This window comes from Pholis gunnellus (genome assembly GCF_910591455.1).
Source record: "Pholis gunnellus genome assembly, chromosome: 23".
NCBI classification, from domain to species: domain Eukaryota; kingdom Metazoa; phylum Chordata; class Actinopteri; order Perciformes; family Pholidae; genus Pholis; species Pholis gunnellus.
In genome coordinates, this window is record NC_136550.1 from 8,655,954 (window position 1) to 8,706,527 (window position 50,574).

The following is a 50,574-nucleotide window of genomic DNA, read 5'->3' on the forward strand; positions in this document are numbered from 1 at the left end:
AAATGAATCTGATTAATCACAAAGCAATTCCTCAAACCCTTTCTGATGGACATGTAGCATAAGAAAATAAACATTTAAATGGACAAAACTACAGCTTTCTGTGCCTCTGGTTTCATCTGCTAATGTAATGTAAGTATCTAATTAAAATGTAAACTTAATCTGCTCCTGTCTCGGTCTGGGTAATAATAAATGCCCTAGTTTGTGTGCATGTTTGTGTATGGGCACGCAAACCTGGGTTTTTGTGGCGTCATGGGAAATGCAAATAATTCATTTGGATCAGCTTGTACTAATGAAAAGTAATATGAGGACACAAGATGGCCACGACCACGCACATGAGAAAAAACAAATATGGGATATTTGTCAAGACATGCATTTCTGTCAGTTCTAACGGTGTGTTTGTTCGGAGTACGGTTTCTCAACTTAAATGAAAATGCCTTTTTGTCACTTTCTGCAAAAACTGCACCGAGTGGAATGACTGAACAAAGCAACGCTTAATGTTTTCCGTGAACGCCATTTGTTGTGTTGCTATTGAATTACTACTAATGAGGAACCGCACAGTAGTGAATGCCGTTGTTACATAAGAGATTAGACGTGCTTGAACGCCACAACGGGGGCCACGGGGAGGCGATGCCTCTGAAGCGGCTCCTGCTATATTTAACTGGGGATTAAAATCCAATGTTGACAAGTTTTTTGGGAACAAACTCCCCTCCTCTGTACTTTTCCCAAGAACAATTCAGTCTCAGTTCTTGGTGAGGACTTTTTCTTCAACTCATTTTCAGCAGGCCTGCCCTGCAGAACACACAGTTCACAGAATCCCTGATAAGACTCAACAAAGCTTCCCCTTGTACATCTTGTTTGTTTGCATGTTATTCAATGGCATGGTATCTGCTTTCTTGATGACTTAGCATTACCACAAACACAGCAAGATGTCCCAGCATGGGTGCATTTCACAATATACCACAGGAACAGGTGAGATATTGTCCATTCAAGAAGAGAGATTCTTCTGTGCTCCTTTAATCTACATTTTATTCATTTGTAGTAATTTCCATTTTCTTTCTAACCCTTGAGTGGGACTGTGCTCATTGTTTTACTGCAGAAAAGTGGATGACATAAGCATCATTTTTTGGCAATTGCCCATGTTACATTAATTCTGGATTGCAGCCAAAGGGGTGACTGTGATATATTTCACTGCTGTGTTTGCCGTATCCGTGGTAGCTGCAGCACACTGCAAAGCATGCTATTGGCTCAGTGCTGTCAGTTAGGGAAAGTAATACCCTTCATTGACTAAGATAAGGCACATTCATAATTCTCTCTTCTGGCAACATCCTGAAAAATGGGCTATTTCCTTTATCGTCACATTAAGGATATTTAAAGCTATTCTCTGCTCTTTCCCTGCTGTTTTAGATGAGGAAAGAGCATTTTACTTGTCACCTGAAGGTCTCAGTGCTACAGTTTGTTTACTTACTTGTTGTGTTAGCAGTTGCAAGTTGATGATTCTTCACTGACTATCAACCAAAGAGAAGAGGTTAACAAATATTGACCAGTCAGGATTATAGATGAGGCCCCTGAGGTAATAGCCAGCCGCTGGATTACTGTGAGAGTACACGGCACTAATTGGTCTCAAGGGCTTTTGCGAGTAAACAGGAACACAGTCTTGAATGTTCATTTGTCCAAACAGGTTCATTACTAACCTAGCTGTGTGCATCCTTCCATAAAGTAGTTTCTACAGTGGTGAATTTCTGTGCGGTTAAATGTGATGAGAATGAGTGCACATTGCTCAACAATCATTTTCTGTAATGTATTTATAGAAGAGATCAGAAATTCACTCCGGCAGTCAACTTGTGATCCCATCCAATTAAATATCCCCAACAAAGTCACACGCAAACCCACACAGACAAACAAGCCCACTCATCATTTTCTCAGAGCGAAACATGGTTCAACCCCACTGCGTCATTTACTACTTATTATACAAGTGGAATGTGAGCCCCGACACCCTTCACATCACCTCATCGGCAACCCAACACCAACACCTGACCCCTGGGATGCTTTATTTTCACTCATATTTTTAGATATCCTATTGGGCTTTGCACCACTGTGAGAACGACCACCTGCTGCGCACATCCATCAGGCTGTGGGCATATCCACAGCCTAAAATTCAGATGCATCATTAGCTGTCCTTTTCAGCCATTAGCACATTTCTATCTCGGGAGGTCACTTCAACACAATATTGCAAGGTTAATCCCAGATTTCCAACATCTCCGGTGGATGATTTGAGCATAAGCTCCACATAAAATCTAACTGTTTTAAAGTATGTCCGTTTGCTAAAACCTTTGAGAGAACCATATGTCTCCCTCGAGGAACTTCTCTATGCCCTTGCAGTTTTTGTTTTCGCAACACTTTTGTTTTCTCACCCGACCCGTGCACACTCGGAGAAAAGCTTCTGGGATATTGGTTGGTCATGTAGCTCAACCTTTTAGCAGTTGTCTGTGTCAGCAGCAGCATGCTGCACACTCAGTGTTCGGTGCTGTGTGTGCAGATGGAGACCCGAGGGACCTTAGCTTTAAAACATGACAGTGAATGCAACAGCAGCACAGTCCATCGTTAACTGCTGATAAAGATGCAGAAGGCCAGCTGTTCAGTTGTAGCCTGAGCCGGGTCACAGAGTACAACGCGTTTAGACGAATGATGAAGTTTAGTCGAATTTGACGTCTCTCTCACTTCTTGCACACAACCCCCCCCCCGTCATTTTCCCATCTTATCAGGCTTCTTGTTACATAACAAGTGGTCACTACAGTCTTATATTCCTATCAGGTGTCTCTAAAAGCAGTTTCTAAAAGGATTGCCCTGCATTTGAGCTCAGTGAGGCTCCACCGTGCTATCACCTCACTTTCCCCGATGCTCTTATCCCAAGCATGACCAAGTTTAGTCTCCTGCTCAAGTACGCTACAAGATTGCAAATAATTCCTGCCTTTCAGTATGGGACAGTCAGTCCAACCACTCGGCCAACCTATAGTCCAGCGCCTGCTTTGCCATCTCATGCCAAAGTAAACAGGCCTGGGAAACTGGTAGCAGTTAGAGGCATTAATCGAATAGTCTGGCTGCCCAACCCTCAGCCTACGCTCACAGCCCCTGCCAATAATATTCCATTGCTGCTTTTTGGTAATGGCTACAATCAAAGTTCAAAGAGAGTTCATGCCTGCCCTTGATAAACACGGCTCAATATTTACTGTGGCGCTTGGCAGAGCTACTGGCTCTGTCAGATGCCGTTTGGTGTGTTGTACATGCCGTGCTCCTGAAGAGGCTGGCAAGAGGAATTCAATAGGACACAAAAAGGGAGTGGCACCGGGAGCTGCACATTCCAAAGGGTCTCCGACGGAGGCGAGGAATGCTGATGCTAGACTTGATCACATGGCTGGGGGAAATCTGAGAGGTATTTAGCCCACCAGTTCCTTTTTAGAGAAAGAGAAGATGTCAATAACTTTTACAAAATCGAACACAACCTTTTCATCAGACAGAGCTCTCATGAGAATGCAAATTTTAACTAAATTAATTTGCCGGATAAAGTGGCATCCCCTATAATGTTATTATTGAAACCAATGTGGGTGAAAGACCTAGAGAGATTTGATAGATTTAAAGGTTTTTAAAGGGGGCATCGATTGCCTATCAACGCCTCTAAACATGGCGACGGCTGAGCCGGCAGCTCGTAGCTAACGATGGTAAGGCAGAAGTGCTGACAGAGGAACAGTGTTAACCAGAGGGGGAACAAGAGGGTGGGAGCTCCGCTTTCACGGTGACACCATTATCAGCTGTAACCACAGTATGAAAGCAGTGCAGAGCGGTGGCCAACTTTATTGATTACAACACACACACACACAAACACACACACACACACTTTATTCTCTGCTCAGGTAGACATTACTCCGCCATAATAAAGCTCTGAATACCGAAGATTTCCCCTTGAATTAAGGTGTAGATACACCTTTTACACACACATACATATATTTATATATATCACAGACCTGTATCACAGTGTTACAATAGTGTTGTTATTCATAAGAAATTGTTAAAAACCTACCCAAAATAAGCAGACAATGGTCTAGAGGACAGACACCCAGCCCGAGTCATAACAGGAACACAATGTTTTCTGTCTATGACCCGGTTACAAATCAGACCCATCGCTTGCTTATCTGACGTCAAAGCTCAGTCGGGTATCACTATGTCATGTTATCTAACATACAACACACTGGTACAGTGATAGACCGCTACACCTAAAGTGAGATCGAACCCCCCAGTACAGATCATCCTAACTGACCTTCAGACTGTCCACCATTGAGCATCCCTCACATCACATTTTGATCTGTCAGACTTGTGTGTGGCTCTCATGATTGCACATTTTACACCAGCAGCAACCTAATACTGACAAAAGGTCAAAGCACTTTTAATCTGTGGTCACAATGGAAATGAATGAAAATGCTCTTCTCTGGCTTGATCCGTGGACTCAAATAGTCAGTGATTACACAAGACAAGAAAGATAATGGAAAGGGAAAAGTAACAGAGCTGGAAAAGGGCTGACATATATTTGACCTTCTCCACTGCCGCAGGTTTTCTTCAGCAATTAAAATCGTTGGTTTTGAAGCTGTTGTAAATATGCAAAATATATTTCCCACATTGTTGCGTTAAAAGGAAATTTGTAAATACATCCAATTAATAGAACGTAATTACTCAAAAACTTGAAATTCAAGACAGGGCTGAATACTTCACTCTGCTCTTCGTCTAGCTGAATAAACACACGGCTGGCTCTCTGTACATATAGTCTCTGCAGCTCTTGTAAAACCTGCAGGTGACTTTCAATCGGTCGCGTCTTTTTGCTGAAGCCTGTTATGTCTGTGATGAATTCCTAAACGCTGTGTTAATACACAGACAGATAGATAAGGAGTGGGCACAGCTCATCAGGCTGCCCTCCCATCAATCTCACCCTCCTTCGCGTGGGCATAGCCAAAAGGTGAGAGACACGTCCGTCAAGCCGCTCATCTCGGTGGAGCAGATTTGATTTGTCGTGCAGTGTAACCTTGAGGCGTGTTACAGTGGCTCACATGTATCTTTGGTCCCTCACACGATGCGATAACTGATGGGTTTGCATACGAATTTAACACACAGGCACGGCATCATTCACTCAAGTGATCCTTCAGTGTAGCTCAGACCAACTCACTGTGAAATGATCACCTGGGGCCATGTGGCGGAATATGTTACAGATTTGCGTCCATGTCCAAACACAGAAGCATCTCGAAAGCGTGCATTCCGGTTATCAACAAGTTTAGTGTCAGAAAATGAAATTCAAGCATGAAAAATAAAAAGAACAGAAAAAGGAATTAAGTCAGACTTGTTGCATTCGACACCATTTTATTGAGCAAAAACTTGTCTGCAAGATAAAATACTCTTATGCACATTCATTTACAATAAATTCCATGTATTCTCTGCTTACTGTACAGGAGGATTAATTCATTTTTAAGAGCAGTGCAAGAGTTAACATCCCTGGAAAACAGTGGGATGCTGCATTCATGGTAACTTGAAGCTTTTCTCTCTCACCGACTCTGTCCTGACCGTGGCGTTACCCTGCCCACCTTCACCTCTGGTGCAGCAACTACGTAGACAGCAACTCTGTGCGACTTCATCATGGGTTCAAAGGTCCTCTGACTCAGGGATGACCACAGGCTCAAGGGAAATAGCAGAGAGGGGGATTGGATCGCCGGTCGACACCCACCCCAGAGCAGATCTGTTGAAGGAGGGTCGGTCTACCTCCGCGTCCCCCTGGAGCTCAGGGTAGTCGGGGAGCGGTTCCACCTCGAGGGACTTCATGGTAGGAGGCCTAGGTGCTTTGTCGAAACCGCCGAACGGGGTCGCCACCCTGGAGGTGACGGAGTGACAGTGTTTTAACAGTAGTCGTCGTGTGCTAATGAGAGGGACTGCGGTGACATTTGAAGTGATGCAACTAATTACAGCCAAGCAAAGACTTTGACCGGAGGACATGTTCTAAGAGACGGCTGCTTTGAGTGAGTTAGATGAAGGGCAGTACTCGTTTTGCTCACTCAGCATTTGTGTGCATGATAAATAAAAGCAAAGCTAAGTCAGTTTTAAACAAATAAATATCACAATTTTATGAATAAGTAGTGGTTGCTGTTTACAGAATGTCACAAAGGCTAAATAACAGTTCAGTTTACATGTGTATGCTTCTTTAAATGTGACATTTTGTTGATCATTTTATCTTATTCATGACTCGCTGTCCACGTGTTAGATTGTACCTGTTGAAACTTTTGTATCCCGGTATGTCTGGTCTGGGCTCCGGCTCCAGCATATGGGTGATGAGCATGTCAGCCAAGGCCGGGTCACCGTTGATGGCCTGCTCCCAGGGTGAGTGGTAGGACTTTGGTACAGACGTACTGTTGAACTTCTCCGGAGGGATATCTTTCAAAGGACCTCCGTACCCTGGGTGGGTTTACAACACATTGATAATTGATAGTGATTGATAATAAGGCGTAATAAATAAAGAGCAGGCATTAGTATTTCCATTTCCATTTAATTGTTTTCAATTTACTCAATTCTGGAGTCGAGTTTGGGCCTTTCCCCACATGTGGTTAGTAATGAAGTGAAACTTAACAGCCAAAGTCAACAATATTTCTGAGCAGCAAAGAAACAGGCTGTCCAAAAAGGGCTGATCCTTCCCTTTGACTTCCGATTGTATGAAATGATTACAGACTGGTCAGCTGGTCATGGGTAAATTTGAGTAGGAGTGCATGCAGTCTGCTGATGTCTCATCATATGATTTATTGGTACTGAAGTTAAAACAACCCAAAGTTCAGACCAGGAAGCAGAGTTGCAGTCTTACACACTTCTCTGAGCTTCCATTAGAGCAGTTACCCACCCAAAAACAATATAGCGACTGTGTCTGCCCCACGGCCACTTAAATTAATTAAATCAAAAGTACACACACGCACACACACACACACAGTGTTCAATACATGAGTGTGCAACATTGCAATACTTTCCGCTGGTTTTTCTCTCCGTTAATTCCTTGCTAAAGCAAAACAAATCAAGGGGCAGCCTCCCTGTAATTCTGTGTGTGCATGCCTTCATGTATGCCTCCCTGCGTAGTCTATGTGTGTTGATGGGAGAGGCCTATCCAAAGCACTATCCTTCAAACTCAGTGCTTCACTCAGGGGGGCTTGCAAGCTCAGGCATTACATAACACAGGGCGTCATGTCACGTCCAAACCTCTCACAATGAACAATCCCTCTTCCTGACTTTATGTCTTGCCCCGAGGAGGAAGCAAGAGAGACCAAACAGACCCGCGGGAAGGTTTACAGATTTGGGCGAGAACTATTACAAAACATTGTGTAAAAGATTTTCTGAGGCCATGGAATATTGTTCTTGTTGTTGGCCGAGTTACATGAATATTTTTGAGGGAGAGGACTGTCACACACCCAGCTCTATGTGCTCTATGTGGAGATGAAAGTAGGATTCAGAAAAAGCCCAGAAAAGCAAGAAAAAAAGATTTTTTGCTAGTTTTCTAAAACCAAAAAATGGTCCTGGAACGAAAGACACATATGATATGTATCTATGCTTCGTTTTGCTAAGTGGCACAAAACAATTATAACGCACATAGGTGACCCTTTATCAACATCTATGGCACTATGCATCCTATTGGAAATTGTCATACTAATTTTGTTTCTACGTTCTTCTATCTTCAGCATATTATCTGTCTTCACCGTATACCACTGTAGCCTGGTTCAGACATTTTGCTGGACAGGAGTATGGAACATGCACCCCTGGGTAAATGAGTGCTATTTTAAGAGTTCTTACCATTTGATACCTAACGCACTCTGGCCTGATTTCTGCGAAGGCCGGAGTGACTTCATTGAGACACTGAAGGTTGGTGTCTGGTCCTGAGCACCAGAAATAACACCCCACCCCTGTGCAGACGCACTCGTAACTAAATCAGTGGCGGTTTTGTGTCCACTGGGCAGAATTAAGACACGAGGGAGGAAATGAGTGCAAACCTGATGGTATCTGTGGCACGAGAGGCAAACAGGAAACACTTCCCGTGGGTAAAAACTACACAATTTTGGAGAAAAAAAGATGTTCAAAGCTGATTGTAATGAGGAGGGATAACGAGTTGGAGAGTCAGAGAATTATGGCACTGTGGAGGAGTAGATATGAAACAGGAGTGGGATGAAGATAGAAAAACAGGAGACAGGCAGAGAGAGGGGGAATAAAAATGTGTAATCATATTTTGCTGGCGGCCAGCAGATTCCAGGCAAATAGAAAATGTTTTCATGCACGATCAGAGCCTGCGTGAGTACAAACAATGAAAAACAGTTGAATCCTTATCAAAACATGGAACATTCAGTGCATTGTGGAGAGCAGATTCACACCCTCCATCCACCGGGGGGGGCATTACAATCTCATGAGCTGTACATCCAGTATGTTAAAACAAAGGAACAACTAAAGAGGAAGTTAAGTATGGAAATATTATACCAAACATGTTAAAGAAGCCAAAACCTTGCACGATATGACAGCAAACAATTGCAGCTAAAATAAATGACTGGCTTTGTCAGTGATGATAAACGGAAAGCAGAGACTATAAGGGCGGTAAGGTCACTGAGTGGAACAGAGATCATCTGGTTTGTCGACCCAACCGTAGCTACAGTATGTCACTGCTGCGATGTCCTTTTTGGTTTTATTGTCACCTACCCGGGGCGATGCTGTCTGGATTTGGCACCATGCTTGCATCTGGTGTGTCAGAGGGCACAGCAGGCGGTTGGTCGACATCCACGTTGTTCTCGCCGCCGTGGTTTTCCGTGGCACTCCCATTCTCAGCTTGAGAAAGTATTATGTCCTAAAAGAAAGATCCAAGAGGTGAGTTGAGCTTGAAAGAAAAGTTAAACATGAATTTCAGATTCACTTTCAATTTTGACCCAGAACAGTAGTGGATTTTTGAGCATCTCCTCAGCAGGTGTAGTTGCCCAGTTGTCTTGGTATTGTAGATGTTTAAATTTCCATTTTAATAAGCATGCGTTTACCAATTTAGTTTCGATAGGTCGTGTCATATGATTGCCAGCTCCAGAACAGCTATTTAAGGTGCAGTGTGTAGGATTTAGCGGCATCTAGCGGTGAGGCTGAAGGTGAAGGATCTCACCACTTCGTATGTATATAAACGGCTTATTCTACATAACGATTCTTATTTTGATGATACACTAAAGAAAACAGCTCAAAACATTATATTCCATTTCTGTCAATAGATACCCCTAAATGCTACACACTGTACCTTTAAGTGGACCATATGATGGCATTGTTTTATCAACAATTTCCTATCTCATGGCACTCTGGATTTTTTAAAATAAAGTGTTTTTTCAACACCAACAAGAGGCAGAGAAACTGCCTGTGTGTCCACTTTTCCTCAACAAGAAACATTGCTTTGTGGGCTGGGACAAAATGTACTGCAGCCAAAGCATCCAGCTTTCATCCCTCTGAAAGATATTTATGATGATTTACTCCAGGACTTCCTCAGGAAATGTTGACAACTTGAAACAAAATCCCTCTGTTCCCCCGAGCAATAAACAAACCAGAGATATGAGAGTTCTTCTCACTTCAAAGATGAGGCGAAACATTTCCCTGGAGCATAATAATTATTTTATCTATGGACTTCATGAGGGCAATGAGTACACCAGTCACCACACAAGTAAATGAAAGAGTTTATAACCAGTGCTGCCAATTAATTATATGTAACAAAGAGAAACTTAGTTTATCTTCATTACATTTTACTGAGAACTTTGGTACATACATTGCTTAATGTGTGACCAGGCCACGCTAACATAAGCGCTGCTGGGAAAAGAAAATGCTGACTTGGCACACTGCCCATCTATACACACAAAAGGGCATTAATAAAGTTACTTATGACCGACTGGAAGACTTTCGTAACTCCTATTCTGTGCCACTCCGAGTCTGCAGCACGAGTCAAATAAACACTTCAAGTGCTTAATCTTTCCCACATATACTTTGTCAGGATGTAAGGTATTGTGTGAGTGTTTTTCAATTGATGGAGGGGAAAGATGTGGGGAAAATGGATGAATGTGCTTGAGGAAAACACGCTCTGAAGGTCACAGTGTAACAATAACCTCTTCATTAATTGGTGTTTTACTAGTGTTATAATAATCCATATTAATCTACTGTGAATTTATGAGTTTAAAAAAAACATTTAGGGAAATACAATTATTTGCTTCCTTGAGCCATGCTAGCCGTTTCTCCCTGCTTCCATTCTTTATGCTAAGCTAATTAACCTGTAGCTCAACTATTAACGCAGACACTTGTGTGGACTATTGGTCTTCTCATCTAACTCTTGGCAAGAAAGGGGTTCTGTGTATTTCCCATAAATGTGTAACTACTCCTGGAACAAACCATGTCGACAGAATTGACATGATACAATTATTTTCCTTTTCCTGTGCATGTGTGTTTTTTGTATGTATCCATTCACGTATGATTATTGCATCACGACTTCTACTTACATCGAGCGGTTTGTTGTTCTCATTATGGACGCTCTCAAAAGTGTATTTTTCTGAGCGTCTCTGGCGCATTTTGAAGAGACGGGAGCCCCGGTTTGAGGCGAGAGACAGCTCCTCCAGCATGATGTCCTTAGGCACGTTCATTTTCTTCCCAAGATCCATCTCTATGTCTGGACACGAGGAGACATTCAAAAGACTATAAAAGGCTTGTGTAGACAATATATACTTGTAAATTGATCTGATTTCAGACAAGATATTTTCCCATACTCCCACCGAACAAACCTCATTGAACATAAATTATATCCCCACAGAAAAAAAAACAAAAAAACTGCTGCAACAAAAGCCCTCTACATGGACTGCTGACTTGGTACTACTGCCAATATGATGAATGAGCAATTATCTTCCCTCGTAATCCACTCATGTCTAGTGCTTGTTTTGTGGTTAGCACCACGTGCTCGCTACTGCATGCTGATCATGGAGATGTCACAGGCCTATATCCAAGTGTGAGGTGCATGATTTGCCAGAATATCTTTCAGCTGTCAGTAGCCTTCAGACCTAACCACACAGTTGTCCTCGCCCTGAAATAGCGCGTTCAAAAGGACAACGACAAAGGGATTAGTTACTTTGGCCCATAAAAGTATTCATTTACTTATTTATAGTCAGGGTCATAGAAGGGAGGGTTGGCAACTGCTGCACTGGCAAATGGTGGGCTCATACCTTCTGTAAAGTGAATGTGGCAGTGTCCAGTGCGCCTGGCAGGGGGATCCGCCATTTACAGTACAGTTAATATGACTGAGAATTAAATGTGTACTGCAAGTTGTGGTGTTCAATCCATGAGAATGTAAGGGGCGTGGAAGGAGCAGGACGTGAGGAGAAGGAGAGACGGTGTGAAGGAAACAGCAGCAAAGAAAGGATGCAACAAGAGAAAGAGGGAGAAACAGAGGTCAGGGGGATTAGAAAACAAGGAAGTGAAGAGGAAATGATACGGCTACCTTCCTGGGCTTGAACCTCCTTGCAGATTGCTGCCGCCTGCATTTTCCTCTCACTGGTCGTCATGGTGGAGAACTGCGACATGGCTGCCCCTGGGGAGTCGGGGGTGAGGCAAAAAGTCACGGGAGACAAAGCACATCAGTGCAACCTGCTCAAACGTACAATGAGACACAAAAGCAAGACAACAGGGCTGCATGTTGGCCATCGATTGGCCAACATTGAGAAGCCACACCACGCACAAAGACCCACCAAAGCAGATAGAATTTATTGGGGCAGTGAAAAGGGCGAAGTTAGCACATCCCTTTAAATAACCTTGGGCTGATAAACGCCAAGCACATGCTCTTCAGCCATGGCAACCAGCTGTGTCAGGGGTCTGGGAATCAATAGGTTTGAAAATACCCAAGTGGGCTGAAAGGACACAGATATAGAACATGTTGTCGTCACAGCAAACTGTCAAGCAATAAGACAAAAGGGGTTTTCCCTCTTCAAAAACACAATTACAAAAGAACATCTCAGAGAAACCGTAACGCGAAGGCAAGCAGTTTGATTGACAGGAAAATTAAGAGGGAGCAACTGCAGGTGGTTGTGAGAATCATGCTTGAGTCAAAGTGGAAGTGTCACGTTACAACTAAACGGCACACCTTTGGAGAGGCCCGAGTGATGGCTTACCTGTCCTGAAGGACCCCTTTGGGCGGAGTCTTAAGTCGTGCCTGTCTCCTCAGGGTAGGAAGTCAGAAAGGTAAGAGGAGAGAGGGTCAGACAGAGTAGTGCAACCCGTGTGGGTGCTCGTGCTCCACGGCACTGGGGCTTGTCACGGGGAGGGTGGCTGCAACCTCGCCCGACTGACTGAGCGACTGAATGAGTGGGTGGGTGGGTGGGTGGGTGTCACTGACTGTTGTCATTGGTATTTAGTTCACAAGCAGAGGGGTGACTAAATTTAGAGCAATGCCACTACTGCTCGCTTTGCCCTCCATCTAGCTATCTGTCTTCCTGCCAGTAGCAGGAGGATCAATATCACTGATTTCAAACCAGGAGGGCCCCAGGAGGGATGTCTGCACTTGATGAAGAGTATGTGAAATAAAAAATAAAAAAATTAGATACAAATTAGCATGCTGGCAGAAAAGTTATGGTTGAAACTGATGATGAAGGATTCTAACATAAAATCAAACGTATTCAAATGAAAAGAAATGATGGGTAGAGTCTATATTATTCCTGTTTGTCCCACTGTGGTTCACCTCTTCTATAGTCAACATGACTGCATGAGAATGTGCTTTATCTGTGGCATAATAAAGGTCAATAAAATGTAAGCATTGGAGTAAACTGCCCATATAAAGAGCAATAATCTGTTGCAATGGCGCAACTTTGCACATATAAATGAATTAAAAAGCACCTACGGGTTGAAAACACTCTTAGAAACTACTGACAAAGCTTTAAAACATAAAAATAAAGTTGTTTCAGCAGCAGTCGTCTTCGTCAGCGCTCCAGGATTGTAGTGCGCAGCTAACAGTAATTATATTTAGTGACATATAGCGTGGGGACACAACCCCTTCAGGGCCTACCGGCCAATCAGATACTATTTGTTTTAAATACCATCATGTGATATAGGAGCAAGGCCTAATAGGGTGCACTCACTTTATAATCCACTCACTATGTTTTAATTGACCTTGCTTAATTTAATTTACCTCCAATATAATTCTTAACTTGATAACAGAGACAAATAAAGGACGGCAGGTTGAGTTTACAGCACACCGCGGGGAAGTAAAGCATAAGGTTGGATGTTAAAAGCAGCACTGGCATACTGCAATGCCCGGCATGAAGAAAACTAGTCCAGCAACCCCATACACAAAATGAAATATTTCAAAGCTATGTGCATTGCGCTTTACCCTTTTAATGACATTTGAATCCCACACACACACAATGTTTTCTAACTCTAAATTGGTCGGGAAACAATTTCTGTTCGTCATCTCGCTCTGCGTCCTTATCTCTCGTTCTCTAATGCTTCGGCTACAGTAGGTACCCACTGTTATTATGTAACTGGTGGTCACCATGGGAACAAGTCCCCACCAACCCCTCCCTACCCCCCCCCCCCCCCCTCCGCCGGATACGGAGCGAGTGACTATTCAAGACAACACATCATACAAAAAGCTTCATGGGACGGTCCAGCAAGCAACAAATGGCCCGGAGCCAAGTATTTCATGCTTGGAATAGAGAGCAAAGAGCACAAACACACAGTGCAATTTGTGAAATAGTGCTATTTGGTTGTGTTTATTTTATAACAGGCTTGATGTGAATCCATATCTGAAATAGTTTGAGGCAGAAATTGATTACCGGTATTGCATTACGACCATAATAAGAGTTGTCTGAATGGAAGCAATGCAGTGTAACCATCACAGATACACTACATGTCAGGATGCTCAGTGAGTCAGTTGAGGCCCAACACAATGCCGTGTGATGAATCTTATTCATGTTCATGAGATTGCTCGGTGAGCATTACATTAGGACATTATGTACTCTGTGGAAACACTAACCTAGCTTTCTATAGTGAAAGCCCAAAACAAACGCAAGCCCCAAACTCATTACATACCACAAGCAATTCTCCCAGTCCCAGTAAACCTACCATCAACAAGAACAATGTTTTATTGTAGTCATGATTAGAACTAATCAACATTCCTCAATTCAAATTTCACACCCAGCTATTACTGGAATGGGCCAATTCATTTCAGGTGCCCGAAAGAAAATAAAGTCAGCTTCTCATCTCCCATAGTTAGTGGTGAAATGCTTATGCACTGATTAAAACGCACCGGGTAAATAAGTATATTAATCTAACTTATTAGAGCTTACACAACATGCTGAGTTATAGCAGCAACCTTTTAAGCCTCTTGTCTAATGCATCATTAATTGGATTTCGTGACACTGAAAATATTTGCTGACCTGGAAACACTGCAAATGTAGTCATTTGTTTGATTGAAAATCAATCAAAGCCAGCAAAAGAAAGTGCGCAATCACTGCATGCTAAATACATACATCCACGGCAGAAAATGAAACCAAGAGAATGACAAATCCACAAGCTCAAAACAACTGGGGGTCACTGTTTCTCTCTCCCTTTTTGCATCCTCACAAATCTCTTTTCTCAAGACACTGTAATAAACCTCTGTCCTATATTCTGAAAGCTTAACTGAACAGTCAACACTTATTTTTTTTTCACTGAATTTGCTCCACTTTCTGGCACTAAACATGTCTATTCACACTCATTCTAAGCAAACATACTCATTGCCTCATCTTTCAGGCCCCCCTTCAGTGTACTTACCAAACTACAAAGTTGTCAGTCGAATATTCGAGAAATTATTTTTCAGTCTCCATATGTTGTGAGAGCAATCATCCCTTTACACATTTCATTATGGCATTCATTAGATTGGATCTAAAAGAGTTTATACTAGATATTTACCGGGCAAAAAGCTTAAAGACCTAAAAGAAACAATATTATCAGAACCACAAGAAATCTAGCAATCTTTCTTGCTCACTCTCCTCACTTACCATATTATTGCTTGTTATAATATATACGAGTTAAAAAAGGAAATGTACTTAAATGTATTATGGAATCAGTGAAACTTGGGAGTTTTCTTCTACTGAAAAGTCACACAGGTTGAGTCGTATTCTATCGCCTCCAACTCCAAGTGTTGCTGGTGTACACGGACTTGTAAGTTGGTTTTCCCAAGGGCCTCTCAAACTCTGAGGAGGACACTGGGGGCCCCATGTTTGCCCGTGTAACTGACCTCTGAGGCTGCCACTGTCTGGGCAGAGACCTGTAATCAGCATGACGGGCAGGGGCGGAGACAGTGCTCCTTGTTAGGGACCCAAATGATGGTAGCGGAGCTCGACTCTCACTGCCGCTTCGGCTCTGGCTCCAAGTCTGGCCGCCTGTTTTCGGCTGGGCTTCGTAAGACACCCTGGCCTTCCACTCCGCTGGCGGCTCAGGCAACATTTTGCGCTGGGCTGCCAAGCGGACATTTGTGGCGAGGCTTTGCTGGAGGTTCTGGAAAGCAAAGGCTTCATCCACCAGGCCCAGGGGATGGCGGGAGGCGGCCTCCCAGGGCATAAGTGGTTTGCGGCCTTCCTGTAGCCAGGATGCCTGTCTTGCTGGGGGAGTTGTGGAGGCCCGAGCCGGAGGCTTGGGAGAAGGAGAAGCAGAAGCTGTGTTCTGGCCCATGGATGGTACTCTGACTGGTGGGGAAAGGGAGTAGCTCCTACCAAGTAGCTGTAAAGAAAGATCCAGACATGTTTATTGTAGTAAAAATTCACACAACTTGGAAAACACAGGAAAATAGAGTAGCTCTTTGACAACACATGTCTTTTAGGTGCTGTAATACTCTAATTTTGAATTTCATGTTTCATTTTATTCTCCGTTTTATTCTTAGTATAAATTTGTAAAACAATGTAAAGATCTGAAATAGCCAGCAAAATGAATGAACTGTTACAAACTCTAGCAAACGTATTATTGTTGACTTTTTGTGGACTTTTTGTAGCCTCCTCAACCCAGTGCTTTAGCATTTGTCCAAACATAGTGGAATGCCCTCTTGTTTCTCAGAACAACTGGATTATGGGAGTGCATGGGCTTTCCAGAATAAGCTGCATTCACCTTGTTTTTATTAGATCTACTCTGCTGTACAGCAACACTTGAAAGTATGACAATTAGATTCGTAAACTACTAAACTAAGACTAAAATATCCATTAGGATGCCTAGACAGTGGAGTGACAAAGCACCTCTGTACCCTTTATGGTCTCTGACAATACATTCTTTTGGATATGGCAGACATGCAGAAAAGGCAGTGCTGCCATCATCTGGCGGAAGATGTGTAAGATCAGCCGAGAGCAAGAGATTGCAAAAAGTGAAAGAACAGAGCAGACGTCATGAAGAAAGAGAATTGTAGCTGAATGAGTAAAGGGTGAAAAAATGATCTGCTGACTCAGGTATCTGGTAGGCCTAAAATGCCTCTGGCAGTGTTTTCCTGGATTAGAGCTGACACAGGAAGGGACGAGCAGATTAGATGATGATCTACGGATATGTTTTTGTTCTACTGAAGAAAATTGATGAATTAAACATACAGTATGTCTTAATTCAATTGTCTATTTCTATCACTATGCAGATTTGAACATATCTCAGAAAGGACTGGTTGTATTTGGGGTCCCAAGTCTATTAGATAGCACATTTAAGAGTAGAAGGTGTGTTTAAAATCTGTCCTGCATTTCTTTAAATAAAAATTAGATAATAAGCATGAGATACCAAAGTTTAGTAGTATCAACATACATTTAACATGTAACTAAACCATTATTCTGTGGTCTCTGAACCGAGAGTAATTCTTTTGTCTCTATTTTATTTAAATTGTATTGCATAAGCAGATTTATGTCTTTCGGGTGCACTGGAAACAAGTACAGCTGACATAAAGACCAGAAAAGCTGGGGGTAAAATAGGAATCAAATTTCTCCAGATATAGCTGCAAAAATCTGCCAACCAAGGACAGATATTAAAACTTCCACTTAACAAATAACTGCCCTTTCTAAAAATGCATGACTCAACTCAGCAGTGGCCCACTCACTTGTCCTCCAGAATTGTCCAATGAGGTCGTCTGTATTGCTTGAAGTCACCAGTCTAATAATATCCTTCATGAATGCATCATCAGTTAGTCATTCTGCAGGAATCTGCTTTTCAGGCATTCGCCTCAACTGCTATAAAAGTAGGTGATTTGGATAACGAGGTGTTTCTGGCTTATGTTAACAAGCTCGTTGATATTGATATAGAAAACAGATTTTTATCCACAACCTTTGCAAAAAGATAGTAGGTATTATATAAGAGTTAGTCGAACATAATGGTAGGTACTTGAGTATAAACTGACTGATTTATAGCTCTTTTTTTTGTTGAAAATATGGAATAATTCAGTATTCATGATAAAAATTGAGAAGTCGTGAAATTCAGCAAGATGAAAAGAAAAAAGAATAGAAATTAACCCAAAGAGCATGCTAAAAGGATAAAAGAAAGGAAATTCAAACAAGGATAACATACATTTTAATGGCAGTGCAGGAAATCATACAGAAAGAGCACTATGAAGAGAAACACACAAAGGAAAAGGAAAAGAACATAAAGAACAAAAGCAGCCCTGTATCAGCAATATATTTGTGAACATTACTGGGCTGGATACTCTTTTAATAATTCTTTTTTTGTGTATCATTTATCATCTATTTATACAATACAATAGCGGGAGAAGATGTATGGAAGAGTGAAGCCATATGAAGGGGAGTGTCCAATACTATATCTTTCTCTGTTATCAGGGAAAATACAATCAGGGCCCGAGTAGCTCTTACTGGCTTAAGCTGAAATTCAAGCCTACTATCCCTGGACCTCAGCACTCCCTCTTATAAGGCAGTTTAAATATAGTACCTAACATGACGCAACAGCTGGTAAAAGGCTTGAAATAAAACTAACCCACTCGGTAGGTGCTACGGACAAGACACTGGGGAGAGCCACTGACGAATAAATCCTTTACTCATTTGACTTTTGAAGTTTAAGCAAGTTGTCACTTTTTGTCATTAGTAGTGCAGTATTCTCCAGCCTTCACTTAAGTGAGTTGTTACATAATCTGTACTCTGACATCACTGACATTGAAAATGTTGCCTTCATGTTGGTATCTTTAAACCCCAAAGACCGACCCTTCTCCATTACTTCTTATTGATATGTTAATTATGTTATCCAACTTGATTATAGTTAAGTTGTTTTGTCTGTTTATTTGTTTGTTTATCAAATAAGATTGGAAACAGTAAGCATTTTCTTCTTTTCAAAAATCTAATTCCTGTCTGATACCGTTCACTTCTGATTTCTTTTTTCTCTCACACCCTTCTTTCAATTCTTACTGAGCATATTGCCCCCCTACATTCTTACATTGCCACGACTTTAGCTTTTTTCTCCCAACATAATAGTACATTCATTTGAATTAAGTATCCATATGCATAATTTCAGATAAACATGTTGAAATGTACATGCTTTATATAAACATGTAAAGTTAATTTTAGCTCTTTTGTATCTCGTAAGATATGCTCACATCCCACTCTTATAGTTATGTTCTTATTTGTTTGCAATGCCATTTGTATTAGTTCTTCAAACCGTGAACACCATCAAGCTCTGTCCTATGACAATAACAAGAGCAGGTGGATGTAAATATAGGCCTTGCAAAAGCAAGTTTATATGCTCAAAATAGTCCACTTGCAAGTGGATTGCAAGAGCACCAACCCTTTGACTCTAGCATATCATGATTCTACCAGAATCACTCTTTATCAACTGCGGCAGGTTTCCAGACCTGAGCGGAGCTCTTTTTAGCTGTGAACTTGGGTTTAGGAGTAGCTCCGGTGTTGCCACCTGCTACAGATTCAGGCCTTGCAGCTACAGGAAAACTAGGAGCAACATAGCAACTGGGAGTCTGTGGCTGGTAAGGTACTGAGGGAGGTGTCAAGTAGGGAGGGCTATTGGCTGGTTGGTAAAGGGCCTGCGGTGCCTGTTGGTAGCTAGGGTTTGGAGATTGAGGAGCTTGGGGATGATAAGCAGGTGGGGCAGATTGCTGATACGTTTGTTGATTATATGCTTGCTGGTATGGACCACCAGGGGGCTGCTGATAAGGATTGGAGGGAGGATAAACATTAGCTGGGTTTTGCTGATAGTGGCCATCATGCATCGTGGGCTGCATTGGCATCTCATAGGCTTGCTGGGGGTATGGGGCATTTAATGGTCCAGCTGGCTGGGGGTATGGGGCATTTAATGATCCAGCTGGCTGGGTGAGGGCCATTTGCTCATATCCAATTGGTTGGTTTTCAACAGGTGGATTAGGAGGTGAACAGTCTGGCTTAGGTTCAGGGGGCTTGGCAGCCTCTGCTGCTGGGCCATAGGTAAAGAGTGAGGAATTGAGTTGATAGGGTTGATGCTTCATAACATCGATAACATTGAGTTTAGGTTTAAGCTTCTGTTTCTCTTTGCCTTTTTTATTGGCTTTGGTTGAAGGGCTACCTGGAGGGGGCTGCTTTATTGCTGCTAGGGGGTAAGAAGGGGACAGAATAGGATTATATCCCCGTGAAGGAGGAGCACGTACGTTGGGTGTATATTTCCACTCATTCGGTAAGGAAGCAACTGGCGATGTCGGCCGGCCAGCCTTGTTTGCTTGTACAGTCTCAGAGTCCACAACATATTTCTCCATACGAGACAGCCTCTTGGCGAACATATCGGCTCCTTTCCCTTTGACGGCTGGCATCCCAAAAGCTGAACCTTGGGATGATGGGTTGAAGACACTGGCCATTGGGTTGATAGATGATGAAGCTCGTTGACCAATGGTTAAAGAGTGCATTCGCTGTGGCGGAGGCGGAGGGTTACGATTGTGTGGGGCATTTTGTTGTGGATGCCAAGGTTTTGGAGACGTTTGGAGAGTGTTCACCATTGACGAGGAAACATTCACAGGCGTTTGCTGTGGTTGTGGTGCCCAAGCATTAACAGGTGCCTGAGGTTGTGTCGGAGGTGGAGGCCATGTATTTATTGGTGGCTGTGGTGGAGTCTTTGAAGTGGATTGTTGCCAGTTTGGTTGTGGTGTGGGCTGGGGAGGAACTGGTTGAGCCCAAGGTGGTTGAGGTTGGGCCTGATTTTGATCTGGGGCCCAAGAATTCATGGGGTGCTGACCAGGTTCTGAAGGGTGCTGGGCCCATGATGGAGGGGACTGAGCCTGGGCAGGTACTGGCGGCCATGGATTCAAAATGGCTTGAGGCTGCGCTGGGGGTTGTGCTTGGGCTGCTTGGCTCCAAGGTGGCTGAACTTGGGCTTGAGTTTGTGATGGAGGCCATGCATTAATTAAAGGTTGCTGTTGAGGCTGAGCTGGGACCCACGGTGTTTGGGGCTGACCTGGCGCTTGGGCCTGTGACCATGCTTGTTGTGGAGCCTGATGCTGTGGTGGCTGAACCCATGGCGGCTGTGGCTGGGATTCTGGCTGAACCTGTTGAGCCCAAGGAGGTGGTGCTTGGGATTTCTGCTGAGGTTGTTGCACCCATGGTGGTTGATGCTGAGAGTCTGTTTGTGATGGCTGTGCCCATGGGGTCTGGGGCTGCTGCTGCATTGGTTCTTGAGGTTGACCCCAGGTTGGTTGCAATTGCTGCAGATTTGGCTGCTCATGTGAGTGTGCCCAGGGTGGCTGAACCTGTGGATGAGACTGTGGTTGCTCTTGAGTCCAGCATGGCTGAGCTTGGGTCTGGGCCTGTTCTTGCCCTTGAGGCTGAGTCCAGGATGGCTGAATTTGAGGCGTCCAAGTATTTGTGGGGGGTTGAAGCTGTGCTTGGGTCTGAGAAGGTTGTCGTGTCATCCAAGGTGGCTGTGGTGGGGACTGACTATGAGGTGGTTCCTGGGACTGACTATGAGGTGGTTCCTGGGACTGCACTTGAGCTGGATGCCAAGAACTGGTAGATGGCTGATATTGTTCTTGGGTTGGTGCTGGAGCCCAGCTAGGAACAGGAGCAGGCTCAGGCTGCACGGTAGAATTGATAGGACTATTTTCCTCCTGAGCTGTCACTTGCAGAGGCTGTGGTTGAGATTCAGGCTCCATGGGAGTCCATGTGTGCTGTTCCTCTGTGGTGGTGCTGGCAGGAGTCTCCTGGGGGGCAGGAGGGGGAGAGGGCTCAGGGGCAGGTGCTGGGGTTGGCTCTAGTTCTGGAGCAGGGGTAGTCTCTGTGGTGGGGGCTACAGCAGGTGTGGATACACTATTTTCAGCTTGTTGAGGCATGTCCTGGTTGGTCACTTCTATCTGTTCTGACCACGGAGGAGAGTTGGGGTTGATCACCGGCTTTGGAGCTACTGGTGGAGGTGCCTTTTGTTTGATTCCTTGAGACTGCAAGAAATTACAAGCCTCAGCCCCAAGGCTAAGGTAGTCTTCCTCAGGTCCTGACTCAAATCCCAACTTCTTATCCTTTCTGTTGAGGAGGTTTAGCAGTGCTGGGTTTGGCGATACTTTTGGCGCTTCCTTAAATGTGAACATAGGCTTGCCAGCATTTCTTTTCCTTGAGTCCGACAAAAGACCAGTCCGACTTGCAGGGGTAGAAATGCGCTCATCCCGGGAAGCTATCTGCTCTCCTTGGCCCACAAAATCTTGATTGATCCCACTCATTGTGGGAGAATAAGAAGTAGCCGGCATGGTTTCTACTGAAAATGGCTTTGCAGTACGATTGCTGAAAGTACTCTGCATTTCACTGGTTTGATGTTGGACTGTGCCATTGATGTTTGTAGAATACTGCTGCATTTGCTGTTGCGCTTGGTGATATTCTTGCTGCTGCTGATACATTTGCTGTTGTTGATAATGCTGCTGTTCATACTGTTGCTGCTGATACTGTTGTTGTTGTTGTTGTTGTTGGTAGTTCTGTTGTTGCTCATAGTACTGCTGTTCCTGATATTGCTGGGACTGTTGTTGGTTTTGGCTTTGTTGGTGTATATTTACATCCATATAAGCATGGCCCTCTGTTGTGGATTGAATGTAGGAGTGCTCTTCTGTCTTCTTTTCAACCACCGACACTCCTTCCACGGGAATCCCCTGACGCCTAAGCTCGTCATGTTCAGCGGCAATCTCATCCATCCTTAGACGCCGTTGGGCAAACATTACGGCACCCTTGCCCATGGTTTCAGGCAAACATTCCATCTCAGCCTGGTTGTTCAGGTTCCTTTCAAGCTCAAGAAGACCCTTGTCCCAATTGATAGTTAGCACACCTTTACTACTACGGGCATTAGTGAGGAAATTCTTGTCTATTTCAGAACCGTTTGGAGCCACAAGGGTAAATTCAACAGCATGGGTTTCTTGTTTCTCTTCTTCGTTTTCCTCGTCGTCTTCGTCGCTGTACTCTGGTTCGTCTTCTCCTGTGCCGTAGCTCACAAGTGTGTATTTCTTGGCCCTCTGCCGATGTTTCTTGAACATCAACACCCCCTTGTTGTTGGGGTTGGGCAGAGCAGCCGTTAGAAGGAGAGCAATGCGTTTACATTTGGACTTGGCCTCTTTCAACTGCTTCTCAGACAGACTCTCGCTGCGCCTGAGCCCTGTGTAGAGAAGAGAGTTCAGTGTTTAGATTAAATGGTCCTACATCGGGGAATCCAAATAAGTGTATGTTATAGGAATACATAAAATACAGTGGCATTAGGATCAACACAAATCATTTTATCTGCTTGCTTTTCTATGTCTCCATTAGAAATGTTTTTCCAGCACTTTGATAACAATAACAACTTCAAGGCAGTCCTTACACACTGTTTCTCCATTAATCATGTAATTGAAGATGACGAAATTTATTTAAATTCAAAATAAGCCCATCCTGAATGTCAGTAAGTAAATTTCATCATGTACAGTGTACACCCTATTTTGGTTTATCACTCATCTGCAGAGTAAAAATAGACCTTGCACAAATAACAGGTTGACAGATGACAAATTAAGTTTCGAAACAAGTTAAGCAAGGCACCAGCAATTAACTTCGGCATATAACATTATACTGATATCAACCTTCTGTAAATAAAAAAAGAAATCCACAATACGTTTTAAAAATACATCCAATGTTCACATGAAAAGACTATAGACTAATAAACGATTTATACTATATGCACTGTGGTTGAACTGATCCAAACACACAACAAATATGCTATGAGCTGAGCTATTGACTGATTACATCACATTCTTAGTTCACACATATTTATCCACCTATAACTATGTATTTTCCCAATTTTCTCATTCAGCTGAATATAAAACATCAATCCACGAAGCAATAATTAAATCCTCTGTCGCATGTCTAACAACCTCATTTGTCCACAGACAAACTACATTAAAACAGTTGTTCTTCAAAAAGAAGCCAAGAATAGAACCTGAGAAAGACTAAAGGAAAACCTGCATGCAATAAATTGACCAGGACCAGAGTGTCTTTACCAGTCCTTATCTGTAAGTTCACAAGCTGTCCACTATATCCTTCTGTTCTTCTTAAATCTGTCACATTTGCTGACAGTTAGGCCAATACAATAACAGAAATCACACGACAAAGCCACTCTCAAACCATCCAACAATGCAAGGCAGAAATAAAATAATACGTTTGCTTTCTTTTTCATATTCCTGCAAGACAAACCTGAAGGTGGAGGAGCCAGCGGGAGTGAGCAACGGACTCACTTTTTTAGCTCAGTTAAAGCACCCAGTTTGAAAGGATCAGGTAACGGGCTAGGGGAGCACATGCTGGTGTCTGTCAAAGGGCCACTTCTGCAGGCATCATCAGCGTGCTGGTGTTATATTTATGTCTTTTACACAGCTCAGAGGAGCGCCTCAGTATCATCATCAAGCCTCTTCGAATGGATAGTTCAACGGTTTTATAGATTTGAGTAGCTTCTTACATGTGATCAATTCAACTTTTTTTCGTTTGATTCTTTAATCTAGCTTTTGTAAACTATTCTTTCTTGGCTGTGCCTCGGTACTGTCCCTTTGATTCTGTTGCAGTTCAGGCTTGACCCGGAAGTATGCGCTTCCATTTGAAGGAATGAGCACCCTCCTCCAACTGCAGTGAAAGACGCACACTATTTTAAGGAGCACACACACTGGACATCAGGCTTTGGAATGCACACATGTTGTTGACAAATGCAATTTACTGTTGACCTATTAGCATGCAGATCCCCCTTAAGGAATAGGTCATTATTACGCACACTCAAAGAAAGAATGCACACCAGAGAGTATTATCCATGGAAATAGTACATAGGTACTTACTGGAGTGTTTTGCCCGATGCTTGTTGGGTTTGTCTTGATCCCCCTCAGAATCAGAGTCATGCTCTTCAGCTGGTGTCGCCTCTTCTGAGGCAATTTCAAAAGAGACAGTGAAAGATCCAGGAACTCCCTCACAGTGCCCTCCCCCTTCTTCTCCTTCACTTTGGGATCCAACACTTCCACTGACCGTGGGGCCACCCACACTCAGGAGGCCCCTCCCTGCTCCTGATGCTGCTGGCTGCTGCAAAATGACCTCCACCTGCCCCAGCATCGAAGGAGAGCTGAGCACCACTCCATGCTGGCCGAGTGGCTGTCTGACAGAACACGGTACAGAGTGTGACACAGTGGTGGTGTGGATCATGTCAACAGCCTCTTTGTTTGAGAGCTCTCCGTCTATCCCATGAGCACTCCCAAGAGAGGTGTAGCCCACATCGTCCAAGGTTTGCTCGGACATGGACACCTGGAGCTCAACCATGTTCCCAGGGGAGAAGCACTGCCGTCCTTCTCCATCATTTTCCTGAAAGTCATGATCCCGGTCTCTCCCATTACCAGATGATGGAACATGTAGCTGGGTGTAAAGCAGCTGGGGTCCCTTGTGAAACTCTGTGTCGCCGCCCAACCCATAGTAGGCCTCATCCTGAGACTCAGAAATGTAGAGTTCCCTTGGGCTTTGGGACCTGTGCTTTGGGGTAAAGATGTGGAGGGTGGTGCTCTTTAAAGCCTCACCAGAGGAGTCTCTCCCACCACAGTATGTCTCTTCTGTTTCAGATTCTTCTGGGAGGATGGTGCAGTATCTTTCAGAGGAAAGGGGAGAACGAGGAATGAGTAAGTGGGGCAACATTTCTTTGTTCAGTAACCATCGTTGATCAAAAGGTCACCTCTTATATTATAAGTTATTCTAACAAGGCATTGGCCTTTCCAACAACTGCATTTAAAGATAAGTGACTTTTAGAATAATACAAAGTCTCTGTGCTGCCTTTAAACCATCTGATTTTTGTATCCATTCTTTTTCTATTTTTCCTTTTTATAAAAAGGTGTGGTGTCCACACATTTACAATACCATAAGAAATACATCAACACTGAGGATGGTCGAGGAAGTAAACCCGTCTCCCACTGCTGAAGTTGTCAAAGTAATCAAGTAGATTTAATCTTCATGCAGCAAGTTAAATGAAAGGGTCAGCTCACTGAAGAGGAAAGTAATCACGTTTCAACATCGCTCGGTCTAATTTCCACTTTCAAGGGCAGCAAGGAATAGCATAACAGAATGTCATTACCTCTGACTGCAATTATTAAATTTAAGTTGATTAGACCTCAGTGAGTACTCATTTTCTCTGACATTTCATAATACATTTTGATAGCTACAAGTTGAGGTCATTCAGATTCTATGGTCACGAAGTCGGAGAAGCGATCCTGCACTGTGCTTATAGTCCTGCTATATAAACGGCCCTCTGCAGTTTAAATGTGGGCACATTAAGGCATATATAGCAATAGTTGAGGACATGTCAGCCTGATAAACACAATGGCAATACCCACTGAGTAATGGCCGAGCAGCTGCATGTCAATCACTCACACAAATCTGTAGCGCCTTGGCCAAGCCGGTTTGAAGGTCATCATGACTGACACGCATTAACTCGCTAATTCACACACAGACACGAATGCACATAATACACAGTCGTCGGTTCACTGAGCAATGCAAAAGGGCACAGGTCATAAAACAACATGCCATCTAAATGGTAATACAGTGGTGCAATAATTAGCTTTGCACTGCTGTGGCGAATGCCAAGAACCTACATTACTGCATGGCTCATGATACACAGATGCTAGACGTACAGAGTACCACTTCACTGTCATTAATCTCACATGTGGCCCTACCTTTTGACAAGAAGCTGCAGACAGTCGATCGACGTGTCGATGAGTGCAAAGGCTCGTAATAAGGTGAGATCAGCGCATGGCTCTCCGTTGAGTGACACCACCTCATCACCTTCTCGCACTCCGGCAAGGAAGGCACGACCCCCTGCTTCTACCTGTGGAAGACAACATCTTAGTAAAAAGGCAAAAAACTAGAAAAAACAGACATATCACATATCAATCAGTGTCCATTATTATAGGTAAACATCATCTTAACTAACAGCGTGAGAGCGTCTACATCAGGTAACAGTAACCTCCGCTCAACAAGTTAATGTCAAGCAACAATTTGCACAATTCACACTACAATGTATGACTAAGTCACTGATATTAAAGATATAGGCTTGGCTAGAGACACCCACAAACACAAATGCTCCCTCAGATAAAGATCTAGACCAGCTGGAAAGTGGGGATGCCTCAGGTGTGAGAATTGCCCTCTCACTCTCACAAACTGTGACATAGCAATAACAATGCATCATCTTTGAAATGTTGTCAGTACTAAGGTCTTAATGAAATCAGAAATTTCTCTCCAGGCCAGTGTCACAAATTCATTTTTTCCTGGAAAGTGAGAGGACAACAGTGCACACGAAAGCGAGGCCTTTTGCGAAAATGAATTCAAAACATTTGGAAAATAAGTATGTGATCAACAAGTCACTGTCGAGGCAAGCTATATGTGCATAATTCACACTACAATGTACAATCACTGATATCAAAGACATCAATGATAAAAAAAGAAAGTGCCAGCTCTACCTTGCATGTTAACCATGCATCTGCATAAAATTGCTGCAGGCCAGCTATGCACAGACACATTTAAAGGCACCGCTTTATACAGTCAAACTCATGACTGTAATTGGTTCCAGAGGCCTATAAAATGGTTCATTAAAAAGAGGATTTAATAAGAAACAATACCCCATAACTGTCGCAGAAAAGACCATTTATACAGCTAGGTCGAGAAATTAATTGTTCAGTACTATGCAATTAGAGGACATGCTTTCAGGAAATGTGTTAAGATACTTGGCAAATACTACAGAGTCAATACAGGTTAACCTTTAACACTGAGCACGAGTAAACGGCCATGATGTTCTACCCATTGATCATGCAAATGTCCCTTTGCTAACACTTCACCACAAATTGAAATGTTTCATTGCATTATCACTACACAAAAACAAAAATCTTCTAAGTTTCTTGTGTCAAAGTTGCGGTTACCCAGAAAACCTACCTGGCAAGCAGCATCCACATAAATGATAAACACTACCCACAGAGAGTCTATGCAACTTCCTCATGCATTGCTTGTTTTTCATATGTTATAGTCATAAAGATAGACAGAACACAAAAAACAACACGCCAAACAGTCGTTCTTCACTGTTATCTCCATTGACATGCGTCCATCTTGAGATACTTGCAGTAAAACAATCTTGTCACTAGATGGCAATGCACACACACACACACACACACATCTCTCACTGGGGGAGGAAGATAATCTCTGTGTGAACATAACATAAGCATGGGGAAAGACTGCAGTTCCTGCTCTACTTTGCTATGCACACAAAGTATTTTATAAGTACATTTATAGAGCTGGTAACTTTCAGATGAAACCCCTCTGACTCCATGCCTGAGTTTTTAAGAGTTAACAATGTGTAAGCAGACCCTATAAGGCAGCCTGTGTGCCTGTGTATTGGATCACCTCATTACAGGAAGGATGGTTTGTCTGCAAGGCCGTGCACAGCGGCCACTTGTGTGCCAAAAAAGGAGGGGAAACATTTGTCGTTGTCTCTCCACGCATCACAAAGATAAACAGTTAGTCAGGCAATGTTCACAGGAGGCAAATACCTCCGAGTGTGTCCTTCTTGGTTGTCACATGCTGCTTGTAAATAGAAACGCTGTCTATTGTCTTGCTTGTCACTGTCTTGCTGCAGGAAAAGGAAAGGATAGCAAACAACTGCTGGAGGTGTCAGAAGAGGAGAACATAAATGGTGTTGGCCAGATTCTTCAAATAAAGTGCTTCCCAAAAATACCATTGCCCTGATCAGCAGAATTTACTACTGACATCATGTTGGGCCACAATTAAACTACATTATATGCCCTTGTTATCCTGGGTTGCCCATTTTCAAATGATCTATTTAATAGGCTTCAACAGAACAGAAAATCACAGGAAATACGGGACTGCATAATGTGTCCACAGAGCTCCCGGCGGTTCCTGGCCTTCACAGCTTTAAGCAATTATGTTTTTTACATTTAAGGGAAATATTTTCCAGCTGCCTTACAGGTAGCAATAATTACATTTAGAGTCTTTATTCTTTCGTGTATTCTTCTTTTGTCTTCGAGGAGAAACATGTCGAGGGCTAGGGAGTTTAGTTCATTTGCTTTAGTTTATTACATTTATTTGTCAAGGAACATGTAGAAAAACGTTATTCTCATTAGTGATATGTAGAACAAAGAAATACTAGCTAATTTTCACTTCCCCTGCCAACAATTTCCAACTTATTGCAAATAAATTGCATTGCATCTTGCTGAATTATATTGTAGTACAGTGTTTATACAAGAGTTGCAGTTCTCTTTATTTATTCTTTACTGTCATTTGCCCAGACGTTTCTTCATTTTGGTTTTGGGAAGTAAATGTATTTTGAAGTCTACATATATAAATGTAAAACACATTGATCAATGAACACATTATCAATTATATACAAGTTATTATGATTTATTAATGAAACTTAACAGGATCAAACTAAATGTGTATACGTCTACATTTTGCAACGGGTACTTCTGTCACTGTCCAGAGAAAACAGTGTATCAAATTTGGCAATTTCTTATTTTGTTGCACCTCCTTTATGGCTTCTGAAAATAAATAAACCACAAAACCCTTGTTGGGTTGACTAAAAAATGCTCTGTCACAAAGGTAAAATACAAGACTGTTGGTGAGTCACATCGAAGTCCAGCTTGACCTCACTTTGGCTGGCACTAGAAAAGAGCATTCAGAGCCAGAAACACTGCAACTCACAACTATATCATCAAAATATTTAGCAGTTGGAGCACTGGTCTTAATTTGTTTGGATGATGTGAAATAGAAAAGTGGAAAAACTAGCACAGTTATCATCTGAGGTCAATGCTTTCTCCCGGGACCAGGGTGTAGATGTTTTGCTGAAAAACACAATGCCAAAACCTAATGGAAGGAGCCGTGAAGCACTTTGTTTATTCTGGGAAAACGGCACTGGATGAATGAAGCAATGGCATTTTGCTGATTACTTGGCAGCCTAATCAGGTTCCTATGGTGAACTATTAGGACTGAAAAATCGTCAACAAGAGCCCTGTTTGCTCTGTAAAGGGCAAGTTAACCCAGGCAGAGGAAGAGGACTTGTATTACCAGCTACATGTGAGTGTAATTAAATGCAATATGGATAACATTTGGATTAGTTCATATTAGTATAGTCTCTGATAAGTTTCAGACTTGCATTAAGATTACATTTGCTTTGTCATTCAGTGCCCTGAAACTGATCTGATGCATGATGACATTCCACATACCGGGATGGCATACCTTAGTAATTAGGAGACCAAAATGTCTCCTGTTCGGGTTGGTAGGATTCAAGCAATCCATTTTTTTTTGGTATATCTGTACAAATAAGCCTATTCACGTTTGCAAATACATCCAAAACGAGACAAAACTATTTCCAGTCAATCATAAATTGTTCCCGTTTTTCTCACTTTTGATAGTGTATTTGTTTGTCATCTATCACACAATCTGGTATTGTGTAGTTTCTGTAGCTTTAAAAATAAAGTGACCTCATCCACTTTGTACTCAGGCCAGGACTCCAAAGAAGAAGAAAAATACTGCCTCCCTTATATGGACAGAACCTTTACGGAGTGGATACCCCGTGCCCTTACACTGTACTGCCTGTCAGTACACTGAACAATCACTTTCTCTCAGGAAACACAGTATCCACTACATTCAACAGAAGCTTTAAAACACACACACACACACATTTTATCGGACACAGGAGAGCCTCTGGCCTAAGAGTATTTGTCATGATCCTGGTATGTTTGCTTTTTTGACTTTTAACTAACAGACTTGGCTTTCTGTCCCTCTTCCCTCAAGAAGAGTTTGGAGGTTTAGAGTTATGCCTTCCAGATGAGGTGGATTAAAAAAAAAACAGATCCCTACGCCAAGGCATAAGCATCCTATAGCTACTTCACTTTAATAGGCCAACACTTAAATGCAGTGTATTCACAAGACTGGAGGCTACAATACTCTAAACACCTAATTTATGTCTCAAATTAGACAGTAAGGTTTCAAGAGAGAATTAACACTGAAACATAAGAAGCAGGGGGCATTCTCCCATATGGGCAAAAGGACAGAGACATTCACTGCTGTATTTTTGTGTGTACAAGACTTTGTGAAATATGTGCAGATATGAAAATGAACAAGCTTGGAAGGTTGCTGTGAATCTACCTGAATTTGTTTAAGAATTACGATTGGATGTTGAAGTCATCTGCATGCTACCTTTGTGATTGACTTTATGTCCTTTTGTTTATCATACAACATGGGGAAGCTATTTCAACAGAGACCTACAGTGCAGCATAAAACAATTACCATTTATAAATGCTTTTATTCTGATATAAGCCACTCACTAAATGCAAGAAACAATGATAATTAGCAATTTTTTCTGTCTCTTAAAATCAACTAAGCAGATGTTTATGAGCTTATTTGAAGCTTCAGTCGATGTGTATCCACTTGCTCAATTGAAGGGACTATTTCTTGGCTACAAATGCAATAATAATATATTTATATTCATACAAAAAGCCAAAATAACAAGTCACAAATGAACGTCAGAACTGTGGCCTCGATAGACACTTAACAGATTTCAAACTGTCTTTGGAGTGATCTATTGATGATTTCAGAGTGCACTCTCCTGGTGGAGCTTTGATGTCGCAGGAATGCAGCTTAAGAAAAACATTTACATGTTCACCACATGGAGGACAAGTTGATAGGGATCTGTACAGCTTGAGCACTTGCAAACATGCACTGCTATACCATATATAGAGTCACAGCAGCTCCTCAAAGTAAAAGGCACTTTTACCTCTCTCAGTGCACATTAATGTCACTGGAAAAATACCGAACTTGAAACATCTGTCTATATGTCTGCATTAATAAGACATTTCTATTTTACATCTTAATTAATCGGACATTTCTATTTGAGCAAGGTGCAACAAAACTTTCTGAATGTTACCTGATCTATTTGGAGTTTATTTATGCAAACGCAAGACATTACGGTAGAATGAATATAGCATGGAAGATACTGTAGTCCAGAGGATAAGCTGTTCTACAGTTTATGAAATGAATGAATACACCCAAAAAGCAGATACAAAATCAACAATGTGTGTCAAAAAGACTACCAGCAATATCCTGTTGTGTGAATCATGCATGTTACCACAGCTGACTAGTCAGAACTGAATTGTATTTTATAGTATGTATTGATATAAACAGTTGCACAATGCAAGACATAACACTTGTGACAGATGGGCAAAAGTATGAATAATTGACACGCACATTCTGTGCAAATAATAGCCTAATGCAATGAACAATTATCCATCTCTACTGACATAAAATGTGTAATTTCTGTTTATCTGCCTGCATCATAACAAAAGTAGCTTCATCACAGGGCAGATGAAATCGTCTACTTATTTTACCTATAAGGTTTATTACCATACTATCAGGCTAAACAAATAGTATGGAGCCAAAGCAGTTACAGCATAACCTGCAATTTGCCTACCCTCTTCTCTATTTGAATGTTATTCTAAAGTGACATCAGTTTAGTTTTTGCTGCTTCTATTTTCTTGTTTGTTTGCATTGGTATTCCAGCATAACGACCACATTTCACTCTTCAGGTTGGTTACTCGTCCGAACAATGCCTTTGCTTTCTTGCTGAAGTCTTTGTGAGTGATAACAGATCACACTGCCCTCAACTTCACACTCTCTCTTAGCCTTGACCATATATGGTTCCCGAGGAATCTCGCACCAAAACACAGCCAAAGCGCTCAAAAATGTAGCGACACGCACTGCTCCGAATAAACTCACTCCCACCAGAGTTTATTCAACTGCATTACTCAACAAAACTCGATAAAAACGGATGCCATAGATATGGTACTTGTGATTCAAACTGGATAATGTATCCTATGAAATCTTCATTAGGCTATTTGTATTATCTTGAGAGCCCAGAATTATCAGATAGCAAAAAATACGGCATAGCACTGTTTTATATTAAATGAACACTCAGTGTTAATAATACATTTATCATCTAACAGATTGGCAGAGACAGAGAGAAAGATATAGATACCTGGGAGACTAAGAAAGGTCTGTAGGTGTCCCCCTCTCCCTCCCTCAGGGAGAACCCCCAGGGTGCACCACCACGCAGCGTAACGCAGATGTAATCCCCGGTGCCCATGCTGCGAACACCTCCTCAGCCAAACCTCCACAGCGCGATCATCGAGCTGTCAGCCGGACCAGCAGCACTTTGCAAAAACCACCTCCACCACACCGCTGTATAATCCCCATCATCTGAGTCCAGCCCGCTCAAGAAACGTCACGGCGCAAGTACCCGCCTGCAGGCGTTGCATGCAACTGGTGGTTCGTCAAAGAAGGCTTTTGGAGTTAACATACTCGAGCATTGGTATCCCAATAAACATGGGAGAACAGCTACATGATACTTTCAAAACAATACATGTCAACGTCTGCAGAAAACAACCCTAACATGCATATTAATCCAGAGAATAAACCACATACTGTCTTTAATGACCATTATACAAACATGATACTATTATTGTGTATTAATGCACAATTGTGAGATCTCATCATATTTCAGGCTATTGTAGAAGAAAGGATAGCACACCTTTTTCATCCTTCGTTTGTTTATTTTCTCCATAATCTGCAGTTTCAATAACATCACTCCACTCGCACTATCAAAGTCTGCAATAAAAATGTATAGATAGAGTGTTGCCTATCATTTAATTAAAAAAAAATAATATATAATTTGTCTGTAAATGTAGTGTATATTTTCACAGTTGTGTCAACCCCAAGGAAAACATTTCCTTCTGATATCATCCATATGTTAACTTAAATCTAGTCACGCTAAAGTGTATTTTTCATCATATCAGAGTGAAAGCTGCTGTGCTCAGTGTTCAGATAATGATGAAGGATATTACAGCATATGAACCTCACAGTTCCACATCACATCCATAAACTGTGCTGACGTGTATGGGTTCCCTCTCTTTCACGCATGCGCACAGCGCCAGACACGACAGCTCACGGCCCTCTCAAAGTTAGCTAAAAACACATCGACCACAGCCAGAAGTTCAACTGTTTACTCTTCAACATAAAAACACTATGTGACGTTTGAAAACAAATATATGGGTAAACAGAATGTATGATGCGTGGCAGTACGCTGTATAAAAGGTATATTTAAAAACCAGTAGTGTGTTTGGGTCATCCATATCGTATAAGAACTATTATTTGTCGTTAATGATTTTATTTTGAAATGTATAACCGGAAACCGTGAGTCTTTTCCTCCTTGGTGCTTTATCCGTCGCGTTAACAACGTAGCGACCGGTGCTTTGGTGGAGTTTGACGTGGCACTCTGTATCCACTGAGGGCAATAGGCGGTGAAGAGGACTCTGCCCAATATCCAGGTAAATACTAATACGACAATGTATACACATGTAGCCAATACAAATGTGTAATTCTGTCTCCCGTGTTTGTTAATTTGAAGGCATTTATGGTTGAAATAAATTCTGTGCAAAGCAAAAGTTTGTGGTAATTTCCGCGTAGCTAGCAAGATGTTTTCTATCAACATAACGTTAATCAACACTTGGCTGATGCGCTGCTGTTCCTGTCACGTTACTGTGCTCTTTCCACACGGTGTTAAGCTATAAGTCAGACGGTACTAACGTTAACACGGAGGATAACATGCGTGTCCGTTCATCCGGGTGTGGAATGAAAGAAGGCAGGGATGCTCAAATCTTGAGCTATCATAACGGTCTTTGACGTGGCAATTCTCAGGAAGTGGCAGACACGATTAGGTATCGATGTGAACAATTTACCACGGTTGTTTATTGCTCTTTGTGCATGAATTTGAGTTTAATTGGTTTATTATGTAGTAGTAAAGGGCTTTCACGGAGTTGTCGTTACGCAGCTGATATTTTTGTTGACACCAGCTGTGCCGAAGTTCAACTTGTTTTAAAAGGTTTGTCACCCTGAAGAAGTCCACGGGGGCAGGCCCATTGCTTTAAGAACTTAAAAAGTGTTTTTAAACGGCCTTAATTACAGGCCCGTACGGGTATTCATATTTCCGGAATTGTGCAATTGTGAGAGAACATAAAAACGGACTAATGTCGTCACTTGAAGATAATATTGGCAAGGATATGCCTGCCTTATCTCTCAGTAACCAATGTCAAAGGTCCATGTTACATGAGTGTCGGTGGTTGAATGAGGTCAATTATCAGTTGTTGGTGTGTGTGTGTGTGTGGCCTTGTACATTACAGACTACCTAAATACAAATGCTTAACTTTCAAATGTCACTCTTTCAACTTCACAGGTTGTCAAAACTCATTCATCCTGGCATGAAAAGGCAGTGAAATCCCATCAAAATGAGTCAACAGGGTTATGTTGCTGCACCCCCGTACTCCCAGGCCCAGCCAGGGATGGGGGGCTACCAAGGTGGATTTGGAGCTGGTCCTGCACAGCCCCTCTATGGGCACTATGGGGGACCGCCTCAGGCATTCGCCGCTCCACCAACAGGTAAAAGACTTTGAAATAACATGGTTGTTAGGCTTTCATTCAACAAGCTTAATCTTGTGACCGAGCATGATCAGTTCAATCATTTTTTAATTGTACCCAACTTGTGATTGAAGTCCAAACAAGTTCCTAAAATCTCAGTCGAACTACTGACATCCTTTTAGAATGGAAGGTCAAGACGACGTCAAAGAAGCCGTCATGCTTTCTTGGCAACAACGTTGCCACTGCAAACCCTGTTCTCACTTACATATTGACAGTTTAAAAAGTCTAGAAACAAAGGAAGTAGTGTTCAGATTGTTTGGCAAGCTGTATTTCGCCGGAATATACTTGATTCTGTAAAGACTATGCACATATTCTGAACACACGGTGTCCGTTACTCACCACAGGTATGATGAAATCACCGGTTTCCTCTGCTGCCGGTATGCCTCCACCTCCAGTGTCCAATCAGTACAATCCAAATGTCCAGCAGAATGGCGCACATCCACAAAGGTAAACATTTTCACTGGACAGCTAATTTTCTCTCTGAAATCAACACAAGGAGAGTATGAATGTGCATGTATTGCAGTTGAAATAGACGAAGAAAGATGTCTGCAGTTGATGAACCATAAGAGGCCACCATTTTTGTTCATATCTATTCATTGTTAAACTGTATAATTGTCCAAGTAAAATGTTTTTATTTTAAATCCGCAAGGATTAGAAACAACGGACCTAATTGGATAATGTTATCAAAATGATATGCTGCATGTTAAAAACAGGTTTAAGTATTAAGCACATAGTTAGACCACACTGTACCTGCTTTATATTGAGGGTTCTTATATTCCTCAGATACCCTGCTCCACCAGCTGCTCCTGCTTATGGACAACCTCTACAGTCCCCATACAACAGCATGGCTTCTATGGCCCCGCCTCCAGCACAGCAGCTCACCAATCAGATGAGTTCCATGAACTTGGGCAACTATGGTAAGTTTGCTATTTACTGATTTATACTTGTTGCAGATCATACAGCATCGTGTGGCATACAGAGAAAAACAAAAATAGAGCCCAAATAACTCTTTTTTAAAAATCTAATTATTGATTATAGTATTTCAGTAGACAGAATGAGACAATGGATTAGAAAAATGACAGCAAGAATGACCTCACCAGATTTCTTAACTTCACTTCATGATTGTGTAGCCCCAGGTCCCATGCAGAGCCCACCACCTCTCCAAACTTCCCTTCCTCCAGCAATGGGCCAGCCACAGATGCCTCCAGGCCCGCAGTCACCCCACATGTCCCCCCAGATGTCTCCACCACAGTCACCCCTAGCAAGCATGCCGATGGCAGGTCCGCCGATGGCAGGCCCACAGATGGCAGGTCCACAGATGGCAGGTCAACAGATGGCAGGCCCTCCAATGGCAGGCCCTCCAATGGCAGGCATGGGTAGACCTCCTCCTGGCCCCGGAGGTTTCCAGCAGCCTGGTCTTGGCCCTGCTGGTCCACCAGGATACCCACAGCAAGCAGGTAACCGTGACACTGTGAAGCAAAACAAAAATAGATCACACCAGTAAAAAGAGAAGAATTTTTCAAGGGATATTACCTTTTCTTTTTACGTAAGATTGTGTTAGTTACTTACTGGCCAGTCAGAATAGAACTTTTTCTACAGCCTACATTTAGTCAACAAAACAGAGCTCTGCTGCACACAATTCTACAATGTACCCAATACATATTATTTAATAGCCAATATATCCTATTTTAACGTATAGGTCAGTTTGGGGGACTCATGGCTGGGCCCCAGCCAGGCATGCCAGGGGCCTTCCCTGGCGCACCAGGCGGACTGGCTGGACCACCTCAAAAGAAACTGGACCCTGACTCTATCCCCAGCATAGTGAGTAGACGGCTAATCCTCCTGAGACCGCATACCATCACTTAACCAACATACCACATTTCTGTCTTGGCTTTCTGTCAGCTTATTAATTCCTCAAAAGCAGTTTGGCAAAGGCTTGTGCGTGTTCTCTTTTTGATTGTGCTGTAATGCATAACTTGTCTGCTTTAGACTCAAGTCATCGAGGATGACCAAGTAAAACGAGGGGGACAGGTCTACAGCACAAACATCAGAGGACAGGTTCCGCCTCTGGTCACCACCGACTTCACAGTACAGGACCAAGGTAACTCCTCATGACATTTAAACCTCTCCAATCACACACTGTTTGTAGTAGATGCTAATTTGTAGCAAATGTAGGTGAGCATCCAATTATACACATTAAAACTGTTTTTTAGAACTTTCTACATATGTATACAGCATGTATACTTCTTGTTGTGCACATCAAGTTCAGTAACCTGTCTGTCATTTTTGGTACGTACTTAATAATTCAAAGGCTTTTGCATAAAATGTAGACATTTCTTTGAGACATTGACTCTTTCTGGTAATCGTGAATTAAACATGGAGACTTACAGTCCACACTTCTACCAATGGTAACAGAAATGTGCTCTGTCATAATATTGCCGTCATTGAGCCTTCTGTTTGCTAATCCCAGGCAATGCCAGTCCCAGGTTCATGCGCTGCACCACCTACTCCCTACCCTGCACTGCCGATCTGGCCAAACAGTGCCAAGTGCCCCTGGCCACCATCATAAAACCCTTTGCCAATTTGCCAAAGAACGAGGTAAGTCATGGTTCATCTATAACAAAGCCAGTTGCTCCATCTAAAAAGAACACTCCAAATAACACGAATACATAATCACCTGCTAAGATAAACAAACAAAAAAAAGAGAGGAAGAATGAATCCATTTGTTGTGGCGTTGCTGTGAAAAAGCTTGTTTTCTGGTGGGCTGTGAGTCCAACTCTTGCAGGGAATGATACATGCTAATAGACACCAGTGTCTCACACACACAGATTGAGAATTTAGTAGTCGGCCTTGTGTTGGGAAGCATCCATCACTTGAGTAGGCTATAAACTCCTACAATACAAAATAATCTTCTTTGGTGGGCCTAAATTCTATAAATAGGGAACATTGCATGCAACACAATTCATCCCACACCAAAGCAATTCTATCCCCAGAGTGCAATGTGTTTTCTAAACGCTGTATACTGTCATTTCAAGAATAACTAATGACACTTACAGGAACACTTGTGGGAGACTGTGTTTTTCTGTAGAAGGAACACATGATTATTGCATTTCTGGTGGAGGTTTTTAGATCTGTTAAATCTAGCTGTTACAGCAATTCTTAGCAAGTTAAGCCCTAATTGAGATACATGGTTTTAATTTACGAATTCCTTCTGTGGTATCTACTTGTAGGATAGAGAATTTAGGACATCTATTTGTTTTTAAAAGATTTAAAACAAATAAAAGCTACTTTTGAGTATGCAACCACTGAATTGTCTTCTCCTTTGATAGGATGTCTCTGTGTACTACACCAGTTGAGTTGTCCTGTGAATGACCTCTTTTTGGATCAAATGTGGTCCAACAATCCTGCCGAAGATATTTTCCCCCTCCACTGGCCTTGTCCCAGCCATCCGTTGGCCTTTTTAGGCAATGTTAGCTTTCTCTCATCTGGCTTTAGGCTAATTAGCCAATGTCAGATCTGCAGGGACAAGATGTAAAACAATCTGAGTATTTTGCACTCGGGATTGTTTTACATCTAGTACAACATGGAGCGTATTCACACTTCAATTACATTAAAATAGTAAACCTTAATCAATGCTCTTGAGTTTGTACATTACTCAAAAGGGCATGTTGTTGTACTTGGAAGCTGTAAGCATTGTTCTGTCCTCCACAGGTTTTGTTCCCGGCACTAAACAGCTCTAAGATAATGTAAACACTTCTGCTCTCCACCTTGAAGTATGCAGTCTAATAATACACCTACTTGCTCCCTTGTTTGTATGTGTTTTATGGTAGTCAAGTTCATTTTGAAGCAAACTTTTAATTTAGCCTGCCGGGAGTCTTAAATAAATAACGATGAGACAGTTTCCATCTGCAGGCTGCATATGATACACGGTAACAGTGCTGTGGTATGTCTATTAAACAGCTTCATGCGAAGCCTTTACATTACGTGTCAGACAAATGTTCTGTCTATGAAAGTGCAATGTGTATCGTTGGGCTGCCATGGAATTACAGAAACTTCAGACAGATCAGAATTTACATTGGTGTACTGTACAGCATGGTCTAAATACAGTAAATTCTGCATTAAACATGGGAAAGATTTCAGGGAATCATGCTACAAAAAAGGAATAAACCAAAGTCCTTATACTCCAGCTGTGTCATCGTCCTTTTAAGGCAAAGATTTTGAATGCAAGGGTTAGCTGTTGACCATAATGTATTTGTGTGTGTGTGTGTCCCTGTATAGACTCCTCTATATGTTGTGAACCATGGCGAGACAGGCCCAATCCGCTGCAATCGATGCAAGGCCTACATGTGTCCCTACATGCAGTTTATTGATGGGGGGCGTCGCTACCAGTGTGGTTTCTGCAACTGTGTCAATGAAGGTAGAGTACAATGCAGAAAATGTTAAGCAGCCAGAAACAGATCCATCACGTTAACTTCAAAAAGGAAAGTTATTTCATGTATTTGAAAGAAAAGGAAAACGGGTGAATGTTAAACTATGAATATACTGTTCATAGGTCTATATTCAATCATATTTCTTTGTGTTACCTTAGTGCCAGTTTTCTATTTCCAACATCTGGACCACATGGGCCGGAGAGTGGACTTCTATGAGAGGCCTGAGCTGTCCCTGGGATCGTACGAGTTTGTAGCCACCCTGGACTACTGCAAGGTACAGGAAACACTACTAAAGATCTATCAACTACTGTCCAATGCACACCGTGCAGAGTGAGAGGCAAGCCCTTGAATTGATGGATTGTATGCTGGTGTCAAGCAGACTTAATGCATAGATTTGACACTAAACTAAAAACTGTCACTTGAAAGGTTCTCTCATAAGTTTCCTACGATACAACACCTGTATCCACAGAATTGCATTATTGATGTTTCTGAGGGACCCTTTGGCACTCTACATTATTCATCATGAGCTGCTTATCAAAACGTATGACATGACAGTGTGCAACTCAAGTTGTTTCGCAAACAATTGAAAGACGGCAATGCCAATCAAGTTCCCATCCCCATGGAGGCTGTGGCTGTTGAGAACAACAGAGTAAGCTGGCAAGGCCGAGTCACTTCACTGACCTACTTTTGCTCTGTTTATTAAGACTTATAAACAGCCTCTGCGGGGCAGCTCTGAAACAAACGCCTGCAAGGTGATCGTCTTGTCACAGGTCGTTACTGTGGAAACATAACAATGTCTTACCGACGATCCCCCTCACACACACACACACACACGTCATTACCTTCCATTCAGGAGTTTATAACTGTCTTGGTCTCCTCACCGTTACTCCAAAGTTATAAGCAAGCACCAACGGAAACTAAATCTCTAATATTTGAGAACTAATAACAGAAACGGGAGGTGGAAGGCTGATGGGCAGGCCCCAGGTTCAGGGCCTCTGTTGATATATTATGATTAAGACCTTAAATCAGAAGATACCGGACTGAAAAGAGGAATCTTTTTTTAGTTTATTCAGGAGCTTAAGAACATTTTTCTTCATTTACTCTCCTAATCAGGTAATTTTGTGCTGCATGCCTATCATGCCATGTTAGCTTGAGAGGATTTCAAAATTGCAGCCAATTCATTTCACCTGCTGCCTTCCTCTCACACAGAACAACAAGCCTCCGAATCCTCCTGCCTACGTCTTTATGATCGACGTGTCCTATAACAACGTCAAAAGTGGACTGGTCAAGCTGATATGTGACGAGCTGAAGACTCTACTGGAGAATCTGCCCAGGTACATGCAATACATCAGGAAAACACTCGCAAACATGGTCACACAGTACAGGTAGGAATGCAGTATGTATCATCTGCTACATTAGGTGCTTCTATACTGAGGATAGGATGATGCACTTCACCTGGTTACTCCTAAAATAATTTTTCTTTTCTCTGCTTCATTAGTGCCAAAAGCAATACATTCACATGTGTCTGCTGCCATGACATCATCCCTAAAATACTAAATAGAAGGGTACTCCAGATAAGCCCCCTCTTCAGCTGCGTTTTCAGCTTTGCCAAATGTGTTTAATTCACTGAAGATAAGCTGGAGCCCGGTTTAAGTAAATGCAGATGTAGACATACCATAGACTTTAGTTTATCATCATCACTGGTAGTTTTTAATCACTGTCTGGTGGTATGAGAAATAAACTCTTTCCAACAGCACCTGTAACCTATGCTCATAGAGGAGCTGTGGGCTCATAGATGACAGATTGCAGCAACTGTTTCAAGCCACATTACATGTTCCTCAGTGTGTCTGCGTGATTTAAGAAGAGGGAATTCCAAAGTGCAGTTGGCAGTGTCTTTAAAGAATGCTTTTACATGACTGTGATGGTGAAAGGCTTTGATATATGGTTTTGGTTTAAGATAGCTACCACATCCCAATTCAGGATGTTCCGATAAATGTCAGCGGGTTTCAAGTTTGCAGTAATAAATTAATATGAACTTTATTTTCAATTATGCAGCTCTTTCAAAGAAGAGTACATGTTCCCTATAAGTAGTGCCAACATGTAACATAGTGCTTTCCAGAAAACCTCTGAGGAATTTATTTGGAAAATACAGACATGCAAAACAAAAGTATTACCTTCTTATTAAAAGAAGTCATTTGATTGTTGGTGTTTTCTTCACCAACCAACATTTACTTGGATTTTATAAACCTGTAGCAGCAATTTCCTTCCTCTCTCTTTGAATCACCACTTAGTACGTTAAACATTAACAAACAAGTCCATATTGAATGTTATTTCACACGGTTGTACTTGGCAATTTCACATGGTTGAGAAATGGCGCTTTTCCTTGTCAAATAGTGCTCGAGAGGGATGACCATCCCAAAGATAAACTAGATTTTTGTGTTTCTTTTACATTTCCTCATGTTATTAAGTAACCACTTGTATGTTTTATAGAACAGGGGCATTACGGTGGTCGTAGAAATAAAGTAAGATCGCAGCAATGACTGCAGGATGGCAGTGGATTATTGTAAATGCGACAGCTGCACACATGCAGCCATTGTTAATACCATTTCAACTGACTTACTAGACACATCCAGGAATTTACCGAGGCCTGTTCTCTCTCTCTCTCTCTCTCTCACAGTGAGGAAGGTACGGAGAGCTCCGCCATTAATGTTGGCTTTGTCACCTACAACAAGGTCCTCCACTTCTACAACGTGAAGAGTGCTTTGGCCCAGCCCCAGATGATGGTGGTTTCAGACACAGCGGAGATGTTTGTCCCGCTGCTCGATGGCTTCCTCGTCAACTATCAGGACTCGAGGGCCGTCATCTACAAGTAAGATACAACGCGTCATTCACTGGTGGAAGCCCCGTGCAGTAGGGGGAGAGAGATTTAGGATTTGGTCATGGATTTCCAGAACAATCTTTTTGAAGTAAAAAAAACAATGCATGAGAAAGACAAAATACAGAAACAAATGTTGAGTGTTTTACTTGGATGCATTTCAACCAGACGTTGTCATGTGAAGGCATTCAACAAGGCAGTGATAACAATGTGACATGTCAATTATGACCGAACCCTAATCCTGTCCCTCTCCTCTCCAGCCTCCTGGACCAAATCCCCGATATGTTTGCAGACACCAACGAGAGTGAAACGGTCTTTGTTCCCGTCATCCAGGCCAGCGTGGAGGCATTCAAGGTTAGCCGCAGTGTGACACCTGTCAACATGAAGCGGGAGGCCAGGGGCCTACTGCAGCCTCCCCCCGAGTCATGCCTGGCTGTTATAGCTTTGCATGTAGACTATCGGGCTTGGGAAGGGAAAGATCATACGTCATTAGCTTCCTATTTAACAAAAGCCACATTTGATTAGCAGCAGTGTCATCTAACACGCTGATGGATTCCAATAACATGTAGTGCAGCCAAAACACAGAAGTGTGTTTTTCTATAAAAATCAACCAGTTTAAATCTAAAGAATAATTGCACCGCAAAAATATTTCAGAGGTAGTGCTTACCCAACTCTAAGTTTTGTTTTTTTATTCCCGATATGTTTGTGTTTACTTTCAAGTCCAAAAAACGTTCCCAGTAATATGAGGTCAGTGTTTTGGCGCACAGCAAAGGAAAAGTTCACACACAGCTTTTAATTGGAAGCAGTTGTGGCAATACACAACAGCAAAACGCAAAGAGTTTGGGTATTGCTTACGTCTTTATCTTTTCGTCGTCAGTTTATTTTGCAATCTCTCTTAAAAATAAAATTGTATTATTAGGAGAATCTAATCCTCTGCAGAAGTGGATTCTTTCACCTTGTGAATGTGTGGTGTCATTGTAAAGCTATAAACACCACGCCATCAAGGAACACACTACACACCTTCTTGTGATATTCTTTTGGAGATCTTATTCATTATTCTCTCCCCTCCAGGCAGCAGAATGTAGCGGAAAGCTCTTCATCTTCCAGTCCTCCATGCCCACTGCTGAGGCTCCTGGCAAACTGAAGAACAGGGATGACAAAAAGCTGGTCAACACTGACAAAGAGAAAGTGAGTCGCTTTTTATATTTCACAACTTATTCTAAACACCAAATACAGACTGCTGGCAGTTTAAGATTGAGTAAAAGAGTCGGACTTAATCGCAGTAAGCATAGACCTGCATGAGTCCAAAAATAAATTCTGTTTTTTTTCTTAGACCCTGTTCCAGCCTCAGAAAGGAGTGTATGAGCAGCTGTCGAAGGAGTGTGTGGCACAGGGCTGCTGTGTGGATCTCTTCCTCTTTCCAAGCCAGTACATGGACATTGCAACCATGGCAGATGTGTCCTCGCACACCGGAGGCTCCGTCTACAAGTACAACAACTTCCAGGCAAGCACACCCGTTTACTGTATGTTCAGGCCACTGAAAACACATGCAAAGATGCTGCAAGCAAGCCACATAAAGGATATGGACAGTGATGCAAAACTAAAATTATTTCTCATCATTACACGAGCAAGTCATATAAAGCCTCATATTTGGTGCAGTACCCACAGTGTATTATTGACCTGTCCCATAGGAATGGTGCAACAAGCGTGGGAAAGCACTCCCTCAAACTGTACAAACACACCACATACAAAAGGCAGTATAATGTAATTTAACACAGACTGACAATATCTATAATAAATAGGTTTATAATAACAGTACAATGTAGCCGTTTAACACAAAACAGTACAGCATTTTATTACCATTTAAAAAAAATAAATAAAGTAATTCAGTGTGGTAGAAACACTCTTTGTTGTTTATTTTGTCCCACACTGACATTTCAGTAAATCATCTCTGTGTATTCGACAAAATGAGTCCAAGGCTTATTGTCATTGGCGTGGGACCAATTTGTGACAATACTGCCATCTGCTGGTTAAAACGATTACCACCATTACTAAGATATGCTGCTGACTCAAATATACTCGACGTTGTCAGGTGGAGACTGACGGCGAGCATTTCCTGAGAGACCTCAGAAAAGACGTGCAGAAGAGCATCGGATTTGATGCCATCATGCGTGTTCGTACCAGTACAGGTAAGGAATAGTCTTCCAAGACTTTGCATTTGGTGTGTGCCAGTGGATCAGCGAGAGTCACCTCTCAGTAATCTACACTACTGTGTACCATGTCTGCCCTCAGGTTTCAGAGCCACCGAGTTCTTTGGTGCCGTCCACATGAACAACACCACAGATATCGAGATGGCAGCTGTGGATTGTGATAAGGCACTGACCGTAGAGTTCAAGCATGACGACACGCTCAGTGAGGAGACTGGGGCTCTAATGCAGGTAGGTGTCTTTTTTTTTTTTTTAAACCCCCCCCCTCCTCCGATAAATCCCCACAGTTTGGTCATAACTAATGTTTGGACTCTGTTTCCCAGTGTGCCTTGCTGTACACCACCGTCAATGGACAGCGACGTCTCCGCGTCCACAACCTCAGTCTGAACTGCAGCTTGCAGTTGTCGGAGTTGTACAAGAGCTGCGAGACCGACTCACTCATCAACTTCTTTGCCAAATCAGGTGACTGTCCTTGTAGAAGTCTCTGGACTGAAATTCTTATCGCTCTCATCCACACTTACAGCTTCATTTGATCTTTTAAGTGTGCACTTAAAGCACACATTTTAACACTTATAGCCAAATGCAGGAAAGATGTATTTTTCCTCCCATGACTTGTAAGCAGTAAACTATTTCATGAGGGAGTCATTCCTTCCAGTCGGCTTTCTTTTCTTTGAGGGTGTCATGTCGTGCAGACGTAGCCTGCTGATGTACTGCAGTATGATGTACCTTTGTTGGATTTACCCCATGCATCACTCGATAATCTACTAATACCCACAGACTTATGGGTAAAAGAAGAAAGAGTAATGGAAATAAGGCCACATGTTTCAGATAAAGTACAGATGACAATGAGCCTTTTTGTAATCCGCACATAGTGAGCCCTAAGTACAGCTGCATTACTGACCTTCAGTTGCCTCCTTTCATTTGTCCGGCTACTTTTCAACTCCCTTGTGCGCTCTCTCTTCCCATGCTCGATTTTTTTTCCTCATCTTTCATCCTTTGTGTTTCACTCCTACTTATCCTAAGCTGCCCGTTGGTTCCTCTCCGCCCCCCTCTCCTGTCTTTTAACTTACCTGTTCTCATGCCCACTCAGCTTGCCGTGCCATATTGAACCAGCCTCTGAAGACTGTGAGGGAGATCCTGGTCAACCAGACGGCCCACATGCTGGCCTGCTACAGGAAGAACTGTGCCAGCCCCTCCGCTGCCGGCCAGGTCAGTGCAGGGCAGCAACTGGATTGAAATTGGGCCACAAACTTCATCATACATCCATCTCGCAGATAGTAATCATGTTTTTATGCCTGTATCCATATATAGCTGATCCTGCCCGATTCCATGAAGGTGTTTCCGGTCTACATGAACAGCCTGATGAAAACTGCTCCCATGGTCGGCAGCACAGAGCTCTCAACAGATGACAGAGCCCATCAAAGGCTGTTGATCATGGGTATGGGGGTGGAGGACACACAGCTGCTGCTCTACCCACGCCTCACCCCACTGGTACAGGAAAAGCCTACATACACGCAGTGCACAGTAACTTTTGTGGGACGCTCAATTACAATGTTGAGACAAATCATTTGTACATTTAGCGTGTATATATCTAATATCAGACACTGTTTTAATCCAATACATTTGTTGTTGCTTTTAGCACAACATGGACGTTAGCACCGAGACTGCGCCTGCTCCAGTGCGCTGCTCGGAGGAGCGTCTGACAGACTCTGGCATGTTCCTGCTGGAGAACGGCCACTCCATGTTTTTGTGGCTGGGCCAAGCGATCCCTCCAGATCTCATCCAGAGCATCTTCAACCTGCCCTCCCTCGCCCACCTGCAAGGACACATGGTCAGAATGGATTTATTAGCATTTCCACCTCAACATATTCATGAACCAAATAAAAAAAGTTTACTTTTAGATGTATTAAATAAGACATTTTACCTTTTTGGTGCCTGTATACATTACAACTTGTGGGAGAATGTCTGGATGTTCGGTTGGGCAAAATTACTTGAAAGTACAAGTCCACTTGTTAGACACTTCACAACTCAAATGTAATTCATAGTAAATCTTCCATCCGACCATGATTTTGATCCAAATAAAGTCAACTCAGCAAGTTTAAACTAAAATGAGCTAAACTGAGCCAACATTATTACAACACGTATTGTCATGGTAGAGCTCAAACACTTAAACATTTGGCACTGGTACTTAAGAGAAGGAAGCAGAGTAGAATGAATCAAGGATGGCAAATAGTAGGCAGTATTATTATTTCTAGTAAAAAGTACCAACTTCATTTAATATTGTTTTTAAGTGATCTCAACTTATTAAATCAAGGCTGTTTGTTTACCATTCTCAAATCAGTACATCATGTTCTTCGATGCCTCCAAGGACAACACGTAGCACTAGTACCGGTGACTTATTAACCCTTATTTTAGACTAAACCAACCTTGTAATGTTGTTTTCAGTTTGCGCTGCCAGAACTGGACAACCCATTGTCAAACAAGGTCCGATCCATCATCAATGGCCTGATTGAAGAGAGGCCGAATTCTATGAAGGTAAGGTACCCTGAGCAGCAACATGGTCCCATGTTTAAAAACAAAAACATGCCATTTGTCAAACTAAGAAAAAATTACAATATATTTAAGCTAATTGCCATGCAGCATTTATTCATCTCTGCCTCCCTCTAGTGGAGCTAGTAAGGAAATGTTATTTGCAACAGCCTTATGTTTCAATATAAACCACTTAATCAAAGTACAACTCAAGAATGTGCATTATATTTGTGTAGAAATGAACTGGATAAAATGTTTAGTGTACTTTACATAAGATAAAACAGTTTCTTTTCAAGAAGTTAACTATTATTTAATAGAAATCTTGTTGGTTCATTTTATTGAGTGTCCTCAAGCACTGCAGGCCCAGTGTTATTGAGGAGTTAGAACATCATTACTCTGAATCCATAGAGGACCATGCTATCCCAATCCATCAAATGAAGCAAAATGACATACAAGGAGAGAACAAAGGTCAATGTGCACGTGGAGCACAGCTGGTATTGAAAAATTCTAAGTAGTCGGACTGGAAACTGATCACAATTTGCTTGTTTTTTTTCTCCTCTCAGCTCCATATCGTGAGGCAGAAAGACAAACCAGAGATGGTGTTCCGTCAGTTCCTGGTGGAGGATAAAGGCCTGCACGGGGGAGCTTCCTACATGGACTTCCTTTGCTACGTTCACAGAGAAATCAGGCAGCTGCTCACCTAACTGCCACCCCAACGCTCGGCCTCAGCGTCTCCTATCGAACTGGCCTGGGAGGAACACGCCACGGACCATGCACAAACCTCACAGGGTCAGTCTCAGTTGGCTCCACCGTAAGGATGGTCCACAGAAAGAAACTTTCTAAAGTGTTTCACAAAGACAGAGGAAGAAAACAGGAAGCAGGGAGAGCCTTTTGAGATTTAACCGTGAGAGTCCACAGCTGCCTTTCCAACATGCTTTTGTCCCCCTTAAGTGTACACACAGTATGATCTTCAAATAGCCACTTGTCACTTGAAGAACTTCTCAGTAAGACACGGACAACACATCCAGCATTTCCCGCACAGACACTTTGTGTGATGAACTGCGGAGACTGGAATGAGATCAGTGTCTGAGGCTGTAATGCATTTTGGCATAAAGCCCATGGGCATAAGCAATACACCACATATCTCCACAGGGCAGTCAATTGAGTTTTACATTTCACTTTGTAGATTTACAGGCTCAGACAAGAGGTTATTTGTGGGCAATACTGTAGATGTTCACTTTGGAACTCAATAAAGCTTGCCAGTCTTTGTTATACATGAGTCTCAATAACTCATTTTAAAATCTTAATATCTTTTTTTTTTTTTTTTTTAATTAAACAAGAAACGTTACCATATTTAAATGACTTATAGCGGCTTCCACATTCATATGCATCACTTTTGCCGTCCTAGTGCAAATTGACTCAAATAAGCGTACACACAGGTAGTGCATCGACAGTATCAGGTTATTCATAATTTAGCAGAAACATTGTAGCAGCTGCCAGGACTGAAAATGACTCCACGAGTGATACAAAGCATTCGCGTCGCACATACCCCCCAAACTACACAAAGATTTAGATTTTCTGACCATTTATAGCAGACTTGGTCTCTGTGACGCAGAAAACATTTTGTTTTGGTGTTCTGCTGTGAAATGATCACAGCTGTTTACATAGAGAGCAAGGACAAACTTGCATGTCCTGATGAAAAATTACACTTTTATTTCTTTTTTCCTACACTTCGCGAGTCAGAATTTAAAAAAGGGATGCATAAGGGAATGGACTTCTAATGATGCCGAGAGCAAGAGACATCAGCAGAAAGCAGTTTAGGGACCAAATATAAAGCTTTTCCTTAAAACTGCCACAAAAAAATAATGTTGGGAGTGATTCACTTTATGAAATACTTTCCAGCAAGCTCCAACAATGCCATATTATTATTATTATTATTATTATGACAAAAGCTGCCAGATGACAAATCTGACAGGACAATACAACCACCAGTTACTATTGGACCATCAGATGTGTGTCTGCTCACTCTTCAACCCAAATTCAGTCAAATCTTTTTACACTAATAAATATAATCTGCATAATTTTCCATGATATTTAACATTTCAGTCTTGTGTACAGCAATAGCATCGTACTGCATTGCTTGTTTTTATTGAGATGATTGCTCCGTGTAATTCATGTATGTATTTGATATACGTTGTACGATTCTTTGTGTGGCTCACAAAAAGTATTTTTGTACATGAAAATACACAACGTGTTTTTTCAAAATATTGCTATCTGCCTTAAGTTGATTTGATAGTTGTTAAAACGTACACGAAAGTATATGTCTGAGATGTCTATGGCTGATTTCAATCGTTTTAGTTTGTATGCAAACTGATCTCAGGTAATTTGGGTACCTTATTAAAGTTGGAAGAAGTGATTTCAATATAACTGGAAAGATGGCCGGTTGTTTTTTTGTTTTTCTCAGCATCAGTACCGATGGACGGTAATGGGTTTGGTCTGCCATGTATATTTTTTTCCAAACCCGGAACAATTCTTTTGCTTGTACAGTACAGAAAATTCAGCAGATTAAGAATTTATCTTTAAGAACATGTTTGTCAAAATATTAAAACACAGAAAACCCACCAGGTGACCTGTATGTTGCTTTCAAAGAAAATATATTCAATGTAAAATTTAATTGACATAATTCAATGCAAGCCAGAATTACAGTCTGTATTTAAGGTAGCACTAATCAAAATGTGCACACTCAGTCTGCTGATTGGTGAGAAATCTACTGCAGCATACAATTACTCAAAAATGACTCCAGACACGAGTACAAGGACACTAGAATCAATACACACACAGCCAATCATACTCATTTTGTTTCTTATTTCAGTCACCTTAATCCAGTCCAGGTGGCAAAAGGTATTTTTGTGCCAGTGTGTGTGTTATCCACTCGCCACCATGAGGGGGCATCACATGACTGAATATTATGCGGTTTGATCCCAAATATGATTTGTTTATGTTGGACAATAAAAGTACTTCTTACCATAATCGTGAGCAGATTCTGGTTTATAAAACATGCACAATGAGATATTACAAGATATATATATATCGATGTCAGTCTCTCAAAGATACGGAGTAGAAAGATTTGCTTCTTGCACACTAGATTGGTTTTGATAGCCATATGTAAACAATACATGTTAAAGGCTTACAATATTACTTTAGTCATTTAACACAAATTTGAAAGTTTCAGGTGTATAGTTTATTTTTTTCACTTTTGCCAGAGATAGTGGACTTTGGATATTATGTACAGAAGAAATGTAGAAATAAACATGTCCACATCCACTGGGATATAGTGTAGATATGCTGAGAAGTGGGTAGTATCCATTCTATCAGTAGCGTTTCATAATCATATCGCTGAGACAAAATAAAGATTTGTCAAACAGAAAAGGAACATTTGTACAAACAGTAAGGCACACAAACACAAATCAAGGAAG

The 50,574-nt window shown here is 42.1% G+C and overlaps 3 protein-coding genes across 3 annotated transcripts; 1 reads left to right on the forward strand and 2 right to left on the reverse strand.

Moving 5' to 3' along the window:
* Positions 1-5,391: 5,391 nt before the first annotated feature.
* On the reverse strand, positions 5,392-12,389 carry myoz2a (myozenin 2a). The gene is made up of 6 exons (XM_079184389.1): positions 12,216-12,389; positions 11,549-11,638; positions 10,560-10,726; positions 8,749-8,893; positions 6,300-6,483; positions 5,392-5,905 (listed from the first exon to the last, which is right to left on the reverse strand). Exons 2-6 carry the CDS (start codon positions 11,628-11,630, stop codon positions 5,680-5,682), a joined length of 804 nt encoding a protein of 267 aa, XP_079040515.1. The 5' UTR covers positions 11,631-11,638; positions 12,216-12,389; the 3' UTR covers positions 5,392-5,679.
* A 1,778-nt stretch (positions 12,390-14,167) lies between these two features.
* Positions 14,168-32,670, reverse strand: synpo2a (synaptopodin 2a; the record flags this gene model as incomplete). Its single annotated transcript, XM_079184617.1, has 6 exons — positions 14,168-15,801; positions 18,029-18,038; positions 18,864-22,641; positions 24,332-25,122; positions 26,201-26,352; positions 32,563-32,670. 6 exons carry the CDS (start codon positions 32,668-32,670, stop codon positions 15,202-15,204), a joined length of 5,439 nt encoding a protein of 1,812 aa, XP_079040743.1. The 3' UTR covers positions 14,168-15,201.
* Positions 32,671-33,838: 1,168 nt separating this feature from the next.
* On the forward strand, positions 33,839-50,122 carry sec24d (SEC24 homolog D, COPII coat complex component). Its single transcript, XM_079184472.1, has 23 exons — positions 33,839-33,910; positions 34,816-35,018; positions 35,402-35,504; positions 35,841-35,974; positions 36,188-36,514; positions 36,757-36,878; positions 37,047-37,158; positions 37,528-37,655; positions 39,336-39,474; positions 39,646-39,761; positions 40,697-40,821; positions 42,165-42,356; positions 42,623-42,716; positions 43,434-43,550; positions 43,696-43,866; positions 44,455-44,551; positions 44,655-44,800; positions 44,893-45,031; positions 45,660-45,778; positions 45,881-46,060; positions 46,209-46,400; positions 47,015-47,104; positions 47,662-50,122. The coding sequence occupies exons 2-23, from the start codon at positions 34,868-34,870 to the stop codon at positions 47,800-47,802; spliced, it is 3,135 nt and encodes a 1,044-aa protein (XP_079040598.1). The 5' UTR covers positions 33,839-33,910; positions 34,816-34,867; the 3' UTR covers positions 47,803-50,122.
* Positions 50,123-50,574: the final 452 nt, after the last annotated feature.

What these genes read in the sequence shown, in the direction of transcription:
- myoz2a (XM_079184389.1), bottom strand. Translation starts at nt 11,630, where the DNA reads ATGTCGCAGTTCTCCACCATGACGACCAGTGAGAGGAAAATGCAGGCG. An exon ending in GGAGGTTCAAGCCCAGGAAG is followed by an intron (nt 10,727 to 11,548) that starts GTAGCCGTATCA and finishes CCTCGTGTCCAG; the next exon opens with ACATAGAGATGGATCTTGGG. An exon ending in AGAACAACAAACCGCTCGAT is followed by an intron (nt 8,894 to 10,559) that starts GTAAGTAGAAGT and finishes TCTTTCTTTTAG; the next exon opens with GACATAATACTTTCTCAAGC.
- sec24d (XM_079184472.1), top strand. Translation starts at nt 34,868, where the DNA reads ATGAGTCAACAGGGTTATGTTGCTGCACCCCCGTACTCCCAGGCCCAG. An exon ending in CTGACTCTATCCCCAGCATA is followed by an intron (nt 36,879 to 37,046) that starts GTGAGTAGACGG and finishes TGTCTGCTTTAG; the next exon opens with ACTCAAGTCATCGAGGATGA. An exon ending in TCAACACTGACAAAGAGAAA is followed by an intron (nt 43,551 to 43,695) that starts GTGAGTCGCTTT and finishes TTTTTTTCTTAG; the next exon opens with ACCCTGTTCCAGCCTCAGAA.